A 54,233-nucleotide genomic window follows, 5' to 3' on the forward strand; every position below is an offset into this window, starting at 1 on the left:
AATCAGCATTCAACGGGTTGCCTTTCGGGTAACCTTTCGCTACCCCACCGCTGAGATCTTTAGAACCAAAGGCTGTCGGGCACGTGCAAAGGTACTTCAATTACTCTGCCGCTCTTTCACTTTCTCTTGCTCTCACCATAACCACTGTGTCTCTAAATTGCCATCGGAGTACCCGAGAACAAATTTCTAAGCATTTTCTTTCTGCCATGTATCCCGGTCCTGGCGACTTGAGAAATAGGCGAAGCACTTGACTGCAATTCCGAGTCTCTCTCTCAGAGTCAGAGGTGAATGTGAAACACTTAAAGCTTTTGGGAGCGCTCCTTTCCAGCCAGAGGTCTGTTGCGTTCATCCCAAAGCGAAACTCCATCACAGGAACAGATTCTAAAGTTCTTCATTATTCCCGCCGAGCGAGCAATTATCCCGCAGGCGATTCTGAAGCGAAATATACACATATAATCAAAATATACTCTTTGTACCATCATTATGTACATACCTTTCGCCCGAGTTGCCGTCAATCAGACTTTGGTCGTTTGCACCAAGTTCCAGATCGTCAGCACTGCCTGTTACAACAACGGCCCTTCCGATTATCTCCGCCATCTCCAGCACAGCATCCACGAACCTGATCTTCGCCCGTCTACTCTCATCAGCGCCAAGTCGCCAGCGTGCCGTTCTGAAGGCGATGCTTCTGAGCTGCCTTGACGGGACAGACGCTGATTATAATGGTCGCCAACAGAGGCGCACCCTAGGGAAACATCGCCACTTTCGTTTATGTGGAAGACGTGCAATCCCGGATCCAGGCCAACCACTACGACATCCACCAAAATGCAGGGCGTCTTTGCATTGATGGCAGTAAACCGTACAACGCCTTGGACAGGCGTTCGGTTTACCACACTGCCGGTTGTGTTGATCAGAGCAACTGCCGACTTTCCGCCAAAGCCCGACAGCACAGCCTTTCGATCGGTGGCCTCAATCTTATCGTGCAACTCTGACCACTGACTCTCAGTCTGAGCGATTTCAATTCGACATCCACTTCACCCAAACCATCCAGAGCCTTTCGCAGTGTGTTTGCATAGGCTTCGTCCCCCTTTTTTATCTGAACTGCAAATTCAATCAACTCTTTAAAACTCTTCTCCGCCAATAATTGCCTTAATAGAGCCCATTTCTGATCCAATGCACAAAGTGCCGACTAATAATGAATAAATGAATAATGTTAGACAAAGTTCAACTTATTATACCCGGTACTGGAAGAGTAAATAGGTTATATTGTATAATGTATGCGGAATAACTGATGTATGTAACGCAGAGAAGGAAACGTTTCCGACCCCACAAAGTATATATATTCTTGATCATCATCAATAGCCGAGTCGATATAGCCATGTCTGTCTGTCCGTCCATCTTGTTGAGCGCCTGGATCCCAGAGACCATAAAAGCTAGAGCCACCAAATTTTGCATCCAGACTTCTGTATGCTCACACTGTTACAAGTGTATTTCAAACATGAGCCCCGCCCCCGCAAAAGGGCGAAAAGCTCCCAAATCTACAATTTTGAAGACAAAAGATTCCGTAGGGAATGACCATATCTATCAGGACACCAAATTGGGATCTGTATGGATCATTATTATGGCCACAATGAAGAATTGTGCACAAATACAATATACCCTTTACTCCGAGTACCGGGTATTAAAATAGGTACGCGGTGAGTCTATGTAGATTTTAGTGCCATGCTTGGGCTTCAAATTTGAAGTCAGTTGTCCAAATCTCGATTTGCCGATGGGAGTCGGAGGAAAATATGCAAGTGCGAATGTGTGTGTACATGTGCAAGGCAAGCCGCTTTACCAGAAAACATGTCTCCATGTCCCGTTCCGTCAAAACTCTACGCTTGTTCACACCGTGACTCTGAATAATGGAAAATATTTGAAACGCAAAGTCAATTACCATAATTCATTATTTGTATACACATTCAGATGTTTATATCCGTTACCCCTTTCATCCTATATATAACTATATATAACCCTTTCATTATATAAAGCATATAAAGGTCACACAAAATAAATGTATTTTGATTTTGAGGGGCAAGCTTCTTCATAAAGTCTTGAGGGTATTCATTTGAATGGTATGTGAGCTCAGAATAAACAAAAAAATGCAAATGGTTTCAAGCGCTAACACTTAAAGCGCACACGACGACGAGAATGTAACGGGTAACCAATTTATAGGCAAGATGTTAATCCTAGTAGAGGTGGAGAACTATCGATAGTGGGCACCATCGATAGTGGACGATAGTAAATTTTAAACCATCGATAGTGGTCGATAGTGGTCGATAGTAGTCGATAGTCGCAATTTTCTCGAAAGTGTTTGAAAAAATGCTATTGAAGAGAATGTTGCCAATTTTGGACGAACTTTCCATCATTCCTGAATACCAATTCGGATTCAGGAGGGGTCACGGGACCCCTGAGCAATTTCACAGGGTTATTAATGATATAGTTTCGGCATTTGAAAACAAAAAATACTCCACTGCTGCATTTCTTGATGTTCAACAAGCGTTCGATCGAGTCTGGCACAAAGGTTTGTTGTACAAGATAAAGAAATGGCTACCTGCTCCGTACTATTTATTAATCAATACATATCTGGCTAGAAGAAGTTTTTACGTGCAGCAGAAAACCGATAATTCATCACTACTTCTCATCAACGCAGGCATCCCACAAGGAAGCGTATTGGGACCAATTCTCTACACCCTATATACGGCCGACATGCCAGTTACAAACAACTGCACTTTTAGCCACAAGCACATCTATAAATGAAGCTTCTGAACTCCTGCAGAGTGAGCTAAGCCTAATTGAAGACTGGTTCCTTCGATGGAAAATTAGAATAAACTACCTGAAATCCGTCCAAATGACGTTTTCATTAAGACCAGGTAACTGCCCAAATGTTACACTTAACGGCTCACCAATTCGACAAAGTACCTGTGTGAAGTATCTCGGCTTGCATCTCGACCGCAGATTAACATGGAAAAACCACATTAAAGCAAAATGTCAACAACTTAGACTTAAAACACTAAAAATGTCCTGGTTGATAAGTCGAAAATCAGAAACCACTTTGGAAAACAAAATTCGCCTCTACAAATCCATACTGAAGCCAGTTTGGACCTACGCTATACAGCTTTGGGGAACTGCTAGCAACTCAAATATTGAGATACTTCAGCGTTACCAATAAAAAACTTTGCGACACATTGTCAATGCTCCGTTTTACGTATCTAATGCAAACATCCACAAAGATCTGAATATTCCAACAATTAAAGAAGAAAAAAAAAAAAAAAAAAAAAAAAAAAAAAAAAAAAAAAAAAAAAAAAAAAAAAAAAAAAAAAAAAAAAAACAGATTGTAAATATAGAGAGAGAAACAAAAAAAAAAAAGAAAAAAATTTTTAGCTGAACTAATTTAGGCTTTGATGAACGTAAAACAATGATACAAAATAATATCTATATATATAAAAGAAAGTCGTATTTTGTAAAGCACTTATAACTCGAGAACGGCTGGACCGATTGCCATTTGATTTGTTGGATTTGTTTCATTCGAGAGTAGCAGAATACATCTTAAAAACAACTTATGGCCTGTTTGTTGCGGCCTTAAAGCCAAAACTTTATTTTTTTCTGAAGACTTTTTTTCTGTGTGTTCAGAAATTTGTCTAAAATGTTCATTTGTTCATTTGTTGTTCATTTGTGTTTTTTTAATCATATTTAATATTTGTTTTATTTATTTGTTTAATTTTGTATTAATCATTTTAATAACAATGTTGCGTCCTAGAAGATCCAATCTTTCCCAGCGAAGCCGTAATGCAATTAGGCAACGGAATATCTCGAGTCAATTATCTGAAATTGCACGAGAACAGCGCCGCGTTAATATGGAGCAAAGAAGGGCCTTAATTCGTGCTTCTCAAACACAAGAGCAAAGAGAGAGAAATCGTCGAGCTTATCGTACAGAAGAACAGATGAATAATCTTCGAAGTGCAAGAAGAAATGGTTTGAATCGAGCAGCGTTTCTGTATGATTGCACCATCGACAGATATGCGTTCTACTTTACACAGTTCATCCGAAGAATGATGAATGTTTCTATTTATTAGTTATTATACTAGTTATTATACTAGTTATTGCTGGTACATGTTCGAGGGCCAACATCATTTGAATCACTGCGAACTGTTAATGTGCACATTTCGTGCAGCATTTCAAGAGCTAAATTTGCTTGAAAACGATACTCATTGGGACACGACAATCGCTGAAGCAATTATTTCTGCATTTCCAAGTCAGATACGCACATTATTTGCTATCATCATTTCAACATGCTTCCCATCGAACCCACTTGACCTGTGGAACAAATACAAAGATAACATGTCCGAAGATATTTTACATCGCATTCGCGTCAGCTCAAGAAATTACGATCTTGAGGTGAATGAGGAGATCCATAACCAGACTTTGCTCTTGATCGAATATATGTGTTACCTCATGTGCGGCAGTTTGTTAGTTAGGTTGGGAATGCCAACGCCAGATCGCGGAATGAATGACGAATTTCATAGAGAATTGTAACGTGAACCTGAATATGATCCACATGAACTAATCCAATCAGTTCAAACGAATGTACCTCTGTTGAATCCTAAGCAGAGGGAAGTCTATGATACACTGATTAATGCAATTGATGATGGAAATGGCGGCTTATTTTTTTTGGATTCCCCCGGTGGAACTGGGAAGACATTCCTCATGTCATTGATTTTTGCCACTGTACGTGCGAGATCCGAAATTGCGGTAGCAATTGCTTCTTCTGGAATAGCGGCCACATTGTTAGACGGATGCCGTACGGCTCACTCAGCGTTAAAATTGCCATTAAACCTTCAAACTACTGAACAACCGACATGTAACTTTTCAAAAATCATCATATGGGACGAATGCACAATGGCGCACAAACGCGCATTGGAAGCACTAGACCGAACATTAAAAGATCTGCGCAATGACTCGAGATGTTTTGGTGGTGCAATGATTTTATTATCTGGCGATTTCCGACAAACACTACCAGTCATTCCAAGATCTACTGCTGCAGACGAAATTAACGCTTGCCTCAAAGCATCAAATCTGTGGCGATATGTAAAGAAACTTGAACTGTCTGTTAATATGAGATTTGCATTGTTGAACGATCTATCTGCTGATGATTTCTCGAAGCAATTGCTTACTATCGGTAATGGCCGTGTTCCTGTTGACAAATCGAGCGGTTTGATTTCATTTCCTCCAAATTTATGCAATTTCGTATCATAAAAAGACGAGCTTATCAACAACGTATTCCCGGATATCATTGCTAACCACAAAAATACTAAATGGTTAAGTGAGCGAGCAAGTTTGGCAGCTAAAAATAAAGATGTAGATGACCTCAATCTTATAATTCTAAATCATATCGTAGGTACTCTATATTCATTCAAATCTATCGACTGTGTAACAAACGAAGAAGAAGCCACTAATTATCCAAATTAATTTTTAAACTCCTTGGATGTGCCTGGGTTACCACCGCACAATTTAAAACTTAAAGTTGGCTCGGTAGACATCATTCTTAGAAATTTAAACCAACCAAAACTGTGCAGTGGAACGCGTTTGGTGATAAGAAAACTGATGAGCAATGTGATTCACGCGTCGATACTTAAAGGAAAATTTAAAGATGAGGAAGTTCTTATTCCAAGAATTCCGATGATCCCAACGGATATGCCCTTTGAGTTTAAACGAATTCAATTCCCGATTCGTCTTGCCTTCGCCATGACGATTAACAAATCACAGGGCCAATCCTTGACTATTTGTGGCCTCAATCTAGAAAATAAATGTTTTTGTCATGGTCAATTGTACGTGGCATGCTCACGTGTCGGCAAACCATCCACTTTATTTGTTCTTGCGCCTGACCAAAAACAAAGAATGTCGTTTACCACAAAGTGCTTGAATAAAAATCCTATTACCATCGCATTGGATCATTGCAACATATAGAAGATGCACAGCATAAATTCTTGCAATATGGGCAATATGGAAGAACAACTTGACAGCCGTCAAGGGATCAACACAGCTACGAAGAGAGCAATTCTCCAAGATCTACAGCAAATGCTTCATGAACATCATGCATTGGTCAGGCTGTTCAATACTGCTTTAGAGCGCATGCCAACTGATTGCAATTCGGTCAAGTCAATTAAATACATTTGCAAATATGTCACTAAAGGGAGCGACATGGCGGTTTTTGGTATCGAAACATCCAATAACAACGATGAAATCACGCGCTATCAAGTTGGTACTTTTTTGTTTCTATCTATATAAACATATTATTTTGTATCATTGTTTTACGTTCATCAAAGCCTAAATTAGTTCAGCTAAAAAGTAACACGACATTCATTGACTGTTAGGCGGTGCGAAGTTCGCCGGGTCAGCTAGTGTTTAACCCAAATTAGGCGGTGGCACTCGCTGGTTCTGCCTATTTTCAGGCTCGTTTGCTTGTCGACACGGAAGTTTGATTGCTGACAAAATTTTGTTTATACCCGGTACTCGAAGAGTAAATGTGGTATATTGTATTTGTGGGGAATAACGGTTGTATGTAACGCACAGAAGGAAACGTTTCCGACCCCATAAAGTATAAATATTCTTGATCACATCAATAGACGAGTCGATAGAGCCATGTCTGTCTGTCCGTCTGTCCGTCTTCTTTGTCGGCTAGTTCTCAGAGACTATAAGAGCTAGAGCCACCAAATTTTCGCTCCGGACTGCTGTATGCTCACACTGAAACCAGTGTATTTCAAAAATTAGCCCGGCCCCTTCCGCCTCCGCAAAAGGGCGAAAACCTTAACAGACCTAGTTTTGAAGATAAAAGAAAACTAAACACGCCATTCAGTAGGGAATGGCCATATATATCAGATCACCAAACTGGGATCCGATCGGATCATTATTATAGCCAGAATGAAGAAATTAATTTGCAGTGGCTAAACCCACCCTGTCCCGCAGCTTTTGTTGTTCTTTCACATTCTCTCATGCACACTCTGCTTCTGCTTCACTCGGCTTCTGCTTCACTCGGCTTCTGCCCCTGGCCCTGCCTGACCGACTTTTAACCCACCCCGTCACACAGCTTATATTTGTTTTTTTTTTTGTGTGCGGGCGCTGCCTCTGCCTCTGCCGCGAGTCTGCAGTATGTGGGTCTAGGGAAGGGCGACGAGTGTGTTGGTGTGAGAAGTGTTGTAGATGTAGATGACAGATGAAGAACAAATTTAAAATTTGACAAAATACCGCTGAGGTGCAGATGCACTATTGTCCCAATGAACAGTTTTGGTGGCCAAAAGCTAATATTTAAAAGTTAAAACCAAGGCTCGGTTTTTAACGCTCTGTATTAGAAAAAGAGTGACCATCAAGTTGCGTACAATAAATTTTCATAGATGGCGCCACTTTTGAAAAATCTGCTGTGAAACCGCAAAACTAAGAAATTCGTATTTACACGCTTGACAACTCTGTTGCTAAGAAAAAGTTAATGTTAATTTTTTTTTTTTACAAGATCGTGAGTGAAGCACGTGGGGAACAACCTCTACGCCAGGTAAGTATTGGAGCAAAGCTGTAACAAGTTACATATTTCGACGTGGCGATTTCCCCCTTGTAAAGGCGGGTGGCCAAATAATTCCCCTCTACCCAAGGGTAGAGCGGTAACTTAAAACCTCAAAAAAAAAAAGAAAAAGAAATTCGTACGAGTGAAAAGTGCGACTGAAAGGGCTCCCGCTGTAAGTATGAGGGCAACGGTAATGGAGTGTGCTGATTAACCATTTGAAAGCAATGTGAAAAAACATAATAATTGTTTCATAATTTAATTTGTAATAGTTTGCTACATGACAGTAATCTTTGATTAGAAAAAAAATATTTTGAAAACATTTGAAACGAGAAGGGACGTGTGAGACGCTTCTTACGCGTCACAACTTTTATACCCGGCACTCAGGACTATATCTAGATGTAGAAGACATCGCCAACCACTAGATATCGTTCACATTACAGAGCACGTAGTAAAAAGGCTACTAAATAAAATGCATCAAACAAATTGGATCAGTTAATCGTATTTTCCAATTTATGAGATATTTAAAACAGCAATAAAATTGGTACTTTTTCTCTGCACATTCTGTGCAATAATGACCGCTATGTTTCACAGCAGATTTTTCGAAAGAGGCGCCATCTATGAAAATTTCTTATACGCAACTTTGATGGTCACTCTTTTTCTAATACAGAGCGTTAAAAACCGAGTCTTGGTTTGGTCTTGGTAACTTTTAAAAATTAGCTTTTGGCCACAACTTTCTCCGCAACTCCTCGCAACCAGTTCGGAATCAAAATCTCGAAATAAAAAGCCAAGTGCTGCTGGTTCGACCGAGTCGGAATTCCAATCAATTTAATCTCTTCTTCTTTTCAATTTCGATATTCACCTATTAAATGCATGTTCTTCCTCTTTCTCTATCGTATTCACATATTACATGTATGTGGGCTGGGTTTTGCCAATTGCGATCCCTAGACAAAACACCAAAACGAGCAAGGGCGAATTCGCGTCACTGCGAATTCCAAACAAGAGAGCAAACGCAAAGAGATGACGAAGGAGAGCGAGATGAGAGCGAGAGCGGACAACCGATCGGCGAGAGAACGCTGAGGGGGAGTTTCTATCCAACGTCCGACGTAAAAGGTTGTGTGCGAGACCAGACGACGAACGACGCAGATTTCTAATTCTTGTACCGTTATACCATACTTAATCACTTATTAACCTTTACTTATAAACAATAAACATAAACCCCCACATGTATGTTCTATAGCAACAAGCTTCTGTCAGTATGTCGTAAATGCAACAATTCAATAGCTTAATGCTACAAATTCATTTTACTTATACAAAATACTAATTGCTCCCGGCCATAAGCCCTTTGCGCTAAGCGTAAACAGCCACCAAAACTGGTCATTGGGACAATAGTGCATCTGCACCTCAGCGGTGTTTTGTCAAATTTTAAATTTTTTCTTCATCTGTCATCTACATCTACAACACTTCTCACACCAACACGCTCGCCGCCCTTCCCTAGACCCCCATACTGCAGACTCGCGGCAGAGGCAGAGGCAGCGTTCGCACACAAAAAAAAAAACAAATATAAGCTGCGGGACGGGGTGGGTTAAAAGTTGGATGAGGAATCATTAGTGGGAGGGCAGAGGCAGGTCCTAGTGAAGCAGAAGCAGAGTGTGAATGAGGGAATGTGAAAAGAACAACAAGAGCTGTGGGACAGGGTGGGTTTAGAGACTGGAAATTTATTTATCCATTGTGGCTATAATAATGATCCGATCGGATCCTATTGGTCTGAGCGGATTTGGTGATCTGATAGATATGGCCATTTCCTACGGAATGGCGTTTTTAGTTTTCTTCAAAACTGTAGATTTGGGAGGTTTTCGCCCTTTCGCGGGGGCGGAAAGGGGCGTGGCTCATTTTTTAAATACACTGGTTTCAGTGTGAGCATACAGCAGTCCGGAGCCAAAATTTGGTGGCTCTAGCTCCTATAGTCTCTGAGAACTAGCCGACAAACAAGACAGACGGACAGACAGACATGGCTCTATCGACTCGGCTATTGTTGCTGATCAAGAATATATATACTTTATGGGGTCGGAAACGCTTCCTTCTGTGCGTTACATACAACGTTATTCCCCACAAATACAATATACCCTATTTACTCTTCGAGTACCGGGTATAAAAAGAACACTTCGGCGCACCACACACAATTATGCAAAGTCAAAATTCGTCTTGCGGTAGATTAGTGCAATAAAATCTGGTTGTTTCTTTCTCTCCCACTTTGCATGTCTCAATTTTGTTCCCCTATGCCATCTATTCACTTTAACGGTGATTGCCGGTACATTTTAAAGGGTAGTAGAGAGAGAAAGTATAGAAATAACTAAAATTACGGAACACTTAAATAATGAATTTTAAACTAAGATTATCCATATTTTTACATTATTGGGGGGTGTTGGTTTTCATTTATTTTTCTATAACATTGGCTTTCACTTATTTAGTTGGTTTGGCTGTAATTGTGAATGTAATTATTCGTTTATTCCCCTCCCTTCCTGAGCGGTGTTTTAAATATATCGCGTAAGCAACGCTTTGGCGCTGTTTTAGTTGGCCGCCGTCTGCCTAGTTCTATGCGCCTTCTTCCCTCTCGCTTGCTGGCTTGGCTCAGCGCGGCAAAAGCTCCGGCGAAACTCTCAGTCGCTCCAGCTGACAAATTTAAAGGGCCGAGCCTCCACTATTTCTTACTTATGTGCCGGTTTTCGGTCGCCCCAGCTGGTAACTTATAGCGGGCGAGCCTCCTCTAACGCTTATCTAAACGTACATATGCATAAAGGTGGGTAAACGCTACTCAGTATTTTCTTTTAAAGGCTAGTTGATCTAGCAGATCAACTTGAAAAAAAACGTTCTTTGCCTCTGTTATTTTGTTTGGCATTAGTCGAAAGCGATCCCGATCGAAAATGTATAATGGCGTCCTGCCTACCTCTTTTTAAAGCCTATCTCTATTCTAAATTTACCTGCGAACTCGCCCTCCTTTTGATCGACTTGTCTTTGCTTTCTCTGCTCTCCATATCTTTGCTAATTCGCTTCCTCCTTTATAAATTAGTATAAAGATAACTATGCCCGTATTTTTACGCCTTGTAGTGCGCTTGTTCATAGCTCAAAATAATAAAAAAAAAAATGGAAAGTTAAAGTTCAGCCTGAAACTATACAACAACAGTACTTCTAGTAGTCAAATTCTGGTGCAAGCTGAGCTTTCGCACGCCCTCAGGTGGATGCAATTCACCACAGTGGGCAGCAAATATTTGTATCGAATTTCGCTCTGACTGACAGTCCCAATTGCTGTTTGTTTCCCACTGTCATTCTGACAAACAGAAGGGGGACCGAAAATTAGGCTGGGAAGAGCTGATTTCCGGAAAAAGTAGAGCGAGCCTTCTCCTCGTGGTATTCAAAGAGTACAGACTAGAGATAAATTACCCACGGAACACCGGAGAAATACCTACGGCGTCTACTGGGCCCATAGAAGGGCATATTTTTGGAAGACCACCCTGGCCCCCACCAGCAGCTTTAGCGCAGGCGCGACCCAGTGCCCGATTTCCGTTCGAGAGCGGCCCCAACAGCACCAAGTAAGAACAGCCGCGATCGAGCCCCTCGACCATCATCCCCCCCCCACCATATGTTTATGTGTGTATGATCCCTTGTGTGTGCTCTCTCTTAAAAGCTTTCAGGTTCGCTCTCCCATCGCCGAAAGATCTTTTGGACATGGATGACATAAAGGAAATACGTAAGTGAAAGAACCTATTGTATTGCAAATCTTAACTTGTTAGAGACTTTACTGCCATGCACATTAAATAAATACTTGATCGTTCTTTCTTGTTGTTGCGATTTCGGCCAACGTAAAGCTTGTGAGCTTTCGGAGCTTCTTCAAAGCTTGGCTTTATCTATGGAGCTTTACACTTATGAGCATTTAATTAGAGCCAAAATAATTTGCGTTGGAATAAAAATGGAAATGAAATGAATGAATTAAAAATAATTACATATTAATCCAAAACATATCGAACTAAATTAAAACTTTACATTTTGAATACAATTAATTTAATCTAACTATTAAACTTATTATAATTAATATTTCCTTATTCACCTTATTCACTTATTCATATATATTTTGTAGCCCCTTTATTTGATAGTAAACAATTTTTCTTATAGTTTTCTCTTTATATACATGCATACCCATATATTAGAAATGAACTCTCATTATTTATAATAAACCTATCATTAATTTGTTGAAAATAAATTGCTAGAGATTTTTTTATTAAGGACCCATGCAACGTTCACCGTGTGGAATATAGAATAACCATGACTAAAAAGGGATCATTCGAAACTAATACATCTCTTGGAATTTATAGGTTGATCATGGTTGGGTGACCAGCGCAGCCGTCAATCATGGTGGATATGTATTTCGGTGGTTAAGTTTTCCCCTTCCGGTTACTTCACCTTTTCCTAAGTCATCCCCCTATCCCCCTCATTCCCTTCCCTACGGTCTAGCATAGGTCTTCACGCGAAAAAAATGAATAAGAAATAGCATCAATGCGAGAACGTAACAATAAGCAATTATCGGAACCCCCCCTTCTACCGATCATACAGCCGCAGCCAGCGCGTGCACCCTCCTTATTGGTTACACCCCCGACCAGCTCGAGTGGCACAGCTACAACAACTATTGTTGTAGGTGACATGCTACATTTATCTTATTAATGGCGCCCAACGTGGGGCCCGACCCGGCTCGCCCCGAATATAAATAAACACATTGGTCATAGTTAACACCTGACTTTCACCCTTGCTAGATCGTTTGTGCAGATGTTCGTATTTCCTGTCTCAGCTATCCAATGGATACCATGGATCCGTGTAAGCTAAACATGGCATACATGGCCTAGAACCTTATCAGGGTATGCTGATGTGTAGATGTACGATACACTGGAAGGTTATAACTTTTATTGGTTATAGTCCGTGGTCGACGCTTAGCCTTACGTTGCTTCGGTTAGTGGATATTGCGTAGAAACTAAGCTAGTGGCTAGCTACACCTGGAAACGACAGCACATTCCAAACGTTATTAAGAAATCTGATTGAGATTGTTCCTTCTTAATATGATTCAGGCTGTCCCATAGTAACCCTGAGAAGATTAACGAATCGCATGATTCAATAAGCCTAGGTGACTTTGGACTTCATAAATCTTAATGGTTGGTTCTTACGACCATACACTTCATTAAAGACCTACATACATATATGGCTGATCTGACCGTTTAGTTTTAGCCGGTTACTCGACTTACGATTATAAATATCGAGTCATGCCGCGAACTAAACCTGGAATGCAGATTTCAGTTGTAGATGGGTTGCCCCACTTCCTATCCCTTCCGTTCCCCTAACCACTGCAATACGTTCTTTTAATTTATTCCTACCTAACGGAGATTGCATGGCTCCTTAGTTATTATTTTTGAATTTATCTACATATATCTCTTTATTTTGATTTTGTTTTCTTGTGATTTTTTTCTAATATTTTTTTTTGTAATATTGCTTTCTTATTGGTTTATTTCTATTATTGATTTTATACCTTTTTGTGTTATCGATATGGTGGTATCTCGTAGTACGGAGAATTTAGCGCACTCAGTTGATACGGGGAAACATTGTCAAATTTGTACAGAAGTTATTGTTTATCAGGCCCAATTATTATCGGCAAGTTGTGGGCATAGTTTTCAGCTTCACCTCTAAAGTATCTAATAAAAAGGAGTGTCCTACTTGTCAGCAAGACCTGAAGATCATATCAGCTTCCTCCGAGAATCTTAGCCCCAGTGGTCCGTCTATTTCCAGCTCCCGGATTCCCTCTGTTCTTCAGTCTCTTCAGACTAGAAGCCAAAGGAAAAAAGCGGAAGCTACCAGTCATACCAAGATGTCCAATTTTGAAAACTCAACAGAGCCAGCCAACAATGGCCGAAGCCATCCAGCAGTCTATCGCTGAAGCAATTAGAGTAGCTATGGTAGAGCAGACTCGAATGCTGGCGACCAGCATGGCTGATCAAACTAATCGGCTAGTTCAAGCCATCTCGGTTGGACTCCGATCTACTCCCTCCGTTCCGTCAACAACCATAAACACAGCTCGGATGCCACCGGTAGCCGAAATAGAGCAACAAACGATGGAACAACTTTCCCGATTGTCCACCAGTGGCCAGATACCAGTTTCGGGGCATAATCCGTCGGGAACTAATTTGTCACCGATCATACCCGGACTCTCGACCTTGGGGCAAACTAGCAATGTTGGTTCAGGAGTTTCTTCAGCTTCGACAGCTTCATCTCTACGTGCAGATCGTGTTAGCCAGATAATGTCTAATTGGAAACTGAGATTTACGGGAAAGCCTAGTATGTCCATTAAAGACTTTATTTATCGTATTGAGGCATTGACAAAGCAAACTTTGGACCGAAATTTCGAGATAACAGTTCGGTACGCTAGCAACCTTTTTGATGGAAGCGCCAGCGAATGGTTTTGGCGGTATCATAAAAATGTCCCTGAAGTCCGATGGTTGCGTGGTCAATTTAAAGATGACCGAACTGATAGAAACATCCGAACGGAGATAGAATCAAGAAAGCAGCGACCAAACGAATCCTTTGATGATTTTTATGGACCTATTGCCGCTTTAGCAGACAAACTCTCTGAGCCTATGTCTGAGGAAGCCTTGGTTGAGACACTGCGAGCAAATCTGTTGGCTGATATTCAGCATGAGATTTTGTATGAGTCGGCTGCGAATGTTAAATCCTTGCGTCACCTTGTCCGAACACGAGAAATATTCATGCAGTCCGTAGCGAAATCAAAGATTTCCCTTGCTGCTCCCCGTGCTTTACCACGCCGCCAAGTTAACGCTATATCAGACGAATCAATAACTACCGATAATGAAGAATTATCTGCAGAAGAGGATCTTGAGGTTTCCGCTGTAGAGTTTATATGTTGGAATTGCGCTGGCAAAGGCCATCGCTATCAAGAATGCCTAGAAGAACGTAGAATATTCTGCTACGGTTGCGGCAGGGCCGATACGTGCAAGCCCAGCTGTAGAAAGTGCAACCCCAGCACTGAAAAAAACTCGCTATTGCGTGCACCACCGAAAAGTGCACGCAAACTGATCAACCAAGCGACCAATACCAAATAAATGACTATCAACCAGGTCAGTAGAACCTGCTTATACCAGACGTTTTAAACAGCGTATAGAACCGAAGAACCGAATTTAAAAGAAAATGTAAACTTGAAAGAAATTTGCTTCTATCTTCTGTAGTTGGAAATCCTTATGACTTACGACCCCATGCTCAGATTATGCTTTTTGGTAAACCAGTAGTTGGTCTAATGGATACAGGAGCTTCAGCCAGCTGCATCGGAGGAAATTTTGCTTCCGATGTTCTTCGAAGCAATATTAAATATAAGCCCCTTTCTCTGAAGGTAAAAACTGCAGACTGCAAAAGCCAAAGTATAATTGGTAAAGTTTATACAAAAGTAACGTACAGAGGCGTATCGAAGAAACTTTGCTTTTATATTGTACCTTCCCTGATTAGTGATATTTATCTAGGAATTGATTTTTGAACAATCTTTGACCTTTTACCCTTGCATCTTATGACAAAGAATTTGAATATTGAAACTTTGGAAGACCCCACAATGATGACTCTTCTAAATTCCCAACAAATATTACTCCAGGAGGTAGTAAATTTGTTTCCATCCTACTCCAAGAAAGGTTTGGGAAAGACTACTATGATCACTAATGCGATAGATGTGGCCGATGCAAAGTCTATCAAGCAACGACACTATGCAGTGTCACCTGCAACTGAGAAGTTAATGTACGGAGAATTAGACCGCATGATCAAACTTGGCATAATACAAGAATCAACAAGCTCGTGGGCTTCGCCAGTTGTGTTGGTTAAGAAGCCTGGGAAAGTTAGGCTGTGTATCGACTGTAGGAAGGTAAACTCAGTTACCGTAAAGGATGCTTATCCAATGCCTCTTATAGATGGAATTCTGAGCAGACTACCGAAAGCTGAATTCGTCACAAGCATTGATCTAAAGGATGCTTTTTGGCAGATTCCTCTAGATCCAGGTAGTCGAGACAAGACAGCCCGGTGCCAGGCCGTCCTTTTATGAATTTGTAGTTATGTCATTCGGTCTCACCAACGCTCTCTGTACCATGTCGCGACTTATGGATAAACTTATTCCAGCTCATCTAAGGAATGAAATCTTTATATATTTAGATGACCTATTAGTTATATCAGCTACATTCGAGCGCCATCTGGAGGTATTGTCCCTTGTCGCCTCTAAACATTCTTCCGCCAATCTCACCATAAATGTTGAGAAAAGCAAATTTTGCCGAAAAGAAGGGCACGTTATTGGAGGTGGAAACATTAGCACCGATCCCGACAAAATAGACTCCGTTAGGAACTTCCCGGTACCCCAGTCGATCAAACAAGTTCGAAGGTTTCTCGGAATGACGGGCTGGTACCAAAAGTTCATTCACAATTATGCAGCTATCAGTGCACCAATATCAGATACTCTGAGATCTAAAAGCAAGTTCAACTGGACTGACGATACTCAGATGGCTTTCGAGTCGTTAAAGTCACAAATGTGCTCTGCGCCAGTTTTACATAGCCCGAATTTCTCCATACCGTTCTCTTTACACTGTGACGCCAGTCATACAGGCGTAGGGGCAGTTTTAATGCAGAAAACCAACGATGGTGCAGAAGTACCGATTGGTTTTATGTCAAAAAAGCTAAACAAGTGCCAGAAGCAATACACAGTAACGGAGAAAGAGTGTTACGCTGCAGTGTTAGCCGTAAACAAGTTTAGGGCATATATTGAAGGTCAAGCCTTCACTATCATCACAGATCATGCCTCCTTGAAGTGGCTGATGTCGCAGCCTAATCTCAGCTCACGATTGGCTCGTTGGTCATTAAAGTTGCAGGGATTTGAATTCAACATCCTACACCGAAAGGTAGTGACAATATAGTACCCGATGCCCTGTCCCGAATACACTCGGAAGACTTATCTTGCTTGTCGATTGATAGCATGATGGTTGACCATGATTCTCCAGAATTTGCGTCTCCAGAATACCAAGCGATTTAAGACCAGATTCGACTGAATAGTTCCTGTTTGCCCGATCTAAAAATTAAAGACGATCGCATCTTTCGTCGTTCGGAACATTTCGATAGAGCTAAAATCGCAGATGATTCCTGCTGGAAGCTTTGGATTCCACCATCCCTTGTCGAAACCGCTCTTAAAGCTGCCCACGAAGATTCTTTATGTGCACACAGTGGCATAAATAAAACAGTCGAAAGGCACAGGCGATTTTATTATTGGCCCAAACTTGGTTGCAGATGTCAAAAAACTGATAAATAATTGCCATATCTGTAAAGCCACGAAGCATCCAAATCAAGCCTTAAAGCCTCCGATGGGAAACACCGGCCTGCCTTCTCGATTCTTTCAGAAAATATTTGTAGATTTTTTTGGACCATATCCGAGAAGCAGGTCAGGCAATATCGGAATCTTTGTCGTCGTAGACCATCCGTCAAAATTTCCTTTTTTGAAACCGGTACGAAAATTTACTGCAGATCCCATAAAAAGCTTTTTGGAAGAAGAGCTCTTCCACTGTTTTGGCATTCCAGAAACCATTGTATCTGACAATGGGGTTCAATTTAAATCTCAAACGTTTAACTCACTGCTAGACAAATACAATATTTCCCATACCTATACTGCTTTCTATTCTCCTCAAGCCAACGCTTCGGAGAAAGTAAATAGATCCGTTCTTGCGGCGATTAAAAGTTACGTTGACCCGGATCAACGTAATTGGGATGAGAAACTAAGCAGCATTTGCTGTGCGCTGCGGTCTAGCCATCACGTGGCCATAAACAATTCCCCGTACCGGCTGGCCTTTGGACAGCATATGGTAACCGATGCGTAGCATAGATATGCTGGAAGATCGAAACATACAATTTCGCGAGAAGATTCCTTCGACATAATTCGCATCAAAGCTAAGGATTCTATGAAGGCCCAGCACTCTCGTAATGCCCGAACTTACAACTTACGATCTAGACAAAATTCCTTTAGGGACGGACAAGAAGTGTATAGACGTAACTTCCAGCAAAGCAATTTTGCGAAAGGTTTTAGTGCAAAGTTAGCCCCAAATTTTATCAAGTCCCGAGTGCGACGGAAAATAGGAAACTGTTACTATGAACATGTTATGATCTTCAAGGCCGCCTTGTAAGTAAATTTCATGCCAAGGATATAAAATCTTGACTAATAATTATTACAAGCGCGGACCCCACTTGTCTGTGTTCCACCCCAAACTGAGCAAACTGAGCTTTCGCACGCCCTCTGGTGAATGCAATTCACCACAGTGGGCAGCAAATATTTTTATCGAATTTCGCTCTGACTGACAGTCCCAATTGCTGTTTGTTTCCCACTGTCATTCTGACAAACAGAAGGGGGACCGAAAATTAGGCTGGGAAGAGCTGATTTCCGGAAAAAGTAGAGCGAGCCTTCTCCTCGTTGTATTCAAAGAGTACAGACTAGAGATAAATTACCCACGGAACACCGGAGAAATACCTACGGCGTCTACTGGGCCCATAGAAGGGCATATTTTTGGAAGACCACCCTGGCCCCCACCAGCAGCTTTAGCGCAGGCGCGACCCAGTGCCCGATTTCCGTTCGAGAGCGGCCCCAACAGCACCAAGTAAGAACAGCCGCGATCGAGCCCCTCGACCATCATCCCCCCCCCCCCACCATATGTTTATGTATGTATGATCCCTTGTGTGTGCTCTCTCTTAAAAGCTTTCAGGTTCGCTCTCCCATCGCCGAAAGATCTTTTGGACATGGATGACATAAAGCAAGTACGTAAGTGAAAGAACCTATTGTATTGCAAATCTTAACTTGTTAGAGACTTTACTGCCATGCACATTAAATAAATACTTGATCGTTCTTTCTTGTTGTTGCGTTTTCGGCCAACGTAAAGCTTGTGAGCTTTCGGAGCTTCTTCAAAGCTTGGCTTTATCTATGGAGCTTTACACTTATGAGCATTTAATTAGAGCCAAAATAATTTGCGTTGGAATAAAAATGGAAATGAAATGAATGAATTAAAAATAATTACATATTAATCCAAAACATATCGAACTAAATTAAAACTTTACATTTTGAATACAATTAATTTAATCTAACTATTAAACTTATTATAATTAATATTTCCTTATTCACCTTATTCACTTATTCATATATATTTTGTAGCCCCTTTATTTGATAGTAAACAATTTTTCTTATAATTTTCTCTTTATATACATACATACCCATATATTAGGAATGAACTCTCATTATTTATAATAAACCTATCATTAATTTGTTGAAAATAAATTGCTAGAGATTTTTTTATTAAGGACCCATGCAACGTTCACCGTGTGGAATATAGAATAACCATGACTAAAAAGGGATCATTCGAAACTAATACATCTCTTGGAATTTATAGGATGATCATGGTTGGGTGACCAGCGCAGCCGTCAATCATGGTGGATATGTATTTCGGTGGTTAAGTTTTCCCCTTCCGGTTACTTCACCTTTTCCTAAGTCATCCCCCTATCCCCCTCATTCCCTTCCCTACGGTCTAGCATAGGTCTGCACGCGAAAAAAATTAATAAGAAATAGCATCAATGCGAGAAAGTAACAATAAGCAATTATCGGAACCCCCCCTTCTACCGATCATACAGCCGCAGCCAGCGCGTGCACCCTCCTTATTGGTTACACCCCCGACCAGCTCGAGTGGCACAGCTACAACAACTATTGTTGTAGGTGACATGCTACAGCCTGGCAGTGCCTATTTTTCGGCGGATCCCCAAAACTTTCTCACAAAACAGCTACACGCCTCACCGTACAACTCCCCCCTGCCAAGATCAGAATGTTCACGAGGATAATCCGCTTGTAGCTGTCATTGCCTGTCATTGCCTGCCTGCTTCGGCCTTGTAGATCTTCCAGCTCGTATATCGAATTACCGAGTTTTCTCCGGATTCTAGCCTTCACGAAAGCATGTCCCAGTTTTGCATTATCTGTCTGGACGTTGATATGCAATGACTGCACCATCAAGTGGCCCATGCGACACCAAGCCAAAGAATGTTACGCGCGGAACCCAGCAGGACGCAGCCCTTCTCCCGCCCAACCGACCGAGGGGCGCTGCCGCATGACACGCGGCGCGCTTAACCGAACCGGTCGCAAGCATGCAAGAAAGATAGATGTTAGGCTAATATTATTCTAAACACAACTAAACTAGAGCAACTATAGCTAAGCAAGCAAAAATTACCAAAATCAGAAACAAGACAAAACTGAAATGAAACTATCTACGGGAGTGGTAGGCTAGTATAAGAGATTTAAGAAGAGGAAGGGAGTTTACGCGGCTGTCAGGGCTGTCTACATCCCCCTTGATCAAGTTGTGCATACAAATTACACCAAGCATTTTTCTACGATTAACTAAGCATGGAAGGAGTTTACTAATTAAAGCTTGAAAGTTTCTTTGCTTGAAATTTCTCCTATACACTTCCTGTCCTACTTGGTACACTACCTCTCTCGACCTCAGATTGTATTGTGTTTCATTCCGAGCATTTTGCTTGTCCATTACTTCTCTAGCTTTTTTCCGGACCAACTCCAAAGAATCTTCCTTGGTAAAGCTTGCCGCTCTATCTTCTAGCATTTTGAGCGATCTCAAAAGGGAGTAAGTAGCCCCGGAAATAATCATCTGCTGCCCAAACACCATGTAATATGGCATTGGCCTGTGGCGCGTGTACCGCTGTCAAGGTATGAGAGTTCCGGTGGCTTTTTAAAAGGTTTTGGAACTTCTCAGCTTTAAATTGGGATCCATTATCCGACACTATGGAGTCTGACCCCGAAAGTATGGAAAAGATCTTCCCGCAAGTATTTAATGACTACATCCGCAGTCAGTTTCTTCACGGAACACAAATTTGGAATAATGGTCTAATACGATAAATATAGCGACATGACCACTTCGCGACCTCGGATACGGACCCAGAAAGTCTATGTACAATCTCTGAAAGAATCGTTGTGATTGTGTCGCCTTTCCCATCGGTGGTCGTAAGGTAAAGTTCGGCGCCTTTGCTGTCTTGTATTCGTTGCAGTTGTTTATATAGGCTTTCACGTCGTTATCCAATCCCGGCCAAAATTAGTACCGTCGGACTCGCTCTAAGGTCTTATGGATTCCCCCATGCTAGAAGATCATCATGCGACTGTTTTAAGATCACGCTGACTAATTCGCTAGGCACCCAAAGCTTTCCGAAAAACGAGTCATGAAGCAAAGCCCCATTCGCATGCTCTGATCTTCGGTAAGCTTAGTTATCGACAACTTTTACGTCTGGTAATTGCTCCTGGTTGCTTGTTACCCTATCCACTAGCTCGAGATATTTTACCGATTTGAAGTGAGGAGAGTATATATCCACAAGCAGGCCATTACTATTATTAATAGCCGCGATTTCAGCTTGATGGACCCTTGAAAATACTACCGGGAATACATTCTGGGTTCCCTTCCTATGTTCGATGCTAAACCGGAAGCCTTGCAGCTTGAGAGAACGTCGAGCTAACCTTGAATGCAGGCATGGTCAGTTATCACTGTGAATTGATGACCTTCGACAAATGCTCTAAATCTTACTTACTTACGGAACTAACCAAATAGTATAGATTATTAATTTCATGGAAGCGAAACGTCACCGCTGAATGTGCGTCTCGAAGTCCCAGGCCTCTGCCAACGTCGCAGCTGCAAGTATTAGTGCGTGTAGAGCACGCAGCTAGAAGTCCCAGCTACATTTGTATAAGTGCGTGTAGAGCACGCAGCCAGAAGTCCCAGCTACATTTGTATAAGTGCGTGTAGCCAATGATTTTTTAGAGCTCCAAACCGGTTTTTTCTTGATTCACACGGACACTGCAAGTGTCGATTTGCCGATGGGAGTCGGAGGAAAATGTGCAAGTGTTAGTGTGTGTGTACATGTGCAAGGCAGCCGCCTTGCTTCCGTTAAAACTTCATGCTTGTTCACACCGTGACTCTGAATACTCTAATGGAAAATATTTGAAACGCAAAGTCAATTGCGGTAATTCATTATTTGTATACATATTCAGATGTTTATATCCGTTACCCCTTTCATTCTAAATTATATAAAGCATATATTGAGAGGCAAGCTTCTTCATAAAGTCTTGAGGGTTTTCATTTCGAATGGTATGTTAGATCAGCGCTAACAATTAAAGTGCACATGAAGTCGAGAAAATAAACGACGACGAGAACAGAAATTGGAAAGATGTATGTACATATATATATATATACACATGTATATGCATATGTGTTTACATATATGCATATATACATATATATGTTTTTTTATTTATCTGAAAAGATTTGTCTGAAAAAATTGGATTTGGTAACAATGTTGATAATACGGCAGCAACGAAGTCGAGAAGCGACGGCGTTTCCATAATTAATGCATACAATTTTGAATAAAGCAGTATAAAATCTGCATATAAAACAATTACAGCATACAATAACAACTTTTGTTGGTATATTTATTTTTTTTTAACCCCCAAGGGTCCGGCCACCAATCCCCACCCCTCATTCTGCACATGTTGCGGCAGATCAGGTTCATACGCCAACCCCCGAAAACAAAATCAAATCATCAAAACGAAACTCTATCGCAGTTCAGAAAGTCGGCGCACCAACACATACATTACTCGCAGTGTCCAAGTGAATCAAGACAAAACCGGTTTGGAGCGCTAAAAAGTCATTGGCTGCATGCACTAATACACTTGTAGCTCGAGTCTCTAGCTGCGTTTTTATCCCCGGTACTCGAAGAGTAAAGAGGGTATATTGTATTTGTGTGAATAACGGAACATACATTGCGTGTCTTCCTTCGCAAAGGCTGGGGTATTTCATATATATAAGAACTAGTCGTAGTTATCGGCTCAGCTATCTCGGTACAGACAGACAGGCAGACAGGCAGAACAAACAGCCGATCAAGAGTCTCTGATATTCTCGATCTCGGTGGTTTAAAACGTAGGTCACTGCTATATGCTCACACTGAAACCAGTGTATTTCAAAAATGAGCCACGCCCCCTTCCGCCCCCGCAAAACGTCGAAAACCTCCCAAATCTACAATTTTGAAGTTCAAAGAAAACTAAAAACGCCATTCTGTAGGGAATTGCCATATCTATCAGATCAGGGCGAGCTAACGGAGCGTGTTGGTATGAGAAGTGTTGTACATGTAGATGACAAATGAAGAAAAAATGTAAAATTTGACAAAAGACCGCTAAGGTGCAGATGGAGTACTGAGTGCCGGGTATAAAAGTTGTGACGCGTAAGAAGCGTCTCACACGTCCCTTCTCGTTTTTTTTTTTTAAATACACTTGTAACAGTGTGAGCATACAGAAGTCTGGATATAAAACGTAATTGCCCTATCTCTTATGGTCTCTGAATACTCGGCGCTGATAAGGACAGACAGACATGGCTATATAGACTCGACTATCATTGCTGAACAACTAAATATATACGCACCTTGTGGGGTCGGAAACTCTTCCCCACAAATACCATATACCCTTTGCACTCTTCGAGTACCGGGTATAAAAACATGCTGCCCGTGTGTTTCACCCCGTGTAAACTGGAAGCGAGAACGTCACGAACATACATGTATATATAGAATGCATTCTCTAGGGAAAGCAGTGCTTAGTGTTTTTTGGAAGCAACCAAGTTCGACTGGGAAGACTTGAGAGCTGGGGATATATGAATCACACACCTGTGTAGAGGTTCATAAATATGTACATATGTATTTATGTACATACATATGCCATGCGGCCAGTCGCCTTGCGGGTACATCATTTTGAATGGGACTGACTCAGCAGCCCAAGTCCAGCCACATCGGGCTGATCCAGTATTTAATAAACAGTCTCTGTATGCGCTCTCTTGCACCGCACCGTACGGACCTCGGTGAAATAAAGATCTACAAGTTTCCCAATTTCACTAAGTAGCTCACACTATTGCATAATACCAAAATTCAAAGCAGGGCCAAGCGGTTCCAAATTTCGGGACGTTGCAGGGGCAAAAAAACCGGCTCATGTCCTCAGATAACTGTAATACAATAGTTATATAACCCACAGCCGAGGGTTTGCTTTTATTTACAGAGGCAACTTTGTAATTTACAAAAATGGTAACGAATAAATTCAAATATGTGGAAGCATAATATATATATAGATGTGTGTATTTAACCTACTTGGGTGTTACATCTATAGATAGATCTATAGAGAAAAACGGGGGAGAAGGAGGTTTATTAGTTTTTGTTGATACGAACAAATTTGGCCAAATATTTCAAAACTCTTAATTTCCTGGTGACTCTTGCAATCAATCTGGTAGAGCGCGTACCGCAGGTGGTGAATGGTGTGGTCCTTCAGGTGCGAGAGTTAAAGCAATCAACGTGAAGGGCGGTGTATTATAAAAAAAACGTTAGCATTATCAGGTGGGTCCACTGTGACGCCCATCTACACAATGTCCCCATGCTCTCTTTCCCGGGCCGCTGCTGCGGCTACTCGGGATGCTTGGGCCACAGGGGGCTGCTGTGGCTGCTGTTGCTGACGTGCTCCGCCGACAGGGTTATTGGTGTTGCGATGCATGAAATTTCGTATATTTTCCTCAGTGTAGTCCACGATGCGACGCTTCTTCCGGCGCGCATATTGCTTCTGCTTCAAATAAATTTTTAGGATACCTTTGACCGTTATAAAGGTAAGACCCCCTAGTAGCGTGCGATGTAACGTATTGTCCACAGAGTCGAAGAGAATGCGACCCACAATGGACGAGATGGTGGGCAAAAGAAGAGCGCCGCAGAAAACACGCGTTGCAGAAACTGGATCCGACAGAGCAGGAGTGGCCGGATTGCTGTTTACTGGCAGTTCCTCCTGGGTACTGTGGAATTAATTAACGAACGAATTAATACTGTGAGTTTCAAAGTAGTGTAGTTCTCTTACAGGCTCGGATAGATGAGGTTCACAAATGGAAATTTGCGCACCACGGTGCCGCGGTTGCGAAACAGACGCATCAGAGCATCTTCCCAGCGAATTAAACGGCCAAGCACCAGACCAACTGGAATGGCTGGCAATCCGATGAGAAGAACAAGCGGATCGCCCGCCTCCATTATGGACATGCCGTGCTCATGACCCACAATCTGTGGTAAGAAATGGGGTTTTCAGGTAATCTTGGTGACCAAAAATTGACTAAGTGCTTGCCTGTAGAAATGTTACTGCCCCGTAAGTAACTGCTGTCCAATATAGCGAGCCCACAAAGAAACCAGCGGCCAGGAATGGACTCAGTCGTTTAATCATAATATCCATCGCCTCCAACGCTCCACAGAGTTTTCCCATTTGTGGGAGCACAATTATGTATTCCGTTTGACACTGAGGGCAGGATACTGTGCGCAACGGATTTCCCTTCTGAGTTTTTTCATCGATCCAGCGATATAGGCAGCTCTGATGCACCCACTTGGTAGTCCCACGACACTGGCACGGCTTCACCCAGGCAGCCAAATGGTTGTCCTCGTCAGTAGCAAAGCAAATCCAACAACAACGCTCCGATTCCGGGTTCTCTCCACCCACCAAAACGGTTGTGGATGTTGTGGCATTTGTCGGTGCTTTATCCTTATCTTCGGAGGTGGAGACATGGGCGTCCCCTGATCCTGGAGCAGGGGGAAATATAAGAGTTGTGTGGTCTTCTGCGGACTTGAGTGGGGTTACGGGCGGCGACGAGCTAACATCGGTATTTACGTCAGTTGCAGTTGCAAAATCGGCAGTGGGCGCTGCCGCATTGTCAGCCATTTCGCTGCAAATGTCACACCATATACTGTTTGTGTTAAACGTCTGCACTCGAGTTTGACCTGTTCGATTTAGCTTACTCTGCGTGCGTACCGCGGCCTCTCGTGTTGCTTCGTCTCCTTTCCCTGCACGGGGTACTTTCAGCCGGGTATTCTTGAAGTTACGAAAGTCTGAATTTATAGCAGTAAAACAAAACTAAAGCGAAACCAAAATAATTTGTTTATACATATCTACTTCCGATTAATTTTCTCTGAGACAAAGTACTATTTGGTATTTGGTATTTAATTCCCCACGGAGTCAGTGCTGCCAATTCAGCTTTTTAATGGCTAAGGCTCTTTTGAAATTAAATAAAGGGGAAGTTAAAAAGTTAAATTGCTGTTAAAATTAACTCTATCGATGATAATTTAAAATATTGGGCCCGTCGAAAGTGTTTTCTTACAGGTGAGCATTGTTAACTGCAATCTCGGAATGGGATGGAAGTTTTAATTTCATCATGTGACTTGTATTTTATTTAGTCTTTCCGGGTTGTGCTATGAGTAGACTGGTCACATTGATTATTTTTATAGCTGTGACGTCGTCCCATCGCAATTTTTAAAATATTAAGGGGTTCTTTGAAAATATGGAAGTGATATCCAATATTAGTATCCCTTTACGAACATCAGATATGACTTTTCTGATTACGCTATATCCTTTGTGAAATATATATCATATATTCTCCATTCGAAATTCTATGGAATCTACATAGCAATTATTGCGACTATACTCTTATGTTATATAATTTTGCATACAGTATATTAAAATTATAACAAGGAAAAGAATAGTCCGGTGCCAAAGCGCCAATGAACCTCGTTGACTAAAAGCTCCTATTAATAGAAAGCACCTTGTAGCTCTCCATCGCCATTCATGTCAAAGATGCAGCTGGAGCTCGTGTTAGTCCAGTTCATTGTTGACGTTCTGACTTCTCGCTGGCGTGCTCTGATCTTCCTCCTCCTCCTCGTCAAAGCCTTGCATCAGACGACTGAAAATGTCGCCGAACATCCCACCCAATCCGGGAGGGCCGGCTTGGGTCTCCGGCTGCTCGTCAAAGTAGACGACTCCAATTTTCGTTGCGTACTTTAAGAACGACGTGTCCCGCTTAAGAGAAGGATCGTAGAGCTTTTGCAAAGCACGGAAGCCCGTCACACTCTTTGTGTCAATCAAGCGAAACAGAAAGTACAAAAAGTTAACCAGTGGCTCCTGGTAGGGAAACTCATGTTTAAGTAGCTTAGGGTGGTAGCGTGTGTACTCAGTGAACGTCTCCTCGGCAGATTTTCGATCCTTTAGCGACAGTTGCTGAAGAACTGCCTGCACAAGAAACAAATCCACCTCGCTTTGGAAGCCTCTGCTCTGGCTGATTTCAATCAAAACTCGACCACAGAGGCTGCCGTCCTGACAGAGCAGATAGTGGTGCCGTGCCGCCTCTACGTTGCCCTCCGTCCAAAAAACGTGAGCAATGAGCTTGTGCAAGACCGGGTGCCCGTACTGTCCGTGCAAGGAAGTGCTCCATTTGATGGCGCGTTGCTGGAATGACAATGCAATTAGCATTTATTTTAGTGGAACACCTAATTACTTACAATCAGTGTCTCACGCTCAACTGTGCCCGAGGTAAGGCCTCGGATGAGGGCGCCCAAGCGAGGCACCCACAGGAAGTTGTCGGTATCCTCAGGCTGTGGCCCCATCTTCTCGAGTGTATCTACCAATAAGAGACAGAGGTCCGCAGCGCTGCCCTCCTGCTCCTTGGCTATCAGCTTCTGCGCTCCGTCAAAAAGCAAGTCCAGGCAGTCCTGGTAGCGTTTCTGAGCCGTGTAACGAAAATATAACGTCCTGTACATCATGTGGGCTTCGTAGAACTCCCCCCCGGCCAAAGAATGGGACAACTTGGCAAGTACACGACCAACACCACGCTGGCCCGTGGAGTTGGAAGTCGAGCTGCTGCTGCTGGCAATCTCGGCGGTGGTCATTGTGTTTAGCGTATGCGGCACTGGACTTTTAGGCAATTTCTTGATGATTTTCAAGTCTAAATTTATAATTATATTATTTTATATTTATATGTACGTACATCCCGATGAATAGACTATCGAAACCGATTTGCCCGACGACACAACCCTTACATGCTCGCTGTGAATGTCAAGACTAGTCTATGGAAGAAGAAGCAAGGCAACAGAGGAATCAACTAAACTAAGCACAAAAACCAAAAGCAATTTTCTAATTTTCGAAAATAAATGGACAGTGAGCCGAAGAAAAGCGATACTGGAGAAGACGAGACCGCCAGTGGGACCCTTGCGGCCAGCAGTGGTGGTTTTGCCCCCAATCGTTGGGTCAAACTGAATGTGGGCGGTCAGGTATACACTACCACTATTGACACTCTATGCTCCAGGGAACCGGACTCTATGCTAGCGCGAATGTTTCTGCAGGATCCCAGCATGAAGCCCAGCGAAAAGGATGAGCAGGGTGCCTATTTGATAGACCGAAGTCCGCGCTACTTTGAGCCTATAATAAATTATTTGCGGCATGGCGAGTTTGTGTGTGACGCCAACATTAGCGTGATTGGAGTTCTAGAGGAAGCTCGGTTCTTTGGCATTTACTCGCTAATAGCGCATTTGGAGGAGCGTCTAAGTCAGCAGGAGGAGCCGCAAAGCGACAGACCTCTGACTAGAATGGATGTTATAAAGGCCATCATACAAACCTCCGTCATAACGGAGCTGCGTTTTCAGGGAGTCAATCTGTCTGGAGCTGATTTACGAAAGCTGGATTTCAGGAACATTAACTTTAAGGTGAGTTCTGCCAAGGAGATCCTTCTAAATTCTTCTTACGCTATATCATCCAACAGTACGCGAACATGTCGCACTGCAACCTTTCACACACCAATCTCAACTATTGTTGTCTGGAGCGAGCGGATCTACAGTATGCGAACCTGGAATGCGCGCAATTGGTTTCGGTGCGAGGGCTTTGCGCCAACATGGTAAGACACCAGTAAATGCTATAAGGGATTTCTGGCTTAAGAAACATCACTCTCGATTCAGGAAGGTGCCAACCTACGCGGGTGCAACTTCGAGGATCCTACAGGCGTGCGTACCAATCTGGAGGGCGTTAATCTGAAAAGCGCCTGTTTGGAGAGCAGTAACATGGCGGGTGTCAATTTGCGAGTGGCCAACCTAAAGAATGCCAACATGAAGAACTGCAATCTACGTGCCGCCGTTCTAGCCGGAGCAGACTTGGAACGGTGCAATCTGTCCGGCAGCGATCTCCAGGACGCGAACCTGAGAGGGGCGAACCTAAAGGATGCCGAATTGACGCTAATGGTGACCCCATTGCACATGTCGCAAGCCATACGTTGACGAGTATTTTTTTTGTTTTTAGCTACATAGAAGGGACAATACCGTGTGCAATTACATATCTCCTTTGAGCTCTAAATTATTGAAACAGATTACGTTATAAAAATAATGGTTGTAAATAATTCAGTTTTTAAACCTAGCCCCTTAAATAAACAGTATTAGGATTACATTTCAAATGTCCGACAATTGTCTTGTTTAATACAGCACTTTAATAGATTTAGAGGTCACAAATAATAGTTTTAAAATAGAAGAAAGCGAATCCAGCAACCTTTGTCACGTCCCTAGGTGCTACCGAAAATTAATTTCTGCGTCGAATTGAATACACGCATTTCAATCGATTACCCTACTCGACTTAACTTTTTTTCTCAAGAAACCAAACCGAATTTTTTTAATAGATTTGGGGCATGAATATTTTTTAATGAAGTATGGTTTTTTTCAATGGTTGACATTTATTTTTAATATTTTCCAATTAACTGGTATTTTTTGTTATTCTATTAGAAGTTCCTTTTTTCATAAACTTATGTACCTTAGCTCTGGTTGTAAAGAACATGGCCATTCTAAAAAGCTAATTGATGCAGCTAAACAATTTTTTGTTTAAGTTTATCGTCTGGAAAAAGATTGCAAAGGCAAAAATTATGATTTCTGTGAGGTTTCCTTAACGGAAATTTTGAGTTTAAAAACTGAGTAAAAGTCGAAAAATTTGGTCCTGTGTCTTTTTAATGTTTTGTGTATAGGTGAAATAATTCAGCGTAGATTAAGATATTGCTGAATAAAATCTACGGAGAGCAGGCTGAGTTAAAATGAGACCTTGCAGCTCGGTGCTTAGATCTCGAAGCGGAAAAAGTGTGCTGGCTAGTGTTACGAGTAGCAGTACCAGTGCATAAATAACGAGAAGGGACGTGTGAGACGCTTCTTACGCGTCACGATTTGTATACCCGGCACTCAGTACTACATCTGCACCTAAGCGGTGTTTTGTCAAATTTTAAGTTTTTTCTTTAGCTGTCATCAATTCTCACACCAACACGCTCCTTTAGCTTGCGGGGCTTCCCTAGATCCACACACTTTAGACTCGCGGCAGACGCAGTGGCCGCACACAGCAGAAGCAGAGTGTAAATGAGAGAATGTGAAAAAACAAACGTGGCTTATTTTTTAAATACGCTTGTAGCAGTGTGAGCATACAGAAGTCTGGATGCAAAATTTGGTGGCCCTAGCTTTTATGGTCTCTGAGATCCAGGCGCTCAACAAGACGGACGGACGGACAGACGGACGGTCGGACAGACGGACGGACAGACAGACATGGCTACATCGACTCAATTATTGATGCTGATCAAGAATATATACACTTTATGGGGTCGGAAACGTTTCCTTTCTGTAGGGAATTGGCATATCTATCAGATCACCAAATCCGATCCGACCAATGGGATCCGAGCGGATCATTATTATAGCCACAATGCAGAAATTAATTTCCAGTGGCTAAACCCACCCTGTTCCGCAGCTTTTGTTGCTCTTTTTACATTCTCTCATTCACACTCTGCTTCTGCTTCACTCGACCCCTGGCTCTGCCCTCCCCCTGCCGATTCCTCTTCCGACTTTTAACCCACCCCGTCCCGAAGCTTATATATGTTTTTTTTTTGTGTGCGGGCGCTGCCTCTGCCACGGGTCTGCAGTGTTATGGTCTAGGGAAGGGCGGCGAGCTAAAGGAGCGTGTTGGTGTGAGTAGTGTTGTTGATGTAGATGACAGATGAAGAAAAAATTTAAAATTTGACAAATAACCGCTAAGGTGCAGATGTAGTACTGAGTGCCGAGTATAAAAGTTGTGACGCGTAAGAAGCGTCTCACACGTCCCTTCTCGTTTCTCTTCGAGTACCGGGTATAAAAACTAATTGTCAATGTTATAGCCCAGTACTCAGATCCGAAAGTACGTTGCTAGCAAACTGTACAATATATTTTGCTAGCGGCAGAGTGTGACCAGAGGTGATAACCGCATGCCGGTTACACTTCTCAGGAAGCCGTTTGGCTTTGTTTACTTTTTGAAAATGTGTGAAAAGTGAATTAAAGGTTAATAAAACAATGAACAAAAAATTGATCCATGCAGGAGATTACTTTTAGTGGGATTGGTGGCTCTTGCATTAGCGGAAGGGAGAACAATCAACGAAATAAGTGCAGACATTATTGGTTAAACCCATATCTGCAGGAAAGAAACCAGGAGAGCCGCGTGTCCATACATGTGAGTATTATAGGTATGGAACCCATCTAACCATACCCTTTGCACATTCAGCAGTTTGAAAATATGACTCAAAGGCAATCAGTATTCTTTAAGAATTGGCATATGTCTGGCATATGTCTGTACTTGGTCCCAAATGGAAAACATTTGGTTAACAGCCCAGTCGGGTCTGTGTCTTGGCACGATGAAACTACTGGCGTTCAAATAAGTTAAACAAATTAAAAATGCAAATAAATTCAATATAATCTCATTAATCTATAAAAATTGTTTCATTTTTTGCCGTTTGATGGCCTCAAGCTGCTTGAGAAGCACGGTGGTCATTTATCTTTCAACTTCAGCGGCATTGTTGCCATCATTTTATTGAGACTTTACTCTCTGTTTGCTAGGTACCCTCTCGGAATATGAAACAGATCTACATATGTATTTTTTTTTATTTAATCGCTAAAACAAAATTAGTTGGTCGCAGACGATGAGTCCGCATTGACCATGTACTTAAGTTTATGTTGAATATTTGAAAAAAGTCACTGAAAATTTTGAACTCAAAAAAGAGTTGTTTGCCGAACGAATTTTAATTTAATTTGACATATGTATATTTGTCGAGCTGCTAGAACTTTCTAGATATAATCGGCATTTGTTTTCGATCTAAGAACTGCCTCGCGTGTAGCCGCTAGAAAGTAACTTGTGCATTGCTTATCGGTTCCATACGAATATCATCCCTGATTTTTCTAGCGGCCCCTTTTTCCGATCCGAGTACTACGCTTGAGTGCTAAGCTTTCCTGAGAAGAAGTACGGAATTCGGTTTTCACCTTTGGTCACACTCTGCTGCTAGCAAAATAAACTGCAGTTTTCTAGCAAACGTGTTTTCGGATCTGAGTACTAGGCTTTAAAGCTTACGTTGTAATCATTCCAACAAATTGAAGGCGTGAAAACTAGTTAATATTGTGTAGAATTTATTGTTTAATTAAAGGGATAAAATAGTAGTAAACCGCAGGAATTCCTAACTAGTTTGCGATATGAAATATACATAAAAATCAAGGAAAATTATTTAATATTAAGTACAGTATATTTGGAAAACGCAAAAGATATATTTCGGTATATTTCCGAGGGTCAGTCGGTATATTTTATCGATAGCCTATCGATTTTTCAAATTATTCTATGTTATTAGTTAATATACATGTCTCCTTTAATGGTTAACATACATTTACATACTGTAGAGAAAGCTCCCTGCTTCCAGAAAGGCGATTTAAACGAAAAATGCAAATAAAAATTTTTAAAATATAAGGTCATGAGGTATAAAATCCAATAAAAAGGAGTATTTATAATAAGCAAAATTAATTCTTCAATCGGATTAAATTTTTGTTTTAGTGGTGAAAGTCGTTGCAAGTTAGTAATATCAAATAGAACATCTAAATCGAGTAATCTGATTTAAGACTACGGTATATGTACGGTATATTTTGAAGATTCAATGGTATTTTTGGTATATTTACGACGAACTGACGGTATATTTGATCGATAGTTCCGCTGGAAACGTGGTTTGTTGGAAGCAGCCGGAGAAAGACGACGTTGCCGTGTAACTTGTGTTAAGTGAAAAAAAAATTGTTGAGAAAAAAAACTAAGAAAAAACAGTTTAAGTACACAATTTATTAACGAATTACTATGGAAAATCCAAGCAACGCAGATACCGCTGCAGCCGCCGCGGAAAATGGCGCTAACACAGCCCAGGAGGTATCGTCGACAAGTAAGTATTCTCCGTCAGGGTGACAAAGTAGAACAGAAAACTTGCATATATTTTACGCGAGTGTGAGAATGTTATCATAAAAATTTAGCGCCGTGTTCGTATGTGATTAGTTAGTGCTTTGCTCTGTCTTTAAAAGAGATCGATTCCATAATTGTAGTGGAGCGGACTGCTCTAAACGAATATTTTTCTCTTTTCTCACTCCCCCCTTGCACAATCGGCCATTTTACATAGAGTGCACAAAAAAATTGTCAAAAATTCCGCCATATTTCTTTCTATGGGGCTCTCGCGGTAAATGAGTTGTCAAATTCATGAAACGAAACTTTAAATCAAAGGGAATCACGGATGAAGAAGGATGAGAGTAGGGAGATGACAAAACATGCCCGCTTTTTCATGACGGTCGTTGGTTTTAGTTTTTGTTGTTGATACTAATTACGTCATCGTGGCGCGCATTCTTATGTTAAAACTGCAGCGGCGCGGCTGCTTACAATTACTGAGTGGTGCCCGCAAATAGTACACAGAGAATCATTTTCGGCAAACATTTTCACTGTTCCCTTGTCCGATCTGTGTTCTGGGTAGTGTTCACCCCGTGCTAATGTCATTCTTGTCGGCTGTCGGTTTCCCCCTTCCCACAATCGCACACAAGCACACATAACTACTCTCACGCATATACATATGTATATTAATTGAGAAATTCGTTTTGATGCGCTCATCGCCGAGAAATGTTTAGTGCGTGTGTGTGTGCCTGTATGTGTGATAAAGCGTTGCCAATTTTATTGGCCATGCGTCAACATCGATATTTAAATGCCAATTCTTTTCTGCACACATTTATAAACATGCATTCTAGTATATTCCTGAGCACCAGAATTTGTTTGTAATCACTAATTCTGCACATGCATGCACGTATGCATGTGTATGTGCGTTCATGGGACAACCAAAATTCGGACATGTGGCAACCCTCGAGAATGTTTCCATACAGTTTTTTCGTTAAAACACAGTTCCCCCGCCGGCATTTGAAAGTTTGTTTAGGCTAAATTGCTGATTGTTGGGCGTGGAAACCGGTTTATCGGCTCCAATATCAGCTGAGTAATATATTTGCTCATTCCCGCAGAAAACTGACGTGATAACATGCCTATGCTATGAGCTTAGCAGCGATAAGAAGAGGCGGCAGCCAGAGCTCTCTGCTTTTTGTGTTTTTTGTTTTACTAAGGCATTAACGATTAATTGAACATGCATCACGAAACTAATATGTTGCACATATTTTTTTCTCCTCAGCTCAGCCCGTGGAGCCCACAAAGCGCTCGCTTCGTGTGCAGACCTGGAAAAAAATTCAGGAGGGCAAGGTTGGCATTGGATTTAACAACATATTCAATCGGATTCCTGCGTTTGTGGATGCCGATAAGGCAGCTGCTTTGCTCATTCAGGAAGAGGAGTTCAAGAAGGCCGGTAAGTGGACTAACTAAACACCCATGTTCATATATAGAACACCTTTTTATGTTGTTCATTTCGCAGAGCACATCAAGGTGAACATCGATCGCGCTCTTCACGACTTTAAAGAACAGGCTTTGCTTGCTGACAAGTCTGTCTATTTGCCCAGCACACGCGACTCGTCGGCGCTGTGTCTTAAGGTTGATGTACCAGCCGACGCCACCGAGGAGCAGAAGAAAGAGGCTCTGCGCGTTCAGGATATTCTCAAGTTCCGCACGGAAATAGGACTAGAGAGCAAACTCAAACTAGATCTTGTGGTGATTGGCTCCGTCGTAGTTTCACGCGAGGGCTATAGAATTGGTCGTGGCAATGGGTTTGCGGACCTGGACATCGGTCTACTCATTGAGTTGGGTGCCATAACACCGGACACAGTGATAGCCACAATTGTGCACGATCTGCAGGTGGTGGACACTCTTCCCTTGGATCTGTTTCAGAAGTACGACACACCAGTGGACATTATCGTAACGCCCACCGAAGTCATACGCGTTGCAAAGCGCTTGCCCCGTCCCAATGGTGTTTTCTGGGAGATTTTGTCTGAACGTCGCCTTAAGATTTTGCCCGTGCTGCAGCAGCTTAAGGAGCAAGAAGAGAAATCAGGCAAGACAATTGTATTGAAATCTGAGGACACTGATGTTGAGCAGCATCAAAACAACAGGCGCCGTCGTGGGCCGTTGCGTCGTCGCTTCCAACGAGGAAACCCAGGACGCACCACCTCACAAACTGACAACGAACAACAGGGCGTAAGTAAAACATTTGATAAATCTGTATAAAGGGTATATGTATATTCTTTTTACTGATGTGTGTGTTTAACCGATGCAGGAAAATACCCAGAAACGCGCTCCACGCCGTAAGGGTCGTTTCGTCAACCGCCGCAGACGCACAACCAAGGTTAATTTGATGATAGTTCGTACCTTGTGGATTACCTACTTACACTTTAATTTATTTGCAGTCTGAGGGCGATCAGTCTGCAGTTGAGGGAGGTGCCAAGAGTGAGGATCGTAAGTTCGATGAGGGTGGCGCTGGTGAGCGTCGTCAGACAAAGAAGAAAAACCGTGGGCCACGTGACTTTTGCGTTAAGTTGACTAACTTGACCCGTGATATTCGCGTCAAGGATCTGAAGAGTGAGCTTCGCAAGCGCGAATGCAATCCGATGTCAATCGCATGGAAGGGTGTGTAGTTCAAAAAGCTTTGGAGGAGAACAGTGTCTCTTAACTAACTCTAATGCTTTTCCTGACAGGCCACTTTGGAAAGTGCTTCCTCTACTTTGGCAACCGTAATGGTACTCCCAGCACCCAGGACGATGTCGACAAGGTGTTGAAGTCACTGAACGATCTCTCGCTGACCATCACCACCGGTGGCGAGCCGGCTCCGGCAGTCACAGCTGTTGCTGAGGGTGATGTAGTGAAGTCGGAGCCAGCCGAGTCTGCAGAGCCAGCGCAGACGAAAACCATAAACGTACATGTCGAGCTGATCAAGTTTGGCACTAAGAAGAGTGGTGGCGCTGCCAATGCAGGCGCTGTCGAGGAGGGCAACGATGTCGATGAAAGTGCGCTGAACGGGGCAGAGCCTGCTACTGTAGAGGCCGGAGACGTGAGCGCTTCACGTATCGAGTCTGTGGACACAACCACAGTATAGTATGACCAAGCGCTTAGCGCAGCCAGCAAACGGCTGCGGCGGATGTCCGCCGGCAGCGCCACGCATGGAGTTCAACGAAAAAAAGTAACCTTTTGTTTAGAAAGAGCCGAAAATTAACAAACAAAAAATGAACATATACCGAACTCCAGAACCCCTTCATGCATATACACACACAAACACACACACACACACACACACACACATCTTCAAAACACACTCATACTCCGAACATAATTTTTCAGCTTGTAGTTTCTTCTCCATTCTTCTAAGAACAGCAAAAACAACAAAATGCAAAAGAGAAGAGAAAAAACAGATTTTTTAAAGAGAACAGAACACAACACAAATAACTGACGCTTTTCTAAACAATTGCATTTGTTTTTGCTTAAGAAAAACAAAAGGAAAATTCGTTAAACCTTGTAAGCTATTCAACTTAATTGAATCTTTGAAATACTCCTTCCACAAATGCAGAGTGGAACACGATTTCTACACAGAAAGAATAATTCACACACTTGCTCTTAACGCTTCTCGAAGTTAATGCTCCCTTTCTCGGGACTTTCTTGATTATTTATCTACATTCTCACACTCGCAACGAGAACCAGCGTCCATCTTCCGACCGCACCACACCCCTGCACACACTGCAGTTGAGCTGCTGACGACGGGGTGTGTGAGATTGGAGTGATGGTGGGAAGATGTTAAAATGATATTCGTCACATGTAAATTTAACCTAACCGTGAAAGCCCACAAATGAAATCGAGAGACCGCGTATAGAACCAGAGAAATTAAAAATTATTAACATGTTGCATTTTTCTGATAAATAATATACAGAAGGGGATTAGTTTATTATCGTAATTTGGTTAGTGTTTTGCCCCTTTCGACAAAAACACCAATCCAATAATTACACCAACCCAAAACTAAAATAAATAAAGAGAGATCAACAAGTGCGTGAATACAACAATTATACATACAGAACATAATTATTTACTCTTTTTTATACAAAGAAAGGCATTACAAAAAATATGTGAAACATGAATAAAATATAACTTGAAATAAAAACTACAAAAAAAATCGAAATAACGCAGCCAGTTTGATTGAGCTCTTGCGAACATCCGAAAAGAGGTAAACCAACCCCGCTCGGTGCAGCGCCTCTTTACATTTATTTTGATTTCAGCTAACATCTAACCACACATACGCACATATGTACAAAGGGACTTAGACTTAAGACTTAGATAAATTATATAAATACCCTTAAAGACATCCAATTATAAATTATTTTTAGTTTTATGTATTATATCTACACGTTCAGCGGAACTCGAAAAATAGGTGCTGGTCGCCCAATCATCGTTCGGTTCGGTGCAGGCTATGTGTTTGGGTGTGTTCGCAGTGAAACCTGTTACGTTGTCATATGATTATACATGTGTACATATTTATCATTAGTTTTTTGCGGAGGGAGGGTTCGGGAGACAGTCATAGTTTGACACTACTTTTGTGCCGTGCTCGTTGCCAAAGTGGTGCAGAGCTGTGTCGGGGTGGCAGCAATGGCTCCGCCGGATGTGCCCTGCGGGGACGGCGTGCGATCTATGAATTCAATGCTGTCACTCTCTTTGCAGGCGGAGCACCTTGAGCTTCTAGATGGTGAATTCGTGACAGCTGGCGCGTGCGCCGTGGTGGGAGTGGGGATCGTGGGATTTGCTGCATGGCTAATAGACGTGGAAGTGGACGAAGCGGGCCTCTCTTGTATGGGGGCCAAGCTGTTGACTATAGAGTTGGCCATGGCCAACTCGAGCTCACGCTGCCAGTCGTTCTCTTTCTGTTCCATGTTCCTTCGCTTGAGCTCTTTGTAGCGATTGTATACGATGAACTCTTTGACGAGCACGGTCTCGGGATCGCTGTCTCGTTGCGCTGACCGCTGTTTTGCTAGACGCTTCTTTTTTTTGTGCAACGGCCGCGTCTCCACAATCATCTCCTCCAGTTCCAGGCAGGGGTCGCAGTTCAGGTGGTCTTCGGGCGGCTTGAAGATGGGCTTTATTTTCTTCTCGAGCACCTGCTGAAAATCAATGTTCCTCAGCAACGGGGTCTGATGCAGCTCCTGCTGGGTGCTGACCCTGCCGCCGGGATACGTGGAGAGCAGCTGCAAGAAAGTTAAGGTGGGTCTGATACGACAATCACCGGAATGGCGCACGCAGGCAACATACCTTTTGCAGCAGATCAATGAAGTTGCTGCTCCAATAGCGGGGATAGTGCACTGGTGTGTTCAGGATGTTCTTGATATCCGCCAGGGGCGTGTTCGAGTGCACCACAAAAGGGCGGACGTTTCTTCGCATCTCGTAGGCCACAACGCCCAGGGACCACCAGTCCACTGGGTAGCTATAGCCAGCTGTAATTCAATTGAAACAATCAGGAAGCAGTCAATTATCGCCACCTCCATTTCATCTCGAGCTGCTGCTCAGGGCTCTTCCTGAATTAATTCACTTCACTCACCCACTTCGTCCAGGGCGCACAAAAACACCTCTGGCGCCATGTACGGCTTCGTCCCCGACATGCTGCAGGCCATCGCATCTTTCTGCAGCCTTGTCGCAATATTAAAATCAGTCAAATGAGCGTGTCCTGGAATTAATATCTCGTCAGTGGGTGCGGGACTTTCCTTATGCATGCAAGTGGCTCCTTTAAGTGGGCACAGCAGTGTGTGGTAATCTAATTGCGTTGGATTTTCTGTTCCATGAATTCATGCATAGTGTATACGTACTCGTCCTATTTCTTACTTTTCCCTTACCACCCGTGGCTACACACTGTCTTTGCAATACCAATTTTGTGAATGAAAATTGAAAAGTGAATGAAATTCATTCGAGAATCTTAATTCGAACAAGATTGGTGCACTTGCAACTGGATCTATTAGATATTCTAAGGCAACCATCCATTATTCCTTATCTAGATAAAATGAAGAAAACAATTTCCCTTCGCTGATTCTGTGTTATTTGAATGAGTAAGTGTCAAATCCAATATCTAGCATAAGCATAATCTTGCCATGAACATCTCGTTAGATCGCCTAAATATCATTAAATATACTTCCAGTCCGCCTGACGGCGTGATGTCTGATAGCCCTGCTCAGTTAGTGAATGAATAATTTTTACCGTCTCCGGAGGAGCTTCTGTGGCCGTACAGTGGCTGGTTTCTGGCTCAGAGCTTTCCGTATAAAATTAATACATATTTTATCACGAACTCAATTACATTATTTTGAATTATGGACGCGGATTGCCTGGCTGTTGTCTCAGAAAATGAAAGCGCAAAACTTTCACGACCCACGTTCAACCTGTTATCCGCATACTCACCGCCATCATCCAATAGAATATTATCTGGCTTGATGTCTCTATGGACCACCCGTTGTGTCTGCAGGTACTCCAGCGCACTACCAAGTTCGCAAACTAATAAGGCCACACTCTGCTCGGAAAATTCAACCTGAAAGAAGAACAGACAGGAGTAGGAGTGGGTGTGGGAGAGGGAGAGGGAGAGGCATTGGCAATGGGAGAATATATGGGTAGATTCTGAAACTGAAAGCTGAGAGTTGTCGTGTGCGGACTTACCCGGTTCTGTAAGTGATATCTCAAATCGCCACCAGTCAACAGGTCACATACCATGAATAAGTCCTCCTCGTCTGAGAATGGGGATGTTGGTGTATTTTGGTGTGTGCCAGAAGGATGAAAGATATATGAGTTTAAATGTCAGAGTCTCGGGCATCAAAGGAAATGCGCAGAGTTTTTTTATACCCGGTACTCGAAGAGTAAATAGGGTATATTGTATTTGTGGGGAATAACGGTTGTATGTAACGCACAGAAGGAAGCGTTTCCGACCCCATAAAGTATATATATTCTTGATCAGCATCAATAGCCGAGTCGATAGAGCCATGTCTGTCTGTCCGTCTGTCCGTCCGTCCGTCCGTCTTGTTTGTCGGCTAGTTCTCAGAGACCATAAAAGCTAGAGCCACCAAATTTTGGCTCCGGACTGCTGTATGCTCACACTAAAACTAGTGTATTTCAAAAATGAGCAATGCAAAAGGGCGAAAACCTCCCAAACAATTTTGAAGATAAAAGAAAACTAAAAACGCCATTCTGTAGGAAAAGGCCATATCTATCAGATCACCAAATTGGGATCCGATCGGATCATTATTATAGCCACAATGGAGAAATTAATTTCCAGTGGCTAAACCCACCCTGTCCGCAGCTTTTGTTGTTCTTTTTACATTCTCTCATTCACACTCTGCTTCTGCTTCACTCGGCCTCTGCCTCTGCCCTCCCCCTGCCGATTCCTCTTCCGACTTTTAACCCACCCCGTCCCGCAGCTTATATATGTTTTTTTTTGTGTGCGGGCGCTGCCTCTGCCGCGAGTTTGCAGTGTGTGGGTCTAGGGAAGGGCGGCGAGCTTAAGGAGCGTGTTGGCGTGAGTAGTGTTGTTGATGTAGATGACAGATGAAGAAAAAATGTAAAATTTGACAAATAACCGCTAAGGTGCAGATGTTGTACTAAGTGTGCCGGGTAAAAAAGTTGTGACGCGCAAGAAGCGTCTCACACGTCCCTTCTCGTTTGCATTTTGATTGGCAATCAGCCACAGCAACAGCAACGGCAAATGGAGTGGCTCCAAGAACAGAGCTCATTTGCATTCGCGTACTTACGACGGCGTTTGCTGGCTCTGTCTGCGCTCTGTGCGCACTTACCCTGAAACGAGAACCATAAATTGACTAGAAACGGATGCTCCAATGAGGATAGCAGCTCAACCTCCTTGATGACACCGCCAAGCGCTCCACGCATTTCGCAGGCGTTGCGACTCACATACTTCATGGCATAAAGAATGCCACTGTCACGCTTCTGCACTATGCAGACCTGCGAATGTTGGATTGTTCGTCTCGTAAAGCGGCAGAGGATAACACCTGTGCGCACCCAAGTTGGGCAGCTGCTCTTACCTTGCCAAAACTTCCCTTGCCGATGGCACGAAGTATTTGGAAGTGGTCAAAATTAACTGGAAATGAAAGAGATATTTAATGAGTAGATTGAAAACACTTTATTGATATTGAACAGTTCGCACCCCCGAAATTCTAACTAAGAGTCTGGCATTTAATGGAGCTGGCAGTCTCATGGCGTCCCATCATTAGATCCTACCGTTCGTTAGGGTACCTCGGCATGGTCTGCCTCAGCTGATGTAGTAGTCGTGGGCACAGGAAGAACGGAGGCAGAACATCGACCTCCAAAAGCAGCAGCTTGGGAAAGCTGTGCTCGACAAGCACCTCGAAATGCTCCCTGGCCAGGTAGTAGAGCCTCAGCTGGTTCAGCTGCGCACGGCCATTGTTCAGAAGGAAGTCGAAGTCGTCCTTTTGCAGCGGCACCTCCAGCAGGTTGAGCTCTATCTTGGTCAGCTGCATGCGCCAGATGCGCCCCAGGAGTGCTCGACACCGCTCGCAGCTCTGGAGCATGGCCAGCTGGTCAGGCAGAGCAAGGCATTTCAATATTTTCACCAGGCACAGTTCGTCAATTCGCCACAGCTCCATGCCCCCCGTCCTCGGCCACTCGGTTAGGTCCGTGAGCGCTTTCGATTTCAAAACGTTGTCCAATCAAGGCCGGGCTACTAGGTTGTGAGATTTGGTTTCAGTCGCCCTCTAAGCTAATTTATTGTATGTGCCCCCATCCCCATCCCCACTCACCGTCATCGTCGGCGAGCAGACTCGCGTCTGCTCTGCTCGATGTATTGGCCCCCATCGCTGCTACATCAATGGGTCTCAGTCTCCCCAACCAGAGAATCCGCCTCTGGCTGTTGAATTCCAATTGATTCGGTTGTGGCCCGTCCCTGCGGTGTTCCTTGTCCGTGCTAGCGGCCTCTGGCTGCAGGTGTGGATGCGGAGGGGTGTGCACTATCAGCGGAGTATGGGTGTGTTCTGTTTGTGGACTCTGCTATCTGCACTCGCACTTGTGGACACTGCTGCAAGCTCGATCCGACTGAAACGTTAGACAGAGTGGGGATGAGTGGAAATGGAATAAATAGTCCGGCATGTGTAGCTCCATTTTTGTTGTGGATCTACGGCGCCATCCAAGAAATGAATAAAGTTTTGATTGTGCCTCTATAGGCATTTTAGTGCTGGTGAAGCCGATAGACATGCCGATTAATTAGCTAGCATTACGTGCTCATCTCTAGCACTCCCATTTTAAAAAGATCAAGTACAAGTGGACGATGACTTATAGTCCAGATTACTAGGCTTGATGCCATTAGAGCTGGCTGAGCAAGGATCAAACTTCTCCAACCAGATATCGGTAAACAAACAAAAATTCAGTCGGAAAGTGCCGCTCAGCTGAATACAACACAACCGATCCATATATCTACATAACATACATATTAGTGGACGCCATTGGTAAGAGCTCGCCATGAACTGCGTCGACTCTATTAACATATTGGCGAAGGGAAGCGACTTCCAACCCATTATCTCGGTGCGGGAGAGGGAGTTAGTTCTGAACCTGCGGGACCTGGTGGCGGTGCGTTTCGAGCAGGCTATTAAAAACATTTTGCTGGTCTTTGGTGGTCAGGTGCTACGCGATGCTGGCACTATGGACACCGTTGGCATCACATCTGGAGTTACTGTGCATGTGGTGTGCTTTCGGGGTAACATTGTACACACCTCACCACCATCGGAAACTGTTGACGTTTCTACGTCGATACCGTCGATGTCCATCGACTGCTTGGCCAATATTACAAATTCGAATCGCCTCAAGATGCTGGTAAAGCGGAATGTGCGCATGAAAGTCATTCAGCTGGCCTAATGTCCGGCTAAGCAGGAGTATGATCGCATCGGACTTGATTTGTTAGTAAGGCGTATGAAGCTCTTCCCTGGTGGGCCCCAGCTTCTGGCCCTTCTCGGCAAAATGCGCACATACACACACACACACACACACACAGTAACAAACTCACAATATCGGCACACAATTTCGTTTAAGACCTACATGTGTTAAATTATAAAATTAAATAAAATGTCCCAAAACGACGATTCTCTGTGGCTGAATGCCTGCAACTGTTCGATCTCCCGAAACCTCTTCGACGACCAGTGGACGAATTGTACTTCGCTGGTGGAAAAAGAGCGAAGAATGATTGTACATATTTATAAACAAATGGATTTAACGACTGGTTTTTGTGTAACGGTAGCAAATGGTATCAGCTGATTTATCAGGTATTAGTTTTTAGATGTACATTTTGAAGATGACAAAAATTTATAAACCCTATTTTGTATTGAAATTTTTGTCGCTGCCGTGAATCGGAATAGTAGATACTCAATTAAACTTACATACATGCACGTCTTCAAAGTATTACATTGCCAAATCAAGATCCAAATAACATAGATCCACTGCAACCTATATTGTCGGATCACTTGATAGATCTCCATAGTTTTATTGATTAGAGAACTGTTTTATTTTCGGCCACGTAGTGATGTCTGCCGCTGATAGTTCGTGAACATTTTTCCCTTCCCACAGTATGTGTTTAAAAAGCTTGATTGTATTCTTCTGATTATTTTACAAAAAGTGGTGGAAATTGAAATATGCAAGTCGCCTCGACATTTAGTTTAATCCGAAGTTTGAATAGTTTCGAAATAATATATTTAGTAATACGCAGAACTCGAAGAGTAAATAGGCTATACTCTATTTGTGGTCGAAAAATGTAACACACTGAAGAACGTTTCCGACCCTATAAAATATATATATTCTTGATCAGTATCAATAGCCGAGTCGATATAGCTATGTCTGTCTGTCCGTCCTGATTAGCGCGTGGTACTCAAAAACAATAAGAGATAGAGCAACCAAGTTTTGCATCCAGACTTCTGTAATATCAGACTGTTTCAAGTGAATCTCAAAATTTCGCCCCACCCAAACAAACAGCGAAAATGTCCCACAGCCACAATTTAAAGATAAGAGAAAATGATGTAAATAAGATATGTACGTATGTATGTACATACATATGTATACACTGGCTGAGTACCAGGTATAAAAGTTGTGACTACTCGTTTGTATTATAGAGTGTTTTTTACCAATGGTGCATAAACAACCTCAAAGGATGCTACGCTGCGCTTAACTAGAATCAGTGTTTTTCTGTGATTGATTGAAGCAAGTTTTTCGTCTTTGGGTGGCTTCTGTTTGTCCCACTCCTTCTTCGAGACGTCTCTGCGTTCAGCCTCTGACAGTTCTTATCGTGTCTCTTCTATGAAGGGGTGCCGTTTCCCCGTCGTCATTGGAAACGTATTATTTTACGCCGTTCACCACCAACCACAAGTATGCAGGCCTTCAAAAAAGTATACGCATGTACATACATATGTATGTACATAAACATATATATGTATGTATGAATTAGCCTATGGTTTCCATCATTGAAACGGTCCTACCAGAATACAGGAAAGGAATGATCTCTTCAGATATATTGAGATGTTCGTCATGCTGGATAAATCGCAGTGATTTAAGTGAATGTGTGGCTATCTATAGTCATCCGTTTGCAAGTATCAATTTACTTTGCGTAATATTATGTTTGGAATGGTCCTTGAATTGTTCAGCGTAAGAAGTTGAATGGAAACTCCCCGTCCATTTCACAGAATACAAAAATAACGAGAAGGATCGTATGAGACGCATCTTACGCGTCACAACTTTTATACCCGGTACTCAGTTAGTGTACCTGTACCATATTGTTATACCCGGTACTCGAAGAGTAAAGAAGGAAACGTTTCCGAACAGGCCTGACCCCATAAAGTATATATATATTCTTGATCAGCATCAATAGCCTAGTCGATAGAGCCATGTCTGTCTGTCCACCCGTCCGTTGTTAAGCGCCTGGATCTCAGAGACTATAAAAGCTAGAACCACCAAATTTTGCATCCAGTATTCTGTATGCTCACACTGTTACAAGTGTGTTTCAAACATGAGCTACGCCCCCTTCCGACCCCGCTAAACGGTTAAACCTCCCAAAGCTACAATTTTAGAGATAATAGAAAACTAAACGCCAATCCGTGGGGAAGGACCATATCTATCAGATCACTAAATTGGGATATGATTGGATCATTCTTATAGCCAGAATGAAGAAATTTTCACCCACCCCGTCCCGCTAAGGAACAGATGGTACCGGGTATAAAAGTTGTGATGCGTAAGAAGCGTCTCACACTTCCCTTCTGGTTTCATATTATTATCTTCACACTCTGCTTCTGCAGTGTGCGGCCTCTGCCTCTGCCGTGGATCTGTATTGTGCGGCTCTAGGGGAGTGGGCCGAGCGAAAATAGCGTGTTGGCGTGAGAAGTTATGTATGTAGATGCAGACGACAGGTGTAGAAAAAATGTCAAATGTAAGACTCGAAGAAAAAAAACAATATGAGACAGGACTTTGACTGAGTACCGTGTATAAAAGTTGTGACGCGTAACTTGCGTCTCACACGTCCCTTCTCGCTAGTTTTCTTTTATCTTCAAAATTGTAGCTTTGGGAGGTTTTCTCCCTTTTAGGGGGGGGGGGGGGGGGGGTAATGGGGCCGGGCTCATTTATGAAATACGCTTGTAACAGTGTGAGCATACAGAAGTCTGGATGCAAAATTTGGTGGCCTCAGCTCTTATAGTCTCTGAGTACTAGGCGCTGATCAGGATGGACAGACGGACATGGCTTAATCGACTCGGCGATTGATGCTGATTAAGAATATATATACTTTATGGGGTCGGAAACGTTTCCTTCTGTGCGTTACATACAACCGTTATTCGCACAAATACAATATACCCTATTTACTCTTCGAGTACCGGGTATAAAAATTATGATTTATGTTTCCTTATTTCCAGACTGGTGGAGCGAGTGTAGGAAAAGGGCATCCGACACCATTAGGTATTTAACTTAATGGGGCGAAGAGCATTTGAGCGCGCTTTTGGCGACGGAAACAATGGAATAAAGTTGGTGGGAAAAATTGTCCCACGGGTGCCGACTGAGCTAACGAAATTGCTTCAAAGTCTAGCTGCTTCATTAAATGCTAAAGGGGAGAGGGAATGGCCTCCGGTTGCGGGATGCAGGCGCTTTGGTTGTCCTTATCGCTAATGTAGCGAAACATTCGTCCGTTTTGCATGCTCATTTTTGCATTTAAATATTTTATGAATTCGAAAAAGCCATGGATTGGCGCCAGCACTAGGAGTGAGATCAGCAACCCAGACTGTCCTTTGATGTGATTGCTTGGAAAAGAACACCAGCCTGCATTATATCCCTGAGCCATGCGTCACCTTCAAATCCTTAGTGGTAGTGGAAAAGTGAGCGAACGACGTGTTTTTTTCCTCTCTCTTTTTCTTTTGCCGTCAATGTTAGTACATATACGTGTGCTCCTGGTCGTGTTGGCCTGTTCCTATTAAAATTGACGTGGGCTTAGGCTCTGGTTGCTTTTATTTAAATTATAAGTTCTTTATTGAGTTACGTGCGCAACAAATTTGTCAACTTTGCTGTGGTTTGTGGCCAGCCTCAGTTGCGGTAGCAGCCAGGGAGTGCCCCACATTATCCTCTTTGCTTAATATCAATATTCCAGCGCATAAACCATTTGCCGGTAGAATATCCTCAGACATTTTCTTCATTCGCTCCAGTCAATAGCATTTATTCGCATTAAAAGTCAGCACCAACGAACTAGCTCTAGATTGTCGCTTTATGGTCATCATCAGGGAATAACATAACCATGGTGATGGTGGAATGCAAATCCTTTCGTTTCTCGATTCACTCGCGTGTGGCTGTGCCAAGAGAGAGGCAGTGTCAAGGGACGCCCAACGGTCTACAGAGCACTCATAAAGCGGATTTCGGCTTTTATGAAGGCAGGGGCTGGATAAGACCCTACGGGATCTCACGGGAAACGAAGTTGACACGACAAAGGGATTGCCAGGGCAAAGGGTGAAAGAGTGGAGTTCCATTTTGGGTTTCAATTCACGTGGCTCTTTGCGGTCGGGACTGAGCCTAAAACTGAAGCGATAAAGACGTTGGTGCTCAGCCTTTTTTTTCTTTGCCCGTCCTTCTGTAGTCTCCGGCGAGTGACTCATTGTCGCCAGCCCAGCCGGCCTGGTTTTACGCCACACTGGTTGCCAAAAATAATTGACTGAACTTTAGTCTGTTCAGCTTGGGGCTTCTTTTTCAATTATCGATTATACATAATTTACAATCGCCAGATTCGAGCGCACCGAAATGGGTCACGTGGCTGGGGTGCTCGGAGCAGCCATTGGTTAAAGGGGCATGCACTTATTAAATGGTGCTGCGCCAAAGGCAAACACCCCATAAAAAACGAAACTCGATCTGAGAGGACTCTGGGCTGTTTGCACTAGGACAGTCGCGACGCAAGCGGTGTCCCATCAAATGTCGAGCCCTTGGGCGCCAAATAGACAGCAGAATCAATCAAAATGTCGAGTCACGAAGTTCCTGTTTGGTTCTCTGCATATTACATTAGAAGAGCTCCATTTAATGCCAACACTCAAAATATGTTCGTTAAGGAACGGGGCTCAAAAAAATGGCGCCGAATCTGAGCTGAGCCAATCATTAGAAGCCGAGCCAAAGACAAAAGCAAACACCGGTAAATCAGCTCTGAAAATTTGCATTGTTACGTGCGTTTTCCCTTTTCTATCCTGTTATTGTCCTCTGACCGCTAATGGGATTAAGACCCTTACAATGAAAATCTGAAAAAGCAATCAGCGGTGGCTGCTGCTTGCAGACTTATGTTTTAATTCCTAACTCGAGTCGCAGAAAAACTCCAAACTGTGCGCTCCGAAGTAAACGAAGCTCCAAATGCGCATTAATTCCTGGCGTGCGTCAGGCTCTGTGCCTGCAACAATGGGTCTGTCCTTTCCTCCAGGTGACGTCTCTTCCGGGAGCTCCTTAAAAGGATTACAAGTGTTGACAAAAGTGAGCGAGAGTGAGAGGGAATACCGCCAGACACATGTTTCCCACGACCTGCCCCCATCCCACCCACTACGACCGTCCGGACGCGTGTGTACGGATACAACTTTACGACGACGCCCCCACTATTCAGATTACTTAATCATAATTCATATGAGGATGTCTGGACAGTGGGAAAGTGTCAGAGCATGCCTCCATCACAGCACATTAACACAAAACCCGTAAGCCGTAAGCTTCCTTTCATTCCGGATAAGGGCCTCGTAAACGGCTGCATTTTATGATATTTGGTGATTACGAGGTCTCTGACCTCCATATGCCGTGTTTTTGTCGTTTTATTATTTGAAAATGTTATGCAAAATTTGTAAGAACAAAGTTACTTGCGTTTTAATATTTACGAGTTTACACGTTTACTCGTATGAAGGAATGGTATTTCTATAAGTGAAAGATTGAAAGACGCATTTCCTGACTGCTTCTGAATTATATCAAGTTATGGGTTTGGAAAATGTGGCTTGTGGCTCGAAATGGACAATTGTGTCTTCTTGCGGCTGGAAATTATGTGGATGTGAACTAATTACAAGTCTGTTCTGTGGGCACTGCCTTAACGGAATCAACCTGCTAGTCAGAATCTGAATGATGACATCATCGTCATAGCCAGATGAAAAATCTATAATTTGAAGCGACTCGGTGGGGCCGTGATACGCTGAGCGCTGTACACGTTTAATTTATGCCAGTTTTTCACTTCATGGCTTTTCGGGTAGAGGTTTCGATCACGAGCAGAGGTCAATATCAATAGTCGTGCTAGGATAAATCATAGATGGAAAATATATACAAGCATTGTGGTTTCAAAAGTAAACGCCACCCTCAGAGCTGACAACTAAATTCAATGCTGCGGTACAGACCCATCCGAAATGGGGTTCATTGACATCCCGAAGGGAAGGAGAAGGCCCGGCCCTTCCAGCCAGTTGGGAAGTCAGTAAATGGCAGAAAATGTCAGTACACAAGCAAACACGCTCCCCCCAATCGGTCACATCAAATTTACTTAAGTCAGCAGCGCATTTTGGAACTATTTGCTAGAGTATAGGGGAAGTGCTCCTTGAATTCCTAAGATGGGGTGTGGGGCTGTGGTACCACTTGGCACCTTTGAATTTATCGATTGAGATTGCTCACTGCCAAGAAGTTGGTCCCAAATCCTCCTCATAGATATGCATGCATGAATGATGATATATGACATACATATCTACATATATACATATGTACATACTATAGAAATGTGTATGTTCGGCTATTCAAATTGCACTCGCAACATTCTCCCTGTTGTTAATGGTCTAAAATGTCGGCTCATAACATGCCAAGACTTCTAGGACACGAACTTACACCCAAAAGGGGCACTGTACATACAAACTTATCTACATGTGTACTTATATATTTCGTTTGGGTAACTGCATTGGAAACAGCACATGGAAATTGTTTTTCTTGTTACTTTTAACTCCTGATGGATGTATGAATTGTATGTACATTTTTTAAAACACTAGCAGGCGGAAAGTCACCCGATTTTCAACATAAGCACTCAAACACACATTCGACTGTGGGTATGGATCGGCACCTTTACCGCTGTCATTCCCGTTACTCTCGCCGTTAGTATTACAGTTAGTGTTAGCATCGCCGTCGGCAAATCACATTCACGAACCGCCCCTCTGTGTCTCTGGCCGTGCCTTCGGAGTGAGCGGCGAACAACCGGTGGCCGCCATTACCGGAAAACAACAGAAGACGAAACACACAAAACAGTACAGAAAATGCTCGTAAATGGATGCACACATTGTTTACGGTTTCACGCGTACAGCGTTGCCGGACTGACGCACCAAGCGGACACAAGTGCGCAGACTCGCTGGAGCGCTAAGAGAGAGCGTGCAGCTCTTTTCGCAGGGAAATCTGTGGCGACTATTATGAATGAATGCCAATTAGCAAAACTTGGCTCTGGCTACACTTTATTATCGTGATTATTTTCGTTATGTTATGCTTTTGATTAGGAATGAGGTCCTTGCTACGGTGCTAGCAGCCGATAGGGACAGAGGGGCTTCAACCTAAACGCAAATTGATTGGTCCATACTTTACCGCCCAGAGCCAGAGCTCAACAGCTAGACACACGGCCACCCGTCGCTGTGACGCATAAGGATGAGGATGAGCCGGCACACGGCTGAAAAGTGGAGCACATGCTGGGTAGATTGTCTGTCTGTCTGTCATTTGTCTTCTAGTATAAATATTAAGGCGGGTAGGGTAACTCAATGCTCTTAGACCCGGTACTCGAAGAGTAGATAGGGTATATTGTATTTGTGCGGGAAAATGTAACACACAGAAGGAAGCGTTTCCGACCCCACAAAGTATATATATTTTTTATCAGTATCAATAGCCGAGTAGATATAGCCATGTCTGTCCGTCCGTCAGTCGCTCCGTCTTTTTGTCGGCTAGTTCTCAGAGAATATAAGAACTAAGGATGACTATATCTATCAGATCACCGAATTGGGATCAGATTGGATCATTAGTATAGCCAGAATGAAATTAATTTGCAGCTGCTCAACCCACTCCGCCCAGTAGTTTTTTTTACTTTTGCACATTTGCTCTCACTCTGCTCCGTGTAGTATGCGGCTCTAGGCGAGGTGCGAGCTAAAAAAGCGTATTGTCGTAGAAGTTATGTAGATGTAGAAAAAATTTAAAAATGTCAAATGTAAAATTCGAAAAAGAACTGAGTACCGGGTATAACAGTTGTGACGCGAAAGAAGCGTCTCACACGAACCTTCTCGTTTTTAAAGTGCCTACAAATAATATTCGCCTCAGACATCGTTTTTATTCTCTTCCGTAAAGTGAGCTTACACTTGTAGCTCTTCATGCGAGTACCAGAGGCACCTAAAGGACTTAAAGCTGTCCTCATGACGAGACCCTGTCCTTTGCCTCTGAAATACTTCATTTTTACTTCATATTTTCTTCAACTGTCATCTACATCAACAACACTACTCACACCTACACGCTCCTTTAGCTCGCAGCTCGGTCTTCCCTAGACCACTTCCCGCACAAAAAAAAAAACAAATATAAGCTGCGTGACGGGGTGGGTTAAAAGTCGGCAGAGTCAAAGGCAGAGGGACGGCAGAGGCAGGGGCCGAGTGAAGCAGAAGCAGAGTATGAATGAGAGAATGTGAAAAGAACAACAAAAGCTGCGGGACAGGGTGGGTTTAGCCACTGCAAATTAATTTCTTCATTCTGGCTATAATAATGATCCAATCAGATCCCAATTTGGCGATCTGACAGATATGGCCATTCCCTACGGAAGGGCGTTTTTAGTTTTCTTTTATCTTCTTGTAGATTTGGGAGGTTTTCGCCCTTTTTCGGGGGCGGAAGGGGGCGTGGCTCATTTTTGAAATACACTAGTTTCAGTGTGAGCATACAGCAGTCTGGATGCAAAATTTGGTGGCTCTAGTTCTTATAGTCTTTGAGAACTAGCCGACAAACAAGACGGACAGACGGACGGACGGACAGACGGGCAGACAGACATGGCTCTATCGAGTCGGCTATTGATGCTGATCAAGAATATATATACTTTATGGGGTCGGAAACGTTTCCTTCTGTGCGTTACATAAAACCGTTATTCGCACAAATACAATATACCCTATTTACTCTTCGAGTACCGGGTATAAAAATATACTTTTTTACAGCTACTATTACAGGTACTTTTGAAAGATGGGGTATGGCCAGAAAAGATACGGATACAAGGTTCAATATTGTGCTGCATGCTTTGAGGCGGAGGCAGCCCCTGCCAATCCTGTCACAGCATAAAATCGTTTCATATTTTATGTATTATTAAATGGGTATAAAGACCCTTTTGCCACCATCCCATTGCAAAATGTGTTCGATGCTCATGACATGCCGTGCCGTGCCGTGGTTTTTGGTCCCTCCGCCACCACTTGCTCCGAGAGCAAGTCCGTGTAATGCTTCATCGCGTTAAATGCGCCGGGCATTTTGCATTTATAACACTACCCGACACAATTTTCCCTCAAGAAAGCAAAAGAAAGAAAGTCGAGTGGCTGGGATCGCCAAGTCGCTGAGTCCTTGGTGTCCTTTGGCACTGACTCATAATCCAGCCAAATTTCACTTAGGGGGAGGCCGTTGAGGCGAGACAGCGTGTGGCGTGGTCTGGCATGGCGATGGTTTTAATAACGCTTCATAAGACCAAGTCGAGTGGCCTATACTACATGGAGATGCAAGAGCATGTAAAACATTTCCGTATAGATACAAGACATGCCGAGATTTAGTTATGCATGCATGACCCATCTGCCATTCCGGGGCGGCAGGAGTCTGTCAGAAGATCCAGAATATATAATTTGAGACAGTTCGTTCTCCTGAGTCGAGGAGGTTAAGGGTATACGAACGTACTTACTGTCCACCTATCTGTATCTGCACCTGGCTACCTGGAAATTATCTTCAATTCACATGGAGATGCTGCCTTGGATCTGCATAAATAAACTTTAAATCACAAGTTTCTATGCAGTGGCCACTGTTATAATCTTTGTATTTTTCCAGCTGTAATTCATAGCAAATTGTACTGAAATTGTTGTCATCTTCTTTCCTCTCACTGCGATGGTGGATGTTACGAAACCAAATGTTTTATTTTGGAATATTTTGACCCGGATAATAGTAATCCTGCCTCTTTGCTAGGTGATTCAACGAGAACAATGCAGTTTTCAGATAGTTTCCGCTTTTAAGGAAACTATTATTTTTTTGACCAACAGGACGAACCACTTCAACTTTTTTAAACAAAGTTTCTTTACTAACTATGTATAGATAGATGGTTTACATATGTACATATAGGTACATAATTAAAGCTTAGGTTACGGGTATGAGAGTGTCCGTATTCGTAGAAATGAAGACAAAGCTGGTAACAGCTTTATTCCCTGGACTTATGTCTGCCCTTGCTCGGTGGTGTAAAGTTTTGCCAACTGGGCTCATTGTGGCAGTTGCTCAGAGCTGGCCGTCGCTTAATTAGCGAACAAGCCATTAATTATACTTTTTGGTTCCATTCACACTCTATTATTGCATTGAAAACCTCTGTTTTTTTTTTCTCTGTCAAACTCAATTTCGTTACCCCGGCTACCGTTGTGTTTCTGCAGAGAATAAAATGTCAGAGCCAACCCGAACCCAACTCAACATAAAAAGCTCTGTGCATGCATTGGGTTGGCATCTCGCCCACATCCGCTCATCCGTATGGGATTATACATATATTTAATGGGATTTGGATGAAAATCCAATTAATGAATTTTCCCCAATGCGACTGTGACAGTCGCTGCGGTAATTACAATTCTGTCTCGCTATTGTATGCGCTTAAAACTATTTACATTTTTACTAAAACTACGAGTAGGAACGTGAGAAGCTTCGTACGCGTTATATGTACTTTTTATATCAGATACTTAGATATTGTAGGCGGCCCTTGGTGAATTAAGAAATAGGCACACACTCGGATTATCATTCAATAGTTTTTCTTTTTATTATTCTTTCTGTATCCGACCGGTCCGCACGGTTCTTCCCGCAATCCCGATTACTTAACCTATTGGTATCTATCGTATGTATCGGTATCGTGGACGATACCGACGCGCGCTTATTCAAAAGATATAATGCTTAAAACAAATAACCTGCTAAAATTCGGCCATCCTGACCGAAGTGCTCCTGAACTCCTAACCTTCTTGTTCGACTTATTTGTTACGGCTGAGTACATTTTAAACTTAGTGTTCTACGTTAATGCTTCACCATAATTTTCTTAGCTTTGTTCACCTGTCTTTTTCAAACCATGGTTTCATGTTCGCTACTGCCCATACTCCTTTGTACAGTTTCCTTGACTGTTGAAATCCCTCTACATCTTCTAAGATGTATCTATCATTTCTTAACACTTTTGTCACTCTATAAGGCCTTTCGAATTTTGGAATACGTTTTTTAGAAACTCCTAAAAGTGGCAAAGTTTTTAATCATGACTAGATCATTATAAGCGTAAACGTGTGGCTTTTTTCGTCTTGTGTTGGTTGTCTTCTTGTTGTAAGACTGAACTTTTTCTTGGCGGGTGATTGCATTTAACCTAATTACGTCAAAGTTTCTCGGATTCCTGTGATTGTTAAGTTCTTCCAGGCAGCCGCTTAGAGGATCAGACACTTCACCTCTTTGCGAGACTCCAAATAACATTCGGCGGGTGTTCGTTAATCGTCCTTTGTACTGTGTTGTTAAGAGCATGTTCAACTGTCTCCACTACTTTATCCCAATGTAGAACTTTATCTGGGTCGACTAACTTTGCGATCATGGGGCCTAAAGTTCTGTTTACTGTTTCTATTTGTCCGTTGGCTTGCGGCGATCCCGTTGCTATCTTTATGTGCTTAACATTGTTTTGTTCTAAAAATTCTC

At 42.8% G+C, this 54,233-nt stretch overlaps 6 protein-coding genes and 1 pseudogene across 6 annotated transcripts; 3 read left to right on the forward strand and 4 right to left on the reverse strand.

The window, feature by feature from the left end:
- Positions 1-273: 273 nt before the first annotated feature.
- On the reverse strand, positions 274-1,936 carry LOC117590173 (annotated as a pseudogene).
- Positions 1,937-23,735: 21,799 nt separating this feature from the next.
- LOC117590112 (E3 ubiquitin-protein ligase MARCHF5) lies at positions 23,736-25,691 on the reverse strand. Its single transcript, XM_034282462.1, has 4 exons — positions 25,532-25,691; positions 24,870-25,458; positions 24,612-24,808; positions 23,736-24,549 (listed from the first exon to the last, which is right to left on the reverse strand). Exons 2-4 carry the CDS (start codon positions 25,452-25,454, stop codon positions 24,129-24,131), a joined length of 1,203 nt encoding a protein of 400 aa, XP_034138353.1. The 5' UTR covers positions 25,455-25,458; positions 25,532-25,691; the 3' UTR covers positions 23,736-24,128.
- A 445-nt stretch (positions 25,692-26,136) lies between these two features.
- On the reverse strand, positions 26,137-27,572 carry LOC117590092 (Golgi to ER traffic protein 4 homolog). Its single transcript, XM_034282434.1, has 2 exons — positions 27,065-27,572; positions 26,137-27,011 (listed from the first exon to the last, which is right to left on the reverse strand). The coding sequence occupies exons 1-2, from the start codon at positions 27,449-27,451 to the stop codon at positions 26,382-26,384; spliced, it is 1,017 nt and encodes a 338-aa protein (XP_034138325.1). The 5' UTR covers positions 27,452-27,572; the 3' UTR covers positions 26,137-26,381.
- Positions 27,573-27,627: 55 nt separating this feature from the next.
- LOC117590093 (BTB/POZ domain-containing protein KCTD9) lies at positions 27,628-29,001 on the forward strand. Its single transcript, XM_034282435.1, has 3 exons — positions 27,628-28,264; positions 28,321-28,452; positions 28,514-29,001. Exons 1-3 carry the CDS (start codon positions 27,713-27,715, stop codon positions 28,826-28,828), a joined length of 999 nt encoding a protein of 332 aa, XP_034138326.1. The 5' UTR covers positions 27,628-27,712; the 3' UTR covers positions 28,829-29,001.
- Positions 29,002-32,573: 3,572 nt separating this feature from the next.
- On the forward strand, positions 32,574-36,181 carry LOC117590013 (methenyltetrahydrofolate synthase domain-containing protein). Its single transcript, XM_034282300.1, has 6 exons — positions 32,574-32,787; positions 34,060-34,230; positions 34,297-35,012; positions 35,092-35,160; positions 35,222-35,441; positions 35,510-36,181. The coding sequence occupies exons 1-6, from the start codon at positions 32,706-32,708 to the stop codon at positions 35,905-35,907; spliced, it is 1,656 nt and encodes a 551-aa protein (XP_034138191.1). The 5' UTR covers positions 32,574-32,705; the 3' UTR covers positions 35,908-36,181.
- A 284-nt stretch (positions 36,182-36,465) lies between these two features.
- LOC117590016 (serine/threonine-protein kinase 32A) lies at positions 36,466-49,559 on the reverse strand. The gene is given in 10 exon segments (XM_034282302.1): positions 36,466-38,035; positions 38,100-38,281; positions 38,386-38,511; positions 39,234-39,360; positions 39,486-39,556; positions 40,613-40,778; positions 40,859-40,920; positions 40,996-41,514; positions 41,594-41,885; positions 49,317-49,559. Coding segments are annotated over 8 exon segments (1,830 nt in total). The 5' UTR covers positions 41,441-41,514; positions 41,594-41,885; positions 49,317-49,559; the 3' UTR covers positions 36,466-37,384.
- On the forward strand, positions 42,098-42,822 carry LOC117590014 (ubiquilin-2). Its single transcript, XM_034282301.1, has one exon. It carries the CDS (start codon positions 42,309-42,311, stop codon positions 42,699-42,701), a length of 393 nt encoding a protein of 130 aa, XP_034138192.1. The 5' UTR covers positions 42,098-42,308; the 3' UTR covers positions 42,702-42,822.
- Positions 49,560-54,233: the final 4,674 nt, after the last annotated feature.

The sequence above is a fragment of the Drosophila guanche genome, unplaced genomic scaffold (assembly GCF_900245975.1).
Source record: "Drosophila guanche unplaced genomic scaffold, DGUA_6, whole genome shotgun sequence".
Lineage (NCBI taxonomy): Eukaryota > Metazoa > Arthropoda > Insecta > Diptera > Drosophilidae > Drosophila > Drosophila guanche.

Excerpts from the sequence above, each read along its gene's own strand:
- LOC117590014 (XM_034282301.1), top strand. The coding sequence starts at position 42,309 with ATGAACTGCGTCGACTCTATTAACATATTGGCGAAGGGAAGCGACTTC.
- LOC117590093 (XM_034282435.1), top strand. The coding sequence starts at position 27,713 with ATGGACAGTGAGCCGAAGAAAAGCGATACTGGAGAAGACGAGACCGCC. Across the intron at positions 28,265-28,320 it reads TCAGGAACATTAACTTTAAG|TACGCGAACATGTCGCACTG; the intron begins GTGAGTTCTGCC and ends ATCATCCAACAG. Across the intron at positions 28,453-28,513 it reads GAGGGCTTTGCGCCAACATG|GAAGGTGCCAACCTACGCGG; the intron begins GTAAGACACCAG and ends CTCTCGATTCAG.
- LOC117590092 (XM_034282434.1), bottom strand. The coding sequence starts at position 27,451 with ATGACCACCGCCGAGATTGCCAGCAGCAGCAGCTCGACTTCCAACTCC. Across the intron at positions 27,012-27,064 it reads TTGAGCGTGAGACACTGATT|CAACGCGCCATCAAATGGAG; the intron begins GTAAGTAATTAG and ends TTGTCATTCCAG.
- LOC117590112 (XM_034282462.1), bottom strand. The coding sequence starts at position 25,454 with ATGGCTGACAATGCGGCAGCGCCCACTGCCGATTTTGCAACTGCAACT. Across the intron at positions 24,809-24,869 it reads GGGCAGTAACATTTCTACAG|ATTGTGGGTCATGAGCACGG; the intron begins GCAAGCACTTAG and ends TTCTTACCACAG. Across the intron at positions 24,550-24,611 it reads AACCTCATCTATCCGAGCCT|TACCCAGGAGGAACTGCCAG; the intron begins GTAAGAGAACTA and ends TTAATTCCACAG.
- LOC117590013 (XM_034282300.1), top strand. The coding sequence starts at position 32,706 with ATGGAAAATCCAAGCAACGCAGATACCGCTGCAGCCGCCGCGGAAAAT. Across the intron at positions 34,231-34,296 it reads AGAGGAGTTCAAGAAGGCCG|AGCACATCAAGGTGAACATC; the intron begins GTAAGTGGACTA and ends TTCATTTCGCAG. Across the intron at positions 35,013-35,091 it reads CTGACAACGAACAACAGGGC|GAAAATACCCAGAAACGCGC; the intron begins GTAAGTAAAACA and ends TAACCGATGCAG.